This window comes from Bos indicus, chromosome 8 (genome assembly GCF_029378745.1).
Source record: "Bos indicus isolate NIAB-ARS_2022 breed Sahiwal x Tharparkar chromosome 8, NIAB-ARS_B.indTharparkar_mat_pri_1.0, whole genome shotgun sequence".
NCBI lineage: Eukaryota > Metazoa > Chordata > Mammalia > Artiodactyla > Bovidae > Bos > Bos indicus.
This window is the reverse complement of record NC_091767.1, coordinates 7,209,932-7,282,020: the sequence shown is the minus strand read 5'-3', so window position 1 is coordinate 7,282,020 and position 72,089 is coordinate 7,209,932. Positions and strand designations below refer to the sequence as shown.

Genomic DNA, 72,089 nt, shown 5'->3' with positions numbered 1-72,089 from the left:
GAGAAGAGAAAAGTGGCAGTACTGAATAAAGATAAATGAGGGTTTCTTCTCTAGAGCAGTCGGTGAGCTGAGGCTGAAAACGGGCAGCGTTTCTGATAAGAGCTGTCACTGCATATTTTTGGCTATGCTAAAATTAATGATCCATTTAAGTGTGGGGATTCATGATTCAGGAAAGGGTGTTTAATTTTACAAGTGAGGTCTCTGAAAGTGCGTGCAGATGAAATCTCATGTACAGGTGAAGGGGTTGGCCTTAGGTCAGAGTATGAGTTTTGAAGGCAGGGTGAGATAAAATTAGGTAAAGGTTCATGGTAGTGGGGAAATGGGGATTTTGTCACTTGTTGCTTTTCCTGTCTTGGTGAAAAAACAAATCATCAACTGAGAATGAGAATGGGATGGGGAAGTTGGGTCTTGGTTTCCATTTTCCAGTGTGTTGAGGCTCAGAGCTGTTACCTCCTTTACTGAGGAGGTTTTTGAGACCTGCACAGGGTCCCACACGCCATGACCTCTCACCTTGGTTTCCAGTTCTTGATCATAGGTGTTTCCATCTATCCCTTTACCCCAAGGAAGCCTAAGTTTTATAAGAATCACTCGCATGCATTTCCTTACTTAAAAATAGTGTTAGTACCTGAATTTCATCCCTAGATACTGTAGTTTAGTTTTTTCTCTTTATAATTTTTGATGTTCCTTCTAAACCTACAGATTTTTCCCAAGTCCATTTTTTATACTTTTCTTACAGTTCTTATGTCGAAGAACTTGGGGTGTTTAACCTGTAGTGTTTCCTACAGTTTATAATTTTCTGATTGCATACTCTTAGAGAAATCAGCATGTTCCTGTGTCCTCTGTATTTTCAGTAAATTGGCAACTGGATTCAGACACTTGACCAGACTCACGTTTGATTCCTTTAGCTGGCTGTACTGCAGCTGGTGGAGGTGATTGTGTGTGTGTGTGTGTGTGTGTGTGTGTGTTTTATCAGGAGGCCCTTAATGTCTGGTTGTCTATCTTTTGGAGATAATAGCAGCTACTGATTCCCAATGGCTTCATTCATTAATAATGAGGGTTGTATGTTGGTGACACTGTAGTTATATGTCTTTTTCAGTTGAAATGTACATGACTCAGTAAGTTTGGTGACTAGTTTACACTTGAGTGACTTCACTTTATCACTTTACACTTGTGAAATCATCACTACTATCAAGATCATAAGACACTTTAATCACATATGAAAATTTCCTCTCACTTCCTCTATTATTATTATTATTGTTGTTGTTATTAATTGTGGTAAGAATACTTAGCATAAGATCTAGACTGTGAAAAATCTAAGTATACAATCCTGTATTGTTAACTGTGGGTACTGTGTGAGGTAGAACTTCAGAACTTTTCTGTCTTGCATAAATGAAACTTTGTACCTTTTGGCCAATGTCTCCCCATTTCCTCCACCCATCAGGCCCTGTTAGTATGAATGTGCTATTTTTGGATTCCACATATAAGTGACATCACACAGTATTTGTCTTTTTGTGTCTGACATTTCATTTAGCATAGTACCCTCCAGGTCCACCCATGTGGTCACAAATGGCAGGATTTCCTTCTTTTTTAATGCTGAATTTATCTTATATATATATCACATTTTCTTCATATGTGTGTATATATTTTTCACTTTAATTGAGGAATGACTGACTGATAAAAATTGTATACATTTAGGGTATACAATGCAATATTACAATATAACATATATTGATACCACCACAAGATAATTAACATATCCAACACTTCATGTGGTCATCCTCTTTTATTGTATCGTAAGATCACTTGAGATCTACTCTCAGCAAATTTCAAGTGTATAATACATTATATTGACTATTTTTATTAACTATAGTCACCGTATTGTACATTAAGTCTCTGGAACTTGCTCATTTTATAACTGGACGTTTGTACCCTAACATCTCTCCATTTCCTTCCCTGCCCCTCCAGCCCTTGGCATCCACCATTTTACTTGCTACTTCTTTGACTTTTACTTTTTTACGTTCCACACATAAATGAGATCACACAGTATTGATCCTTCTGTGTCTCACTTACTTGACTTAGCATAATGTCCTTCAGGACATTTGTTCATGTCAATACAAATGGTATAGTTTCCTTCTTTGTAAGGCTGAATAATATTCTGTTGTATGACTACACACACACACACACGCAAACACACACATATAAGACATTTTCTTTACCCATTCATACATTGACAAGACACTTTGGTTGTTTCCTTATTTTGGCTAGTGTGAATAATACTGCACTGAACATAGGAGTACAGTTATCTCTTCAGCATCTTTATTCAATATCATTTTTTGGATATATACTTAGAAGTGGAATAGCTGGATCTTATAGTGGTTTCTAGTTCTAATTTTTAAAGAAGCATTCATATTTTTTCAAATTACTTTTTCAACTTATGTTTCCACAAAAGTGTACAAGGTTTCTCTTTATATATCTACCAATACTTATTATTATTATTATGATAATAGCTATTTTAACAGGTGTGAGGTGATAGCTCATTGTGGGTTTGATTTGCATTTCCCTAATGATAAGTGACTTTGAACACCTTTTTGTATTCTTTTTGGCTATTTGTATATCTTTTCTGGAAAAATATCTGTTCAGGTCCCTTGCCCATTTTTAATTGCTTTATTATTATTTGGGCTATTGAGTTGTGTGAGCTCCTCATGTGTTCTGCAAGGAATTTGCAAACCCTTATTGCAATGGCACCCCACTCCAGTACTAATGCCTGGAAAATCCCATGGATGGAGGAGCCTGGTAGGCTGCAGTCCATGGTTTTGCTACAAGTCAGACACGACTGAGTGACTTCACTTTCACTTTTCTTTTTTCCCCCCCACTTTCACTTTTCATTTTCACGCATTGGAGAAGGAAATGGCAACCCACTCCAGTGTTCTTGCCTGGAGAATCCCAGGGATGTGGGAGCCTGGTGGGCTGCTGTCTATGGGATCACACAGAGTCAGACACGACTGAAGTGACTTAGCAGCAGCATTGAGTATAGGGCCTGCAGATATTTTCTCCTATTCCTTAGGTTGTGTTTTAACTCTGTTGATTGTTTGTTTTGCTCTGCAGAAGCTTTTTAGTTTCATGTAGTCCTACTTATCTCATTTTGCCTCTGGTGCTTGTGCATATCCAATAAATCATTGCGAAGACCAGTGTCATGAAGCTCTTCCTTCATGTTTTCTTCTAGAGATTTTACAGTTTCGGGTCTCCTGTTTAAATCTTTAATCTATTTTGAATTGATTTTTTTCTATAAATGTAGTCTGCACGTGGCTATCCAGTTTCCCTAACATCATTGGTTGAAGAGACTCTCCTTTATCCATTGTGTAGTCTTAGTACTCTTGTTGAATATCAGTTCCCTCTGTGTTTTGGGGTGGGGGGATTATTTCTGAGGTCTCTATTCTCTTCCACTGTTCTACATATCTATTTTTAAAAAATTATTTGTTTGGCTATACCAGGTCTTAGTTTGGAGAAGGCAGTGGCACCCCAATCCAGTACTGTTGCCTAGAAAATCCCATGGACAGAGGAGCCTGGTAGGCTGTAGTCCATGGGGTCGCTAGAGTCGGACACGACTGAGCGACTTCACTTTCACTTTTCACTTTCATGCATTGGAGAAGGAAATGGCAACCCACTCCAGTGTTCTTGCCTGGAGAATCCCAGGGATGGGAAGCCTGGTGAGCTGCCATCTATGGGGTCACACAGAGTCGGACACGACTGAAGCGACTGAGCAGTGGCAGCAGCAGCAGGTCTTAGCTGCAGCATGCAGGATCTTTGATTTTCACTGCAGCATGCCAGATCTTTAGTTGCAGCATGTGGGATCTAGTTCCCTGACCAGGGATGGAATTCAGGCCCCCTGTATTGGGAGTGCAGTCTTAGCCACTGGACCACCAGCAAGTCCTTACATACCTGTATTTATGCCAGTATCATACTTTAAAAATTTTTATAGCTTTGTAATATATTTTGAAGCCATGAATTACTATGCCATCAGCTTTGTTCTTCTTGCTCAAAGTTGCTTCAGTATTTAGGGAATTTTGTGGCTGCATAAGAATTTTAGGACTCATTCTTTCTTCCTTCTCTTTTATTTTTCTTAAGAAATTTTTTTCAGCTGTTTAAAAGTTTTAAAAAGCTGTTCTAAATTTTTTTTCTATGAAAAATAACATTGGGATTTTCACAGGGATTTTACTGAATTTATTATTTGCTTTAGGTTTTATGAACATTTTAGCAGTATTAATTCTTTCAGCTGCTAAATAGTTATCAGTTGAAAAAGATTAAGTATTGATGCATGCTGCAATATGGATACATTTTGAAAAACTTGTTGCTATTTAGCAGCTGAAAGAATTAATACTGCTAAAATGTTCATAAAATGTTGCTTTTATTTGTGTCTTCTTTAATTTCTTTCATCAATATTTTGTAATTTTCAGTGTACAAGTCTTTTACCTCTTTGGTTAAGTTGTATTGCTCAGTACTTTGTTCTTTTGATGCTGTTATAAATGAGATTGGTTTCATAATTTCTCTTGAACAGTTTGTTGTTAATATGTAGAAATGTAACTGGTTTTTGCTTATTGATTTTGTTTTCTGTAACTTATTGAATTTTTGTACTAGTTCTAAGTTTTTGATGGTATCTTGGGGTTTCTACATATAAGATCATGTCATCTGCCTACAGAGGTAACTGAATCTGAGTTGTTTCTAATTCGAGCCTGGAAGCATATTCAGTGATACAGCAATGTCAGTCAAATATATATATATTTAAAAAGAAACAGCTTAAAGAATGGGAGAGAATATTTGCAAACCTGTATCTGCTAAAGGTTTAATGTCAAAAGTATATGAAGAACAGACTAGTGAAAAACAACTAAATTAAGAAATAAGTAAAGAATTTGAGTAGAGAAATATACACATGGCCAATAAAACACTTAAAAGATGCTCAACATCATTCATGTTGCAAATTAAATGCAAATTAAAATACAAATTAAAACTACAATGAGATTTCACTTTATACTAACTAGGAGGACTATCATAAAAGAAACAGACAATAACAACTGCTGGTGACTATGTGAAGAAATTGGAACCCTCAGGCACTGGTGGTGGGATTTTAAAATAGTGAAGCTATGAAAAATAGTTTGACAGTTCCTCAGAAATTTAAACATAGTGTAACCATAAAACACAGGTATATTTCCAAGAGAATTGAAAATATATCCACATAAAAGCTTGGATGTAAATGTTCAGAGCAACATCATTGATAAAAGATTTAGACTAGAAACAACCCAAATGTCCATCAACTGATGACTGGATGAATACAAGATAGTATATCCATTTACTGTAATACTATTTTATCAGTTGAAAAAGATTAAGTATTGATGCATGCTGCAATATGGATACATTTTGAAAAACCTGTTGCTAAGTGAAAGAAAACAGACACAAAGATTTACATGTTATTTGACTATGTTAAATATCCAGGATAGGTAAATGGATAGAAACAGAAAATAGATTAATAGTTGCCAGGGTCTGAGGGGAGGAGGAAGATGGGGAATGACTGCTAATGAATATGGAGTTTCTTTTTTGGAGTCATGGAATGTTCTGGAATTGGATAGTGATGATGGTTGAATAACTTTAGGAATATACAGAAAACCACATAAATGGTACACTTGAAAAGAATGAATTTTATCTCATAAAAGAAACGAGAACCATGAAGGAAATCTTGAATTTCTTTAGGAATTAAAAGGTGATCTTAAAGTAGTAAGTGCATGATAAAAGATGTCAATTGATAGTAATGTAAAACCCACTGATAAGCCCAAAGATGAATATATATTTAACACATAGTATTGATGGATTTTAAAGTTAATTTGGGAGGGTTAGATTGATTGTTCAATAAGTAGGCCCGTGTAATTGGTTACTTGGTTAAGTGTTAAGATGGAATCTTAAGTCCCACCATACATAAAGTAATTTCCACATAAGCCCTTACCTAGATCAGTGATTAGAGTGTTGTGTAAACCACAGATGGAGCAGCCTCCTGTACACCTTGGCCATTCTAATCTCTGCTCATTTTCCATTTTTTTTCAGTTCCCCAAATTTTCTGTGTTCTGTAACCTCCTTTCACCTTCTTTAGATCAAACACAATCTTCAAGTAAAAGTTCATAGGTTAAATCACTGGAGGGTACCACCTTACAGCTGTTGCCCTAACAACCAGCTCTTCACTACTCTCCCATTCTTTGTTATATGGTACAATCTGCTCTTTTCTAATTTATTTTCAAACTCTTGAAAGACCTTGTATTCTCTTTCACTTATATTTTCATAACTTTGGAATGAAAGGTTTTCTTCTTACCTTGAGGAACTATGGACAGTAAAGTAAGAACTCCGAGGAGGGAAAGCAAGACCTTCATAGTTGAATAAGTCAGAGAGAATCTGTAGCTGGGATGAAGAAAACTTCTTTCTACATTCAGTACTCAAGAAGTGAGTTACTGTATGATTATTGAACCTTTCAGTGGCAAGAACATTTCTGCATTCCAATGAGTCTTCATATCAGGAGATACCATGCAATGGACGTGACCATCAGTCATTCACAGGACACTCGTCGAGTGTTGGCAGGGTGTGGGCAGTGACAGAAGAATGTGCAGCACTTACAGAGAAATAGCAGCCATGATAAAGGGAGGAGGGGATACTCTGTGGAAAAATCATTGTCTTATGGTTCCTGGAGGTTAAGGCAACCTTTATAGAGTAAAAACATTCAATCTGTTTCCCCAGTAATACAATAAGAGAAGCACTAGATATAATAACATACCTATTTATTAATATTTTGGGGAATGTATGTTAGCAGACTTCAGCAATGGAATTATTTTTGAAACCATACACAGGCTTGTGAGATATACAGAAGCTTATGTTTGATTGTCTCTTTGTCCAGCCAACTAATGAGATCAGCTTATTTTTATATCTAGAATCTTAGTAAACACACATTGTTATACATCACTGTCATATGCGATGTGAGGGAGACCAAAAAGGAAGAAAGGGACTTAGGTGCATTTGGGAAAGCAAATAGTACAGGAATGACAGTGGCCATGCAATCTGAGTATGTCTCTGACAAAACGGCACAATTACCTTGTGTGTGTGCATTTTCAGTCGTGTCCGACTCTTTGTGACCCCATGGACTGTAGCCTGCCAGGCTCCTCTGCCCATGGAACTTTCCAGGCAAGAATACTGGTGTGGGTTCCCATTTCCTCCTCCAGCAATTACCTTGCAGACACTAAGGAATGAGCACAGAGGAACACTGGAGTAATGTGGATGACCTAGGGAATGATTAAAGAAAACATGAATAAGAATGCCAGCTTTAGAAGCTGCAGACTGCGTTCACATTCATGATCTAATTTGGTCTTCATAATTTCTTAGATGCTCTTACTCTACATTGAGTAACTTCCTTCTGGTGGTCAGTGTCCAAAAGGAAGCTCCGTTCTTCCATGGCTTTGTCTGGATACCCCTTCCACTCCTAATGAAGTATGTAGTCACACTATTTGAGCAGGCCCTCCATGGCTGTGGAAGCCTTGAAAAATGACATCAGGAACTAAATTAGGGATGGAGGATTGGTGGAGAGATAAGGATTGAGGTCCTGGAAGAGGCCAGTTTCACAGGCCTTAGCCTGAGCAGGGCCAATGAGGGGGCCAAAAGCTCTGGAGATGGCTTTTCCTAAGCCTGGGCTCAGGATTTTTTCTCCCCTGAAGTTGCTGTGACAGTGGCACCTGGGGAAAAGCCGCTATCAGCATCCTAAAAACTCATGGAGGCGTTGTTCAGGTCAGGGGAGTATGCTGGTTACTGATGACTACTGCATTTACTTAAATCTGACTGGCTGGGAATCTTTAGCCCCTCCAATCATGAAAGGCTATGAAAGTCTAGTTTACATTGCAAAGGAATCACATTTATGAACACAAATCATTGAGTTCCCTAATGGAACACTAAGGGCTGAATCTTCAATGATATTTTGTCATTTTCTATACAATTTGTTTCTCATCCAAAAAGATTTGGAGCCAGGGGATGGGCTTGGAAGGCTGCCCAGGAAGCCCAAGAACATTGAGTGATCCATGGGTTGGTAGTCAGGGACATCATCAAAAGGAAGGTCAGAAGACAGTTCATCACATTCTGGGGGTGGATTGGTGGGCACCCGTGAGTGTTGAAAGGAGGCTTATCCCCAGATTGCTAAGGGCCTTGGCACAGAAAGAGAAAGCACTTTGACAAAGGCCTTTCCTTAGAAGAACACAGAGAAGAAAATCAGCTATCAAGCTATCAAAGTACAGATTGTCACAGCAGGAGAAAGGAGTTAATTTACCATGAGATAATAAATTAGACTGAGGAATTATTGAGTTTTATTATTGAATTTAGCTCTCCAGAAGGGCAGTAGATACTCAGATACTTTATAATCAAGTATTCATTGTTTATCTTCCTTTTCTGTACTCAGTAGTATTGAAAGCTTATTATTTAAAGCAAGTTCCTGGGCTTTATTTATTTATTTTAAAATATAAATTTATTTTAATTGGAGGTTAATTGCTTTACAATATTGTATTGGTTTTGCCATACATCAACATGAATCTGCCACAGGTACACATGTGTTCCCCATCCTGAACCCCCCTCCCTCCTCCCTCCCTGTACGATCCCTCTGGGTCATCCCAGTGCACCAGCCCCAAGAAACCAGTATCATGCATCGAATCTGGACTGGCAATTTGTTTCATATATGATATTATGCATGTTTCAATGCCATTCTCCCAAATCATCCCACCCTCTCCCTCTCCCACAGAGTCCGTTCCTGGGCTTTAAAAGCAACAGATACAGTAACCTTCCTTTTTTTAGTTTCTTTTTTATGTGAAACTCTTACTTTTCCCCTTTTGTCTCAGGAAAATAATAATATGTTCTCTATTTCCAGTTCTTTTCATTTATTTCTTACCCTGAAGATTTCTGACATCTCTTTGTACTGAATATACTTTTGGTAAATCACTAACAAATTTTCCTTTGTATAAAGTCAAATATATATATATAATACATATACATATAAATATGTACATAGATACCCATATACTATATGTGTTTATAGTTTTTATTCTGATTCCTAAATATTACATTTTTATTTTAAAATTGGAAAACTCATAAAATTATTAAGATGATAATAAACATATTGCATTATTCTACCACCTAAAAGACCATTCATTACTCTTTTGGTTAGTTCTAGTCAGTTAAAATAACATGTAGAGAAGAGTTTAAATATTATTATAGAATACAATGAACTCCCTATACCAAATATCTGAATGAAATGGACACTTGTGGGGAATTATATGTCAGTAATGTTGGCCAATAAAATAAAATTGCAAGTAGTTGAGGCTCTGTCCTTTCATATTCAAAGGGCACTAGACTTTATACACAATCTTCAAGGACTAGATAATTTCTGTTTTGTGAGAGGAATTCAGATGATAGAATAAGCTAGATAGCTACTCAACACCTTTTATTAAATAGAGTGGTCACAACATAGATAGATCACAAGGGAACATATCAGTTGTATGTCACTACATGACAAATATCCCAACATGTAGTGGCTTAAAACAACAAATGTTTGCTACCTCACCATTTCTGTGGGTCAGGAATCTGGGTGTGGCTTAGCTGGGTGCCTTTGGCTCAGGGTCTCTCCTGAGGTTGCAGAAAAGGCTGTCACTGGGCTTGCACATTCTTTTGAAGGCTGGGACAGGTCTCTTTCTAAACTTATTCACGTGGTTGTTGGCACACCTCAGTCCCTTGCCACATGAGCCTCCCCATAGAACTTCTTATGGCTTTGCAGCTGTCTAGCCTAACAGCTGGAGAAGGCAATGGCAACCCACTCCAGTACTCTTGCCTGGAAAATCCCATGGACGCCGGAGCCTGGTGGGCTGCAGTCCATGGGGTCGCGAAGAGTCGGACATGACTGAGCAACTTCACTTTCACTTTTCACTTTCATGCATTGGAGAAGGAAATGGCAACCCACTCCAGTGTTCTTGCCTGGAGAATCCCAGGGACGGTGGAGCCTGGTGGGCTGCTGTCTATGGGGTCGCACAGAATTGGACACGACTGAAGAAACAGCAGCAGCAGCAGCAGCCTAACAGCAGGTGATCTCAGAAAGAATGAGAGATCAAACCCAAAATGAAACACATAGCCTTTTATAATCTAATTTCTCATATGATATACTCTATTCATCATATCTAAGTTGTTAAGTCCGGGTCACATTCATCTGGTGGAGGTTTTAGTATCTGCAAAACAACTCAGGAATGTGTGTCAGATAATCACAGATATCCGTGTCCTTCAGGGTGGAACTAATGATTCTGTGATTGCTGTGTGGCTGATCTATTGTTTAAATTGTTACCAGTTTTCTTGGCCAAATTGCACTTTTTTGTTCCTACATGTTCACATTCTCCTAATCATTAACTCTTGAGTCAACCTTTTGTGACAAAGGGGAGGCCTGGGAGACTAAAGTCCACAAACAAGACAGGTAGAGAACACAGTAGAGTCCGTCCGGGGAAGACCCCATGGAACACTGCTTGGTTACAATATGAACATGGGGATGCCTGTTCTCAAAACAGCTATTTTGAGTTTTTTTATCATCCAAATCACTCAGTCAGTAAAGAATCTACCTGAAATGCAGGAGACCTGGGTTTGACCCCTGGGTCAGGAAGATCCCCTGGAGAAGGGAATGGCAACCCACTCCAGTATTCTTACCTGGAGAATTCCATGGACAGAGGAGCCTGGTGGGCTACAGTCCATGGGGTCAGACATGACTGAGCAATAACACACCCCCCCCCCCCCCCCCCACACACACACACACACACCCACACAGACCATAATATTCCATGGATGTGAGCTTGGTTGTTGAACTATCATTTTCTTCTTGGTGATGACATATTTCCTTGATTATTTAAAAAATATACCGGTTGTCTTGAGATGGAAACTGTTCATTGGTGCAGCTGTGTCTGGGATTGTTTAGGATTTTTATGGGCAAACATGTCCACCCTTCCTGCTCCCTCTTGTGGCAGAATAGTAAAACCTTTATATTTTCTCTCTCTCTCTTTTTTTTTGTGTAATAAAGTTTTATTAAAGTATAAAGGAGATAGAGAAAGCTTCTGACATAGGCATCAGAAGCGGGTAGAAAGAATACCCCCTTGCTAGTGTTAACAATGAAGTTATATACTCTCCAGTGAATCCAAAGAATGTCTGGAGGTTGTAAAGACCTCATCAGACCTACTCCCATAATTTACATTTTAAGATAACAGAATTAGCCAGAAGGTTTAATCCAAAGACTGTCCTTAATCCAGAGACTGTCCTCAGGCAGGATACATTATTGTTATATAATCCTAAGGAATGTGGAGAAAGAAAAAAAGTTTGTCCTTTCTTCCTCCTTGAGAATTCCAGACCCCTCTCTCCTTGGGGACCCCTAGATTTCCTATCAACCTGCCTAGGAAATGACTCTCTCATTCCCCCCTTTTCTTTTAGGAGAATTATGTTGCCTAGGGAAAAGGGGCGTCGTTCTCGTTCCATAACTGCTTCCGAGCTGACAAGGGGCGTTGTCCCTAAATTGGTGAGGCAACATATTCTTCTAATCCTCATATTGAGGATATCTGATCCAGGGGCCCCAAATAGTAGCTGGAGGAAGCTACAGCAGTAGCAGGAGTTTGAGCAACCATTTGTAACTGAAAAGCTTTCATGCGGCTAGAAACAAACCCAGTTATACAGTTACAGATGCAGGGTGCAGACAGCAAGAACAAAACAATCAGAATCAAAATTAAAAGTCACATTATGTCCATAGTTAGAGTACAAAGTTGCACCAGTCCATTTTAGGGTTGGTAGATGTCATCAGATGAAGAAGAGGCATCGCATGTGATTGTTGTCGAAGGTATTCACAGACTTGGAGAAAGTCTTTTTCTTGAAGTGGGGATGTCCACCACAGGAAGCCTTCCACTGACGAAGAGGGGAGCTCTCCGCAGACCCAGCAGTTAGACCGATTGTGGAATGCAGCATAAGAGTGAGCCCAGGACAGGAGGACATTGTCTTGAGGATCCAACGGCAGACTCAAGATATTTGGAGTCAGCAGAAGTAGACTCACACTCACCAGTCTGGCTGCTGGAGACCTAATGCTTTCCAAAAAGTGGTGCTGAAGCTCCAGTTTCTGCTGGTCTGCATTTCTGTGAGCACTGTCATCGCTGGACCTGCTCTTGCCACTGAGCACGTGGGAGAAAGCTCATGGGTCTGGTTGCAGTGTGGTGGGAGATGTGTAGGTTTATCACTCAGGGTTTGGGGTGCCCATGATCCTGGTGGGAAAGACCCTTAGGTGGGGAACTCCCAGAGGCTTGTGTGCTGTAGATAGCCTGCTCAAGTCCTGAAGCAGCCAGAAGGGATGGTGTCCCTCTACTGCCCTTTCAGACGCTTTTCTGCTTCTTTCTGTCCTTCCTTCCTACATGCGTGAAGCAGCAAACACCTCCTTAGATCTTTGCTGGTTACCTTCAGATGGGGTGTTCTGTTTGTGTTGTTATTAACCTAGGTTTTTTCTCTTGGTCTTTGTATTGGCAAAGTTGTATTGTATTGCTTTCTCTTTTGGTCTTTGTATTGGCAAAATTGTATTGTATTGCTTTCTCTTTTGGTAGAATGCTCAAATTTTTATGTCTTCTCTGGTTCTTACAGAGGGGCTTCTCTTATAGCTTATCAGGCTGGCTGCTGGAAACCTCTCTTTGGTTTTGCAGAAGGTGGTGGTATAGCTCGCGTTTATGATTTCTGCCTGCCCACAAACTATGGTCTATTTTCTGAGCACACCCCCATCCATGGTTTTTGCATTTTCATATGTATGTGAAGGTAAAAGCATACACTAAGGAGAAAAAATGCATGTACTCTTTTAAACAAAAGAATTGGCAGATAAAGAGTTTTTAGAAGAAGGAAAAGGTAAAATTAAGGTTTGTAGTTTTCCCAATTACACAGTTCAAAATTATTTGCAATAAATGCCCAAGGAATGTTTCAAGCAGACAGAACAGTGACCTTGAAATGATATGATTCCCATCAGAGATTTAAAATGGCTCTGTGTTTAATTCTAGGAACTACATAACTGAAGCATTAACCACAGCCAATGTTTTCTCTTTTTTAAGAAACCAATCCCAATTGCTAAGCTAAACCAACTGTGAGGATTAAGGCTAGCTCATAGGAATTGTGAGCTAAATCCTAAAAGATGATGCTGTGAAAGTGCTGCACTCAATATGCCAGCAAATTTGGAAAACTCAGCAGTGGCCACAGGACTGGAAAAGGTCAGTTTTCATTCCAATCTCAAAGAAAGGCAATGTCAAAGAATGCTCAACCTACTGCACAATTGCACTCATCTCACATGCTAGTAAAGTAATTCTTAAAATACTCCAGGCTAGGCTTCAACAGTACATGAACTGAGAACTTCCAGATGTTCAAGCTGGATTTAAAAAAGGCAGAGGAACCAGAGATCAAACTGCCAACATCCGCTAGATCATCAAGAAAACAAGAGAGTTCCAGAAAAGCATCTATTTCTGCTTTATTGACTACACCAAAGCTTTGACTGTGTGGATCACAACAAACTGGAAAATTCTTAAAGAGATGGGAATACCAGACCACCTGACCTGCCTCCTGAGAAATCTGTATGCAGGTCAAGAAGCAACAGTTAGAACCAGACCTGGCACAATCGAATGGTTCCAGATAGGGAAAGGAATACGTCAAGACTGTACATCATCACCCTGCTTATTTAACTTATGTGCAGAGCACATCATATGAAATGCTGGGCTGGATGAAGCACAAGCTGGAATCAGGATTGCAGGGAGAAATATCAGTAACCTCAGATATACCGATGAGACCACCCTAATGGCAGAAAGCGAAGAGGAACTAAAGAACCTCTTGATGAAAGTGAAAGAGGAGAGTGAAAAATCTGGCTTAAAACTCAGCATTCAAAAAACTAAGATCATTGCTTCTGGTCCCATCACGTCGTGGCAAATAGATGGGGAAACATTGGAAACAGTAAGAGGCTTTATTTTCTTGGGCTCCAAAATCACTGCAGATATGAAATTAAAAGCTGTTTGCTCCTTGGAAGAAAAGTTATGACAAACCTAGATAGCATATTTAAAAGCAGAAATGTTACTTTGCTGACCATGGTCTGTCTAGCCAAAGCTATGGTTTTTCCAGTAGTCATGTATGGATGTGAGACTTGAACCATAAAGAAAGCTGAGCACTGAAGAATTGATACTTTTGAACTGTGGTGTTGGAGAAGACTCTTGAGAGTCTCTTGAATTGCAAGGAGATCCAACCAGTCCATCCTAAAGGAAATCAGTCCTGAATATTCATTGGAAGTACTGATGCTGAAGCTCAAGCTCCAGTACTTTGGGCACCTAATGTGAAGAACTGAATCCTTGGAAAAAACCCTGATGCTGGGAAAGATTGAAGGCAGGAAGAGAAGGGGCCGACAGAGGATGAGACGGTTGGATGGGATCACCGACTCGATGGACATGAGTTGCCTTTGACAGTGATAATGCCAGGGAGTAACATGGCTGTACCTGGCAGCTCATGTCATTTATGCTTTCAGCAACTTAAAGAAGCTTCCTTATATCTCTGTCTGATTAATGATTTTGTTAAAGGAAAATATGCTGAGTTCTATCAACTGCTATTTCAATATACTTTGAGATGATCAGAGTTTTCTCTCCTTTAAAATCTTGACATTCATTCCTCAATTGTTGTCTTAATACTGCAGTTGTCTTGTATTTCAAGGACAAACTCTTTCTTGGTCATAACACACTGGGCTTTCGATATAGTAACTGAGTGGCTCACTTTGCTAATGTTATCTAGGAGTTTTGCCCTTGTTTTAATACTCAAATGAATCATTTCTTTCTTCATTGTGTGCTTATCCTTTGGGATTTTTCCTTTCCCTAATTTTTGAAATTGTGTTAAAATACACATAACATAAAAATATACCATCTTAACCATTTTATGCATATAGTTCAGTGGTATTAAATCCATTTATATTGTTATAAAGACATCTCCATAATGCTTTTCATTGTGTAAATTTGAAATAAAGGTGAAACTATACCTCCTAAAGAATAACTCCTTTCTTCCCTACCTACCCCTAGTCCTGACGATTACATTATACATTCTGTCTTTATGATTTTGACTATTCTAAGTAACTCATATAATATAGGTATATAAAATATATTCATCTCCTTTTGTTGACAGTATGTAAAAAAGGTTTTGTTTTTCACTTGGCTCATTCTTTATGATGTTATATGATTCAGTGTAGCAAGATACTATTTCTAGTAGAATATTATGCCCCTCCTCTTAAAATTTCCTGTATACAAGAATCAACAAAGTCATTATTTAAATATTTATTTATTTGGCTGTGCCACATGTTGGTTGCAGTATGCTGGGTCTTCAGTTGTAGCATATGGGATCTATTTCCCTGAAACAGATCCTGTGCCCCCTGCATTTGGGAGCTCAGAGTCTTAGCCACTGGATCACCAAGAAAACCCCAACAAAGTCAATATTAAATCTGAAAAAATATGTTCTACAAATGTAATCACTATGCAGGAACTTCAATTTAGTTTCAGTTATGTTTTCTCTTCCCAAGTTTACTTAATCTAAATAAAAAACAAAGTTTCCACTTAGTTAATATAAATAAATAATATGTGATTTTCATTTTCTTAATTTTCTGCCAATATATCAAGAATTTGAAATTTAGGAATGTTGTAATTTTAACTACTTCTACATCCTACATTATTTAATTTGAGTTTTTACCTAACATTATACTTATATCATAAATGTTTTAAAACCATTCTTCCATATGGGTACTACTATTTAATCTTCTCTGCCTGTCTTGTAAGGGTTTGGGACTTGACAATGTATGTCTATAGCAGATACTCCTTGATAGCTATTTAAAAAATTGACATTGAATTTTTCTTGGGACTCATAATTAGATCATACATCCTACTCTTCCATGCAGTTCAGCAAGGCCATGCCACTGAGTTCCAGTCAGGAAATGAGAACAGAAGTGATGGGTATCCCTTCCAGGGCTGGACCATAAGAAACTTCTATGTATGCTCTTGCATGTTCTTTGTCTGTTTATATTTAGTGGGGTGAAGATGACCTCTGTTACATTGGAAGCCACATGTTGAAGATGATAAAGTCTCTGTCAGCCAGGTTATGGAATGATCACAAGCAGGTAAACTTTGACTACCAGAAACACCTTTCTTTCCTAGACTGTGAAGTAGGCTTTTGGGCACTGGTGAAATTTTGCAACATGTTTATCATTCTGTGTTACTATAACTGGTGTTACCAATCAATGCCTGGATTCATTGTTTGAGGTGATACAAAAGGAGACAGTGAGTACAACAGATAATTCAAAAATAAGGCACCCTTTACTTTTGTTGCCTCCATACTTATTATGAAAGGGGTAAAAACTTGGCTCTAAAGTGATTAGCAATGATGAGTCTAAGTAATTCTGGCTAGTAGCTAAACCATAATATAAGAAAATAATTGCAAGCAGTTTCACAGGATGAAGTATGATTCTACAGGAATTTCTCTTGCCATTCAACCTAAAGAAATAACTATGTGAAAGTGTTTCCCAAAACCTTTAGGACAATAGTCTTATAGTGTTTCAAAGACTGTTTTAATAATCTCCAATATATGGTGGTGCTTCCCAGGTGGTGCTAGTGGTAAAGAACCTGCCTGCCAATGCAGGAGACATAAGAGACTCAGGTTTGATCCCTGCTTTGGGAAGATCCCCTGGAGGAGGGCCTGGCAATGCACTCCAGTATTCTTGGCTGGAGAATGTCATGGACAGAGGAGCCTAGTGGGCTACAGCCTATAGGGTTGCAAATATTAAGACACGACTGAAGGGACTTAGCATGCATGCATGCATACACATATATGATGATACTGGAGCTCTTGGAGCATGGTAGTACTTTGTATATGTGGAAGAAATTTATAGAGCTTAGTGTTTGAGGATGATAGTAGAAATAGGTGTTTTCAAAAATTAGCATAGATAATTTTTTGATTGTCAGAGACATGTAGCAGTTAAAGTTGGAATGTTTCTCATCTTCAAAATGAATGTTAAGGAGGCCGACATGACATTCCACAGTGATGGAATCCTGAAACAGATAAAGCATAGGTATGACCATCAGTTTCATACCTCTAAGATCAAGGCAAAAGTTTTAAACATTTAAAATCAATGTAGGAGGCGGTCCTGAGATGGTGGAGGAATAGGATGGGGAGACCACTTTCTCCTCCACAAATTCATCAAAAGGACATTTGAACGCTGAATAAGTTCTGAATGTCAGCAGAGGACATCGGGCTTCTAGAAAAGCAGCCCATTGTCTTCTAAAGGCGGTAGGAAAAAATATAAAAGATAAAAAGAGAGACAAAAGAGATAGGGACAGAGATCCATCCCGGGAAGGGAGTCTTAAAAAAGAGAGGTTTCCAAACACCAGGAAACACTCTCACTGGCGAGTCTGTGGGGAGCCTTGGAACCACAGAGGGCAACATAACTGGGAGGAAAAATAAATAAATAATTAAAACCCACAGATTACATGCCCAACGGTAACTTCCAGTGAAGAAGCAGCGCAGATGCCTGCATCTGCCACTAGCAAGCGGGGGCTGGGCAGGGAGGCGTTGGCTGCATTGCTTAGAGTAAGGACCAGGCCTGAATGCCCCGAGGGCAATCTGAGGAAGCTAACTTGAGATAGCAAACCAGACTGTGGGATAGCTACCTCGTGAAAAGCCCTAACCTATGACACCGCCAGGCCCGCTCACAGAACAAAGGACTGAGCAGAGCTAGCCGGCTGCGGACCGGCCCAATCCACTCCGGAGACAGGCAGGCAAGGGCAGCCAGAGCCAGAAGGGGGCAATCACGGCTCCAGAGAGGAATCATCTACCTTACCGCAAGCAGGCTTCGTTGCTAACCAAGACTTCTTGGGATTCTGAACTGTCCACATCTGCCTGAGAAGGTGCGCCAGTTATAAACCCAGAAAACAGCGGCAGGGACAGGGGAGGCGATAAGTTTTGCAGCAACCATGCTCGCCAAGCACCTGGTCACCTGAGCTGCTCGGACCTGAAAGTGAAAGAAAGTGAAGCTGCTCAGTCGTGTCTGATTCTTTGCGATCCTGTGGACTGTAGCCCACCAGGCTCCTCCGTCCATGGGATTCTCCAGGCAAGAATACTGGAGTGGGTTGCCATTTCCTTCTCCAGGGGATCTTTCTGACCCAGGGATCGAACTTAGGTCTCCTGCATTGCAGGCAGACGCTTTAACCTCTGAGCCACCAGGGAAGGGCACAAAACGCAGGCCCAACCGAGTCTGCACCTTTGTGGAGTACCTGAGTACCTGAACCTGAGTGGCCTAGACCCAGGAAGTGTATACAACCCAGGGCCGGCCTCAGACAGTTCCCAACAGAGCAACCTAGAGCCTAAGCAGTGTAGACTGGGCAAGCACACACGCCATGAGCAGGGGCAAACCCAGTGTGGCCAAGACACTGCGAGCACACACCAGTGTTGTTTGTTTTCAGCATCCCTACCTCCCCACAGCACGACTGAACAAGTGAGCCTGAAAAAGTGTCCACCACCACCCACTTGTGTCAGGGCGAAAATTAGACACTGAAGAGACCAGCAAACAGAAGAAGCTAAAACAAACAGAGGGAACCGCCTTGGATGTGACAGGTGCAATAGATTAAAACCTTGTAGTTAGCACTGACTACATAGGAAGGGGCCTATAGATCTTGAGAAGTATAAGCCAGATCAAGGAACTATCTGAAAATGAAATGACCCCACACTGTGCACAACAACACCAAAGTTTTAGATATATTTTTACTATTATTACTCTTTAATTAAAAATTTTTAAATATTTTTAAATTCTCTATTACTCCTTTAATTTTCATTTTTATAACCTACTATTACTTTGCAAAAAAAAGACCCTATTTTTTAAAGCAAACTTCATATATATATATATTTTATAATTTTTGTGACTTTTTTGTTTTTCTTTAATATTGTATTTTTGAAAATCCAACCTCTACTCTAGATTTTTAATCTTTGCTTTTGGGTATTTGTTATCAGTTTTGTACCTTTAAGAAAACCAATCTTCAGTACCCATTTTTACTAGGTAGAGAGATTACTGGCTTGACTGCTCTCTCCCACTTTGGACTCTCCTTTTTCTCCACCAGGTTGCCTCTATCTCCTCCCTCCCCTTTCTCTTCTCTACCCAAATCTGTGAATCTCTTTGTGTGTTCTTGACAGTGGAGAACACTTAGGGAGCTGATTACTGGCAGGATCTCTCTCCTTTTGATTCCCCACTTTATCCTCCTGGTCACCTCTAACTCCCTCCTCCCTCTTCTCTTCTCTGTGTAACTCCGTGAACATCTCTGAGTGGTCCAGACTGTGGAGAGCACATAGGGAAGTGATTACTGGCTAGCTTGCTCTCTTTTCTTTTGTTTCCCCCTCGTCTCATCCTGGTCACCTCTATCTTCCTCCTCCCTCTTCTCCATGTAACTCCATGAACCTCTCTGGGTGTCCCTCACTGTGGAGAAACTTTTCATCTTTAACCTAGATGTTCTATCAATGGTGCTGTATAGATGGATAAGTCTTGTGGCTACTGTAAAAATAAGACTGAAAACCAGAGACAGGAGCCTTAAGACCAAATCGTGAGAACACCAGAGAACTCCTGACTCCAGGGAACATTAATTGATAGGAGCTCATCAAATGTCTAGATACCTACACTGAAACCAAGCACCACACAAGGGCCAACAAGTTCCAGAGCAAGACATACCATGAAAATTCTCCAGCAACACAGGAACATAGCCCTGAGCTTCAATATACAAGCTGCCCAAAGTCACACCAAACCCACTGACATCTCATAACTCATCACTGGACACTTCATTGCACTCCAGAGAGAAGAAATCCAGCTCCACCCACCAGAACACCGACACAAGCTTCCCTAACTAGGAAACCTTGACAAGCCACCAGTCCAACCCCACCCACAGCGAGGAAACTCCACAATAAAGAGAACTCCACAAACTTCCAGGATACGGAAAGGCCACCCCAAACACAGCAATATAAACAAGATGAAGAGGCAGAGGAATACCCAGCAGGTAAAGGAATAGGATAAATGCCCACCAAACCAAACAAAAGAGGAAGAGATAGGGAATCTACCAGATAAAGAATTCTGAATAATGATAGTGAAAATGATCCAAAATCTTGAAAACAAAATGGAGTTACAGATAAATAGCCTGGAGACAAGGATTGAGAAGATGCAAGGAAGGTTTAACAAGGACCTAGAAGAAATAAAAAAGAGTCAATATAATGAATAATGCAATAAATGAGATCAAAAACACTCTGGAGGGAAACAACAGTAGAATAACAGAGGCAGAAGATAGGATAAGTGAAGTAGAAGATAGAATGGTAGAAATAAATGAAACAGAGAGGAGAAAAGAAAAACAGATTAAAAGAAATGAGGATAATCTCAGAGACCTCTGGGACAATGTCAAACACCCCAATATTTGAATCATAGGAATCCCAGAAGAAGAAGACAAAAAGAAAGACCATGAGAAAATACTTGATGAGATAATAGTTGAAAACTTCCCTAAAATGGGGAAGGAAATAATCACCCAAGTCCAAGAAACCCAGAGAGTCCAAAACAGGATAAATGCAAGGCGAAATACCCCAAGACACATATTAATCAAATTAACAAAGATCAAACACAAAGAACAAATATTAAAAGCAGCAAGGGGAAAACAACAAATAACACACAAGGGGATTCCCATAAGGATAACAGCTGATCTTTCAATAGAAACTCTTCAAGCCAGGAGGGAATGGCAAGACATACTTAAAGTGATGAAAGAAAATAACCTACAGCCCAGATTACTGTACCCAGCAAGGATCTCATTCAAATATGAAGGAGAAATCAAAAGCTTTACAGACAAGCAAAAGCTGAGAGAATTCTGCACCACCAAACCAGCTCTCCAACAAATGCTAAAGGATCTTCTCTAGACAGGAAACACAGAAAGGGTGTATAAACTCGAACCTAAAACAATAAAGTAAATGGCAATAGGATCATACTTATCAATAATTACCTTAAACGTAAATTGGTTGAATGCCCCAACCAAAAGACAAAGACTGGCTGAATGGATACAAGAACAAGACCCCTATATATGTTTACAAGAGATCCACCTCGAAACAAGGGACACATACAGACTGAAAATGAAGAGCTGGAAAAAGATATTCCATGCAAATAGAGACCAAAAGAAAGCAGGAATAGAAATAGTCATATCAGATAAAATAGACTTTAAAACAAAGGCTGTAAAAAGAGACAAAGAAGAACACTACATAATGATCAAAGGATCAATCCAAGAAGAAGATATAACAATCATAAATATATATGCACCCAGCATAGGAGCACCACAATATGTAAGACAAATGCTAACAAGTATGAAAAGGGAAATAAACAATAACAGAATAATAGTGGGAGACTTTAATACCCCACTCACACCTATGGCTAGATCAACTAAACAGAAAATTAACAAGGAAACACAAACTTTAAATGATACAACAGACCAGTTAGCCCTAATTGATATCTATAGGACATTTCACCCCAAAACAATGAATTTCACCTTTTTCTCAAGCACACACGGAAGCTTCTCCAGAATAGATCACATCCTGGGCCATAAATCTAGCCTTGGTAAATTCAAAAAAATTGAAATCTTTCCAAGCGTCTTTTCTGACCACAATACAGTAAGATTAGATCTCAATTACAGGAGAAAAACGATTAAAAATTCCAACATATGGAGGCTGAACAACATGCTGCTGAATAACCAACAAATCACAGAAGAAATCAAAAAAGAAATAAAAATTTGCATAGAAATGAATGAAAATGAAAACACAACAACCCAAAACCTGTGGGACACTGTAAAAGGGGAAGGTTCATAGCAATACAGGCATACCTCAAGAAACAAGAAAAAAGTCAAATAAATAACCTAACTCTACACCTAAAGCAACTAGAAAAGGAAGAAATGAAGAACCCCAGGGTTAGTAGAAGGAAAGAAATCTTAAAAATTAGGGCAGAAATAAATGCAAAAGAAACAAAAGAGACCATAGCAAAAATCAACAAAGCCAAAAGCTGGTTCTTTGAAAGGATAAATAAAATTGACAAACCATTAGCCAGACTCATCAAGAAACAAAGGGAGAAAAATCAAATCCATAAAATTAGACATGAAACTGGAGAGATCACAACAGACAACACAGAAATACAAAGGATCATAAGGGACTACGATGAGAAATTATATGCCAATAAAATGGACAACGTGGAAGAAATGGACAAATTCTTAGAAAAGTACAACTTTCCAAAACTGGACCAGGAAGAAATAGAAAATCTTAACAGACCCATCATAAGCACGGAAATTGAAACTGTAATCAGAAATCTTCCAGCAAACAAAAGCCCAGGTCCAGACGGCTTCACAGCTGAATTCTACCAAAAATTTAGAGAAGAGCTAACACCTATCCTGCTCAAACTCTTCCAGAAAATTGCAGAGGAAGGTAGACTTCCAAACTCATTCTATGAGGCCACCATCACCCTAATACCAAAACCTGACAAAGATCTCACAAAAAAAGAAAACTACAGGCCAATATCACTGATGTACATAGATGCAAAAATCCTTAACAAAATTCTAGCAATCAGAATCCAACAACACATTAAAAAGATCATACACCATGACCAAGTGGGCTTTATCCCAGGGATACAAGGATTCTTCAATATCCGCAAATCAATCAGTGTAATACACCACATTAACAAATTGAAAAATAAAAGCTATATGATTACCTCAATAGATGCAGAGAAAGCCTTTGACAAAATGCAACATCCATTTATGATAAACCCCCCCAGAAAGGCAGGGATAGACAGAACATACCTCAACTTAATAAAAGCTATATATGACAAACCCACAGCAAACATTATCCTCAATGGTGAAAAACTGAAAGCATTTCCCCTAAAGTTAGTAGCAAGACAAGGGTGCCCACTCTCACCACTACTATTCAACATAATTTTGGAAGTTTTGGCCACAGCAATCAGAGCAGAAAAAGAAATAAAAGGAATCCAAATTGGAAAAGAAGTAAAACTCTCACTGTTTGCAGATGACATGATCCTCTACATAGAAAACCCTAAAGACTCCACCAGAAAATTACTACAGCTAATCAATGAATATAGTAAAGTTGCAGGATATAAAGTCAACATACAGAAATCCCTTGCATTCCTATACACTAATAACGAGAAAACAGAAATAGAAATTAAGGAAACAATTCCATTCACCATTGCAATGAAAAGAATAAAATACTTAGGAATATATCTACCTAAAGAAACAAAAGACCTATATATATAAAACTATAAAACACTGGTGAAAGAAACCAAAGAGGACACTAATAGATGGAGAAATATACCGTGTTCATGGATTGGAAGAATCAATATAGTGAAAATGAGTATACTACCCAAAGCAATCTATAGATTCAATGCAATCCCTATCAAGCTACCAACTGTATCCACAGAGCTAGAACAAATAATTTCACAATTTGTATGGAAATACAAAAAAACTTCGAATAGTCAAAGCAATCTTTAGAAAGAAGAATGGAACTGGAGGAATCAACCTGCCTGACTTCAGGCTCTACCACAAAGCCACAGTCATCAAGACAGTATGGTACTGGCACAAAGATAGAAATATAGATCAATGGAACAAAATAGAAAGCCAGAGATAAATCCACACACCTATGGACACCTTATCTTTGACAAAGAAGGCAAGAATATACAATGGAGAAAAGACAATCTCTTTAACAAGTGGTGCTGGGAAAAGTGGTCAACCACTTGTGAAAGAATGAAACTAGAACAGTTTCTAACACCATACACAAAAATAAACTCAAAAACACAAAAATAAACTCAAAATAGATTAAAGATCTAAACATAAGACCAGAAACTATAAAACTCCTAGAGGAGAACATAGGCAAAACACTCTCCAACATAAATCACAGCAGGATCCTCTATGACCCACCTCTCAGAATATTGGAAATAAAAGCAAAAATAAACAAATGGGACCTAATTAAACTTAAAAGCTTCCGCACAACAAAGGAAATTATAAGCAAGGTGAAAAGACAGCCTTCAGAATGGGAGAAAATAATAGCAAATGAAGCAACTGACAAAGAATTAATCTCAAAAATATACAAGCAACTCCTGCAGCTCAATTCCAGAAAAATAAATGACCCAATCAAAAAATGGGCCAAAGAACTAGACATTTCTCCAAAGAAGATATACAGATGGCTAAAGATGCTCAACATCACTCATTATCAGAGAAATGCAAATCAAAACCACTATGAGGTACCATTTCACGCCAGTCAGAATGGCTGCGATCCAAAAGTCTACAAGCAATAAATGCTGGAGAAGGTGTGGAGAAAAGGGAACCCTCTTACGCTGTTGGTGGGAATGCAAACTAGTACAGCCAGTATGGAGAACAGTGTGGAGATTGCTTAAAAAACTGGAAATAGAACTGCCATATGACCCAGCAACCCCATTGCTGTGCATACACACCGAGGAAACCAGAATTGAAAGAAACACATGTACCCCAATGTTCATTGCAGCACTGTTTACAATAGCCAGGACGTGGAAGCAACCTAGATGTCCACCAGCAGATGAATGAATAAGAAAGCAGTGGTACATATACACAATGGAGTATAAATCAGCCATTAAAAAGAATACATTTGAATTAGTTCTAATGAGGTGGATGAAACTGAAGCCTATTATATAAAGTGAAGTAAGCCAGGAAAAAAAAACAAACACACACCAATACAGTATACTAATGCATATATATAGAATCTAGAATGACGGTAACGATAAACCTGTATGCAAGACAGCAAAAGAGACACAGATGTATAGAACAGTCTTTTGGACTCTGTGGGAGAGGGCAAGGGTGGGATGATTTGGAAGAATAGCATTGAAACATGTACATGTTTCATGTTCATATGTGAAATGGATCACTATCCAGGTTCGATGCATGATACAGGATGCTCTGGGCTGGTGCACTGGGATGACCCAGAGGGACGGTATGGGGAAGGAGGTGGGAGGGGGGTTCCAGATGGGGAATACGAGTACACCTGTGGCAGATTCATGTCGATGTATGGTAAAACCAATACAATATTGTAAAGTAATTAGCCTCCAATTAAAATAAATAAATTTATATTAAAAAATAAAATCAATGTAAACCAATCCCTATTATTTTTATATCCTGAGAACAGAACATTTTTTACCTAGTCAATGATTACGCCTGGCAGGCTGTACCTGCCTTAACAGTCTGCTTCATCCACTTGTGGTTGATTTTGTTTCATAGAAAGCCACCATTACAATTTCTTTTTCTTCTCCAAAGATTAAAAAAAAAAAAGTCAAGCACTATATTGTTTTTATTTAGTCACTAAGACATGTCCAACTCTTTTGCAACCCCGTGGACTGTAGCCCGTACCGCCCCCCCCTCCCCACCCCCGCAGGCTTCTCTGTCCATGGGATTTTCCAGGCAAGAATACTGGAGTGGGTAGCCATTTCCTTTTCCAGGGAATCTTCCCAACCCGGGGATTGAACCCACAGCTCCTGCATTGGCAGGCAGATTCTTTACCACTGAGCTGCTAGGGAAGCCCCAAGCACTATATACAGATTCACAAAGGCCTACACCAAGTAACAAATGAAAAATATAACTCAAAATCATGTATGCACCCTGACAGTAAGTACAGAGGTGTATTCTACTCAGCAGGAAGCTAGAGGGGTTACAAACAGGTGATGTCAGTGGTTTCCAAGGAACACTCTCAATCAGACCTTTAGAAGGTCCTGGAAACCTCTATTTTTAACAAGAGCCCCAGGCGGTTGTAGGTTTTGGTCAAAAGTGGTTTGGAGAGCCATTTTTAATCTTCATTGTATGTTAGATTACATATATAATAAAATTAAATTACAAATCATGTAGATGAACAAAAAGTAATTTTCTTACATAAACTGTTTATACTTAAACACAATATGGTTTTTAAAATGAGATGATGTGTGATAGTTGTATTCTTAAAGTTGAAAGTGAAAGTCATGTCCAACTCTTTGTGACTCCAGGAAGTCCATGGAATTCTCCAGGCCACAATACTGGAGGGGATAGCCTTTCCCTTCTCCAGGGGATCTTCCCAACCCAGGGATCAAACCTAGGTCTCCCCCATTGCAAGTGGATTCTTTACCAGCTGAGCCATGAGGGAAGCCCAAGAATACTGGAGTGGGTATCCTATCCCTTCTCCAGCAGTTCTTCCCTACCCAGGAATTGAACCTGGGTCTCCTGCACTGCAGGCAGATTCTTTACCAACTGAGCTATCAGGGAAGCCCTTCTTAAAGTTGAGGATGCTAATAAAAAAGCTATACAAAAAGAAACTTTGACAGCAAATCCAAGTACAAATGATGTTCCTCTGAACTATCAAAGCCCACCAATCTTTTAGTACATCTCTTGTACATTATTCTGTATCCACATTTTCTGCATCTGATTTTGTCACTGCATTTTATTTTCTGTGACATACTTTCTACAAAGAGGGTTTTCTACCTGGCACTAGTGGTAAAAGAATTTTCCTGCCAATGCAGGAGACCCAGGTTCAATCCCTAGGTTGGGAAGATCCCCTGGAGAAGGGAATTCAGTATTCTGGCCTGGAGAATCCCATGGACAGAGGAGTCTGGTGGGCTACAGTCCATGGGGTTGCAAAGAGTCTGACATGACTGAGAGACTGAGCACAGATTCTCCTCCAAACAGAAATCCTTCCTTTTTAATGTCAATAGGTTAGTTGCTAAGGAAACTGGCTTAACATTATTTATTTTCCTTTAGTCTCATTGTTCCTGATGTTCTACACTAAATTATCACTATCAAGTCTTTGCCTTTTCTAACGACTGGCCAGCTTTCTATATACACAAAACAAAGTCTCTTTTAATGTATTTGTTTATAGTAGAGTATATTTAAGTTGAAATAGACATTTGCATTGTGACAATTTTGTTTTCTTCTTTTTCTCTTGATGTTGAATTATTTTGACTGCTTTTAAAGGGCATATAGCTCTAGCTGTCTTCATTTCTGCTATGTCAAAATCATTATTGTCAGGGTTAGACAGATCACCAGTGCACTTTATGTGTTGGAATGGTTTGTTGTCCAGATTTGGTGCACTGTGGAACACAGACTTGGAGTTCTAATTCTGATAAAAATTATGTGCTATGTCCAAACCCCAAAAGGACAAAATGTGATTTGGAGTCTGGTAACGTGCTGAAACAGGCCTTCCTAGGTGGAGTTAGTGGTAAAGAACCCACCTGCCAATGCAGGGAGCATAGTGAGACATGGGTCCCATCCCTGGGTGGGGAAGATCCTCTGGAGAAGGGCATGCCAACCCACTCCAGTATTCTTGCCTGGGAAATCCCATGGACAGAGGAGCCTGGCAGGGTGCAGTCCACAGCGTTGCAAAGAGTCAAACACCACTGAAGTGACTTAGCACACATGCAACATGCTGAAAAAGAGCATTCATACATTTATATTTGATATCAAACACCCAAAGATGTATTTTGATATAAAATTTAGCAAAATTGAAGTAAAAATATGACATTTAATATTAAATGACTAAAAACTTTATTCTTTAAAATCAGGTAGGTGGTAGTATCCAGTTAAGATGATAGTGTTAGTGTTTGAAATTGCCTTTTGACATATGTCACATTTATATAATCTAATTCCCTTTTACAGGAAAAAGAATGTTAAGCAACATTAAGAGTTTTAGCCATCAGAAAAAAATTGCATTATGTTACTTGTATCTCTGGGAATAAAAGAAGAAGATGTGGGAATAATAAGTCAAGAGTATTCCCATAACTGAATTATAAAAATGTAATAAAGTAAATGAATTTTTAAGGTAATCTTTATATTTAAAAAATATATTGATATATTATTATCTTAAGAAAATCATGTTGGTTTACTCCTAGGGAGTTTATTCTTTTTGATGTGATGGTAAATGTGATTGTTTCCTTAATTTCTCTTTCTGATCTTTCATAGTTAGTGTATAGAAATGTAACAGGTTTATGTATATTAATTTCATATCCTGCAACTTTAATGAATTCATCAATGAGCTCTAGTTTTCTGGTAGCATCTTCAGGATTTTCTATGTATAGCATCATACATACGAAAACAGTGACAAGTTTTCTTCTTTTATAGTTTGGTTCCTTTTATTTCTTTCTTCTCTGATTGCTGTAGCTAGGACTTCCAGAAATATGTTGAATAAAATTGGTAAGAATGGACATCCTTGTCTTGTTCCTGATCTTACAGGAAATGCTTTCAGCTTTTTATTGTTGAGTATGATGTTAGCTGTGAGTTTGTTGTATATGACCTTTATTATATTGAGGTATGTTCCCTCTATGCTCACTTTCTGGAGAGTTTTTATAAAAATGACAATACTACCCAAGGCAGTCTACAGCTTCAATGCAATCCCTATCAAATTACCAATGGCATTTTTCACAGAGCTAAAACAAAAAAATTAAAAAAAAAATGTATGGAAACACTAAAAGGACCACAAATAGCCAACTCATTTTTTAGAAAGAAAAACAGAGCTAGAGGAATCAGACTCCATGTCATTAAACTATATTACAAAGCTACAGTAATCAAAACAGAAACACAGATCAATGAAACAGGACTAAAAATCCAGAAATAACCCCACACACTATGGTCAATTAATTTATGACAAAAGAGACAAGAATATACAATGGGGAAATGACAGCCTCTTCAATAAGTGGTGCTGGGAAAACTGGACAGCTACATGTAAAATAATTAAATTAGGACATTCTCTAACACCACACTCAAAATAAACTCAATAAAGACCTAAATGTAAGGCTAGATACTATAAAACTCTTGGAGGAAAACATAGGCAGAACACTCTTTGACATAAATTGTGCAATATCTTTTTGGATCTGTCTCCTAGAGTGATGGAAATAAAAACAAAGATCAACGGGACCTATTTAATCTTAAAAAGTTTTGCATAGTAAAGGAAACCATAAAGAAAATGAAAAGACAACCTACGAAATGGGAGAAAATATTTGCAAAATATGTGACTGACAAGGGATTAATCTCCAAAACATACAAACAGCTCATACCGCTGAGTATCCAAGAAGCAACACACACACACACACAAAAGGCAGAAGATGTAAACAGACATTTCTCCAAAGAAAGCAGACAAATGACAAAAGGTACATGAAAAGGTGTTCAACATCTGTGAATTATTATAGAAATACAAATCAACATTAAAATGAGGCATGATCTCACTCTGGTTAGAATTGCCATCATTGAAAAGTCTAGAAGTAATAAATGCTGGAGAAGGTGTAGAGAAAAAGGAACCCTCCTGTACACTCTTGGTGGGAATGTAAATTGGTATAGCCACTATGGAGAACAGTATGGAAATTCTTTAGAAAACTAAAAATACAGTTGCCTTATGATCCTGCAATCCCACTCCTGGGCATATATCCAGAAAAGATACATGCACCTCAGTGTCCATAGCAGCACTATTTACAGTAGCCAAAACATGGAAGCAACCCAGATGTCCATTGACAGTTAAATGGATAAATGAATCTGTGGTATGTTTACACAATGGAATATTACCCAGCCATAAAAAGAATGAAATAATGCCATTTGCAGCAATGTGAGTAGACCTACAGATTATCATACTGACAAACCAAAGATGCATATCATGTGATATCACTTATGCTCATGCTCACTCGGTGTGTCTGACTCTTTGTGATCCCATGGACTATAGCTGGCCAGGCTCCTCTGTCTATGGGGTTTTCCAGGCAAGAATGCGATATCACTTATATGTGGAATCTGAAAAAAAAATACAAGTGAACTTATATGTGAGACAGAAATAGACCCACAGAGATAGGAAACAAATTTACAGTTACCAAAGAGGAAAAGGGTGGGGAAGGAGAAATTAAGAATTTGGGATTAATATATACACACTACTATATACGAAATAGGTAACCAACAAAGACCTACTTTGTAGCATGGAGAGCTATTTCAGTATTTTGTAATAATGTTTTTTTTGTCTTCTAATATTTGCAATAACCTTTAAGGGAAAAAAATCTGAAAAAAGTTATATAGTGTGTATAACAGAATCACTTTGCTATATAGAAGAGACTAATACAACATTGTAAATCAACTATAATTCAATAAAAGAATAAATTTAAAAAATTTGAAAAAAATGTAATGATGTCCATTGAACCCATCAGGAGTAAAATTTGCCTTTCCCACGTTTACATTAGAACTGACTGGCCTAATAACTTTATGCTAGTTAAAGTAAAAGATAGCCTTTCATTTCCTTGGTAGACATAAAAATTCCTATATGTAAGTAAGTCAATTGTATGATTTTATAATTTTTAAAAATAAAATAATTCTAAATATACTTATTCTATAAAAATTAAATTCACTTAATTTATAAAGGGTAAAGTATCATTTAATGATAAAGGAAAGTCCTATTTAAGCATATTTGAAAAAAATGCTCACTGTTGGGTTTGAAGTTTTTGATCAAAGCTTATATGTTGATGTGTTTTCTTAGGGAATAGGAATGGAAGGCTTTGCTAATTGTTGACATCAGCATACTGTTTCAGAAATTCTTGGAATCACAGTAGGCACTATTTTAGGATTAGATTTTTCTTTTTTTATAGTATTCAAGGAAAACTGGTTCCAAATAGGAAAAGGAGTACGTCAAGGCTGTATATTGTCACCCTGCTTATTTAACTCATACGCAGAGTATATCACAAGAAACGCTGGGCTGGAATCCACAAGCTGGAATCAAAATTGCTGGGAGAAATATCAATAACCTCAGATATGCAGATGACACCACCCTTATGGCAGAAAGTGAAGAACTAAAGAGCCTCTTGATGAAAGTGAAAGTGGAGAGTGAAAAAGTTGGCTTAAAACTCAACATTCAGAAAACGAAGATCATGGCGTCTGGTCCCATCACTTCATGGCAAATAGATGGGGAAACAGTGAAAACAGTGTCAGACTTTATTTTTCTGGGCTGCAAAATCACTGCAGATGGTGATTGCAGCCATGAAATTAAAAGACGCTTACTCCTTGGAAGGAAAGTTATGATTACCTAGACAGCATATTAAAAAGCAGAGATGTTACTTTGTCAACAAAGGTCCATCTCATCAAGGCTATGGTTTTTCCAGTGGTCATGTATGGATGTGAGAGTTGGACTATAAAGAAAGCTGAGCACTGAAGAATTGATGCTTTTGAACTGTGGTGTTGGAGAAGACTCTTGAGAGTCCCATGGACTGCAAGGAGATCCAATCAGTCCATCCTAAAGGAAATCAGTCCTGGGTGTTCATCAGAAGAACTGATGTTGAAGTTGAAACTCCAATACTTTGGCCATCTGATGCGAAGAGCTGACTCATTTGGGAAGTTCCTGATGCTGGGAAAGATTGAAGGCAGGAGGAGAAGGGGATGACGGAGGATTAGATGGTTGGATAGCATCACCGACTCAATGGACATGGGTTTGGGTGGACTCTGGGAGTTGGTGATGGACAGGGAGGCCTGGCGTGCTGCGATTCATAAGGTTGCGGAGTCGGACACGACTGAGCGACTGAACTGAACTGAACTGAACTGAAGGAAGAAATGACTTGAAAATATGAATTTCATTTCATATCTACCTTTAAAGAGTATGTCATATTTTCTTTATAAATATTTTTGTCTTATTAAATACCACCAAATTTTAAAAATATTTGGAAGCTGATAATGTTTATATGCATGTTTATAATAGTTATATCAAATGCTACTTTATATATAATGGCACAGAACTGCAATTTAAAAGGGGCTAAGGATAAGTCACTACACCACTGACTGGTTGAGGTTACCACAATTAATAACAGACTGACTGAGGTTACCACAATTACTGCAAAGGTGATATTATTATCAGAGTATATGTGAAACTAAGGAAGTCAGACTTCTTGACAAAACAAGAATAGATACAAATTGGTCCTAGTGAGTAAGAAAGGAACCTCAATGCAACCTAATTATAAAAATTAGGATGTAATGGTTGTCTAGTCAATAAGATTTAATTTGTACTTACTGTATAACTTAGTGTTCCCCAGAGAAACAGAATCAATAGGATGTGAGTATGTATAGAAAGAATTCATTATAAGAAATTGGCTTGCACAATTATGAAAGGGGACAAGTCCCAACATCCACAACATGAGTTGGCAGGCTGGAGGCCCAAGAGAGCAAAGTCCAGTCCAGGTCCAAAGGCCTGAGAAGCAAGAGAGCCAATGGTGTGCTTCTTGTCTGAGACCCAGGGAGAGCTGATGTTTCAGCCTGAGTTTGAAGGCAGGAAAAAAGCTGGCATCTGCATTTGAAAGCAGTCAGCAAGAAGAGCTCTCTCTTACTTGGGAGACAGTCATCCTGTGTGTTCTAGTCGGGCCTTCAACTGATTGGATGAGGCCCACCCACATCAGGGAGGGCCATCTGCTTTACTCAATCTACTGATTAAAAGGTTACACTCATCTAAAAATGCTCTCATAGAAACACCCAGAATAATGTTTAACCAAATATCTGGCTTCCTTGTGGCCCAGTCAGGTTGCCCCATAAAATTAAACATCACATAGTAATAATAAACTTTCATTACTTAGATAATAAAAAGGGAAAATGTGTAGAAGACAAGAATGTTTCTCCAATGGGCTTTCAATATCTCACCTCTAGAAAAACCAGTTGCATAATAGTAGTGTCTGATACTTGCTGTACATTTAGTTATAAGAAGTTTTCATGGGTCATTGCAGTGATACTAAATGTCAAGTCTTATTCTATGTGCTTTAGATAAAATTAAGCCTAATTCTCAAAGTAAGTCTATGATACAGGTGCTATCTTCCACTGTGTAGATCAAAACCTAACAAAGGTCACACATTTATTAAAGACACAGGTCTAAGACTAAAGCATAGGTCTTTCTGACTCCAGGTAAAGAATTTCCAGTGCACTTGCTTCCCAGTTGTGCCTGGATAAGTTAAGGCCAACCTCATCAATGTAGGGAGAGAGAGTAGAACTAAGGTAATTCTGTGATCGAGGTGTGATTATGAAGTAGATAAACTTTATATTTTTAGTTACCACTTAATTTGCTTTCATTACCCCCCCCCCCCTTTTTTTTTGGTCAAGATGAATTAACAACTTAAATATAAAAAATAAAATCTCTAAAATTATAAGAAAATAATTGACTGCAGTCAGTATTTCTCTGACAACTAGATGAGAAAGGAAATTAGAAGTTAAAAAAAATAAGTCACAAAGAAAAATCCATATATGTTTCGAAAACTGAAAGCTAACTGTAAACAAATGATTGGGGAAAATATGTCACTAGAATGGCTGCATACCCATGTTTATGCATTAGTGTGTAATCAGTAAGATGTGTAATACACACACATACTCACCAATGCCAGGATCTATTTGACATTCTACTTGTTAGTATTTTCCTATTTTTTGAATTTCTATTTTTATTATTTTATTCTTTCCTTATTAATTTCCTTATTTATTCTTTCCTTTATTATTTTATACTTTCCTTATTAAATCTTTCACATAATATTACTGATATACTTTCATTTTTTAAAAAAATTATTTTTTAATTGAAGGGTAATTGCTTTACAGAATTTTGTTATTTTCTGTCAAACATCAGCATGAATCAGCCATAGGTGTCCATATGCCCCCTCCCTCTTAAACCTCTCTCCCATCTCCCTCCCCATCTCACCCCTCCAGGTTGATACAGAGCCCTTGTTTGAGTTCCCTGACCCACTGGCTATCTATTTTACATATGATAATGTAAACTTCCACGCTACTCTCTCCATACATCTCACCCTCTCCTCCTCTCTCCCATGTCCATAAGTCTGGATGTATTTTTGTTTTATTTTGAGTAGATTTTTTAACGCTTGCCATAAATAAGTGTATTTTCCACCAACTTTATACTTTTATCAATATTTTTCTGAAAACTTTAGTGCTAGCTGTCACTTGTCTGAAGATGATAAAATAAATCAACAAGTAACAAATGCAAATTAGTAGAGAACCTAGGAAGAAAGATAATTATTTTGTTATTATGGGAGACATGCTTATTATTAGTTTGCATAGTGAAAACATGTGTATGTCATTTTAAGATATTAAAAATTTCGAATATAATACAGAATTAAGTGTTGCAATACTTCCTCACATGTCTTAGACTATCATGATTTTGAGGTGTTTTGAACTATACTGTGTTATACCATGTTGAAAAATCAATAGACAGCTTAAAACATGTAGGTAATTCTTGGCTTTGATTTTCAAAGATAATGTATCAATAATGTAATATGATGAGTTATGTGTTCTTGACAGCCACTACTGAATCACAGTTACAGGCAAGTAAAAGACAAAAAAAAACTTGAATACTTATGAAGCTTTTAAAATTGCATATTGAATTATTATATTTTTTTCTGCTGACAATGTTATATTGAGTAATTCTGTGGTAAAAATCTCATGAACTGCCTAAAGATATTTAACATTTTAAATTCCATACTGAAGGATTAAATTCTAGCAACAGTATTTTGCCATGCTTATCTCCTTAATGTACTAAATTATTTTAGGTGGTAATGAGAATTTAATATGTTAAATGAGAGGGACATGGGTTATAACACAATTAACCTGGAGTAACATAGTGATTGAATTGAAAGATAGTTTGGAAATAACCTAGTTCCACCTTGGGGAAAAGATTTAGCAGATAATTGGCACACAGTTCTTCTAACCTAGGGGACATCTGAGGAGAAATGACCTGATCAAATCACCTTGCAAACATGTCTCCTAATCTTGTGTACTGCTGGAAAGATAAAGGGCAGTTTTTATCTACCGATAAGAACTTCTTTTTTAGTGGGGGTATACATGGCCTGTCTGGGATTTCTTTTTTTTTTTTTTTTGCTTGGGGTAAACAACTAGAGTCTATGGATTTATGACTCATGATCCACTGGAAAATGTCAGTGTGAGCTGTGTCATTATAGGATTATAAAATAGAAATGTTTTCTATTGAAAACATTCTAATGAAAAGAGCTTTCATTATACAAGTAATGTGTTGTTTTGCTCACCTGGAGACCAGATTTAATAAAATATGGGCCAGAGTATGTTTCTAATGCATCAAGGAAAGATCTGGGCAGCTACTTTTGCAATTCCAGAGGTTTTCATATTTGCCTGTGTCTCACAACCACTACCATCCATTGAATCATTAATTTAAAAAAATGACCCTGAGTAAGAGACTGATAACCCCAAAGAACTCTATCCACAGGCCCTAATAACAGCATGTGCCCCAGGTCCTGCTGCTCTTTGCCTCTCCTAACTCGGCCTCACAAAATGTTCCCTCAAATTATGCCATGCTCCTCCTCCAGGACGTGTGAATAATAAACCTCCCTATTTCAATCTCTTTTGTGGCCTTTTGTTGAACAGCAGCTCACCATCTGACACAGGACACTTGGTAAATGTTAATTCCACAAAGCCACTACACAGAGGGAAGACATTAGGTGACGATGGAGGCCAAGGACCCCTGGGCCCGCCACAGGGGCTCCCTGCCAGGGACTGTGAGTTCTTTCTCACAGGTTCCAGAACTGTGAGAGAATACGCTTTTGTTGTTATAAGCCATCCAGTTTTGTGATCTCTTGTTGCGTCAGCCCAGCCTATAGATAGGCCACTCTTTTGGTTTTGACAAGCTTGGGAACCACTGCTTGTTCTTATGCTTTAATTTTGGCCACCCTATAGGATGCTGACAAAGTGACATTGCTGAGAAAGTAAGATTTATAGAATTTGTAGAGTATAAGGACTTAGAAGTAACTTTGAACCTCAATATCAAACCATTCATAGACTTAAGGGAGAAAAACCTTTTCATAAAATTGGTGTTTCTGCCTTGATCCATTTTACTGGTCAGAAAGATGGAGTGGCTTGTTAAAATTTCAGTCTGTTTCAATCTGTTTAATTACACTTATAAAGGGTTTAAATATATGATACATTTAACACCTTATAAAGGGTGTTTCTGTTCATGTTTTACTATAGGAGAGTTGATTAAAACAAATGTTTCCTTGTTGTATAAAGCTAGAAGAGATATTTTCAGTTTCTAGATGTTGGACAGTAAAATCATTCATGTGAAATACGTTATATATCTGTGAACAATCTCTGCAGATGAGAAAAACATCTCTGTAAGACATCACCTTGCTTCCTAAGAAATGATCAGTGATTCTACTTGTGCTCATTCTAAGCTGAGTTCAGTTCAGTTCAGTTCAGTTCAGTCACTCAGTCGTGTCTAACTCTTTGCTACCCCATGAATCGCAGCACGCCAGGCCTCCCTGTCCATCAGCAATTCTCAGAGTTTACTCAAACTCATGTCCATTGAGTTACTGATGCCATTCAGCCATCTCATCCTCTGTCGTCCCCTTCTCCTCCTGCCCCCAATCCCTCCCAGAATCAGGGTCTTTTCCAATGAGTCAACTCTTCGCATGAGGTGGTCAAAGTATTGGAGTTTAAGCTTTAGCATCAGTCCTTCCAATGAACACCCAGGACTGATCTCCTTTAGAATGGACTGCAAGGTTGGATCTCCTTGCGGTCCAAGGGACTCTCAAGAGTCTTCTCCAACACAAGAATTCAAAAGCATCAATTCTTCGGTGCTCAGCTTTCTTCACAGTTCAACTCTCACATCCATACATGACCATGGAAAAACCATAGCCTTGACTAGATGGATCTTTGTTGGCAAAGTAATGTCTCTGCTTTTGAATATGCCATCTAGGTTGGTCATAACTTTTCTTCCAAGGAGTAAGTGTCTTTTAACTTAATGGCTGCAATCACCATCCACAGTGATTTTGGAGCCCCCAAAATAAAGTCTCCCACTGTTTCCACTGTTTCCTCATCTATTTCCCATGAAGTGATGGGACCATATGTCATGATCTTAGTTTTCTGAATGTTGAGCTTTAAGCCAACTTTTTCACTCTCCTCTTTCACTTTCATCAAGAGGCTTTTGAGTTCCTCTTCACTTTCCGCCATAAGGGTGGTGTCATCTGCATATCTGAGGTTATTGATATTTCTCCCGGCAATCTTGATTCCAGCTTGTGCTTTTTCCAGCTCAGCGTTTCTCATGATGTACTCTGCATCATGTACTTATTTTCTTTTTTAAAATTAATTTATTTATTTTGATTGGAGGCTAATTACTTTACAATATTGTGGTGGTTTTGCCATACATTGACATGAATCAGCCACGGGTGTACATGTGTTCCCTATCCTGAACGTCCCTCCCAACTCCCTCCCCATCCGATCCCTCAGGGTCATCCCAGTGCACCAGCCCTGAGCACCCTGTCTCATGCATCGAACCTGGACTGGGGATCTGTTTCATATATGATAATATACATGTTGCAATGCTATTCTCTAAATCACCCCACCCTCGCCTTCTCCCACAGAGTCCAAAAGACTGTTCTTTATATCTAGGTCTCTTTTGCTGTCTTGCATATAGGATCATCGTTACCATCTTTCTAAATTCCATATATTTGCATTGGTATACTGTACTGGTGAAAAGCAAAGGAGAAAAGGAAAGATATAAGCATCTGAATGCAGAATTCCAACGAATAGCAAGGAGAGATAAGAAAGTCTTCCTCAGCGATCAATGCAAAGAAATAGAGGAAAACAACAGAATGGGAAAGACTAGAGATCTCTTCAAGAAAATTAGAAACACCAAGGGAACATTTCATGCAAAGATGGGCACAATAAAGGACAGAAATGGTATGGACCTAACAGAAGCAGAAGATATTAAGAAGAGGTGGCAAGAATACACAGAACTGTACAAAAAAGATCTTCACGACCCAGATAATCACGATGGTGTGATCACTCACATAGAGCAAGATGTCCTGGAATGTGAAGGCAAGTGGGCCTTAGAAAGCATCACTAAGAACAAAGCTACTGGAGGTGATGGAATTCCAGTTGAGCTATTTCAAATCCTGAAAGACGATGCTGTGAAAGTGCTGCACTCAATATGCCAGCAAATTTGGAAAACTCAGCAGTGGCCACAGGACTGGAAAAGGTCAGTTTTCATTCCAATCCCAAAGAAAGGCAATGCCAAAGAATGCTCAAACTACAACAAATTTGCACTCATCTCACACGCTAGTAAAGTAATGCTCAAAATTCTCCAAGCCAGGCTTCAGCAATATGTGAATTGTGAACTTCCAGATGTTCAAGCTGGATTTAGAAAAGGCAGAGGAACCAGAGATCAAATTGCCAACATCTGCTGGATCATCAAAAAAGCAAGAGAGTTCCATAAAAACATCTATTTCTGCTTTGTTGACTATGCCAAAGCCTTTGACTGCGTGGATCACCACAAACTGTGGAAAATTCTTCAAGAGATGGGAATACCAGACCACCTGACCTGCCTCTTGAGAAAACTATATGCAGGTCAGGAAGCAACAGTTAGAACTGAACATGGAACAACAATCTTTTTCCAAGTAGGAAAAGGAGTACATCAAGGCTGTATATTGTCACCCTGCTTATTTAACTTCTATGCAGAGTACATCATGAGAAACGCTGGGCTGGAAGAAGCACAAGCTGGAATCAAGACTGCTGGGAGAAATATCAATAACCTCAGATATGCAGATGACACCACCCTTATGGCAGAAAATGAAGAGGCACTAAAAAGCCTCTTGATGAAAGTGAAAGAGGAGAGTGAAAAAGTTGGCTTAAAGCTCAACATTCAGAAAACTAAGATCATGGCATCTGGTCCCATCACTTCATGGAAAATAGATGGGGAAACAGTGAAAACAGTGTCAGACTATTTTTCTGGGCTCCAAAATCACTGTGGATGGTGACTGTAGCCATGAAATTAAAAGATGCTTACTCCTTGGAAGGAAAGTTATGACCAACCTAGATAGCATATTAAAAAGCAGAGACAATATTGTATTGGGAAGTAATTAACCTCCAATTAAAATAAATAAATTTATATTAAAAAAAAAAAAAGCAGAGACATTACTTTGCCAACCAAGGTCCGTCTAGTCAAGGCTATGGTTTTTCCCGTGATCATGTATGGTTGTGAGAGTTGGACTGTGAAAAAAGCTGAGTGCCGAAGAATTCATGCTTTTGAACTGTGGTGTTGGAGAAGACTCTTGAGAGTCCCTTGGACTGCAACCAGTCCATTCTAAAGGAGGTCAGTCCTGGATGATCTTTGTGAGGACTGATGTTAAAGCTGAGACTCCAGTACTTTGGCCACCTCATGCGAAGAGTTGACTCATTGGAAAAGACCCTGATGCTGGGAGGGATTGGGGGCAGGAGGAGAAGGGGACGACAGAGGATAAGATGGCTTGATGGCATCACCGACTCGATGGACATGAGTCTGAGTAAATTCGGTGAGTTGGTGATGGACAAGGAGGCCTGGCGTGCTGTGATCCATGGGGTCGCAAAGAGTCGGAGACGACTGAGAGACTGAACCAAACTGATAGTGTATTGGTGTTTTTTCTTTCTGACTTTCTTCACTGTATATAATAGGCTCCAGTTTCATCCACCTCATTAGAACTGATTCAAATGTATTCTTTTTAATGGCTGAGTAAAAATCTATTGTGTATATATACCACAGCTTTCTTATCCATTTGTCTGCTGATGGACATCTATTTAAAAGATATTTAGCATTCTAGAACTATTGTTCAAATTATAGATATCAGTTGAAGAGCCATAAATATCTATTCAGGTTAATGATTTCTTTAAACCCTTTTTAAGTCTAATTAAATAGATTAACCAAATCAGACTGAAATTAAAAACACTCCATCTTTCACTGACCAGCTAAAATTGGTCAAGACAGCAAAAGGGAAGGCGCAGTCATGATAAACAGAGCATATAACACCCCCAAGACACAACCTTCCTCCTCCTCTGAAGACTAAATATCACAAATTTTTGTACAGATTAGCTCAGGAGCTCAAAGATATTCCTTTAAGTCAAAATACAGGTCACACAGCAATGCCTACAGCCCTGCCCTGGCCTTCCTCTGCTGTCCTTCTTTGGTTTTCTGTCTTCTGTTAAGCTTGTCCTGAGCAGGTTCACCATGTCCCTTTCTGGCAGAAGCTGTGGACTTGAGGTAAATGTGATGGAAAAGAACTTCTGACATAGGGAAGGACTTGCTTATTTAGTTTTCCTTTTATTACCATTCCATAGTTTGTAATATTCTTCCCAACTTCCAAGCATTGAGATTTCAGTAAGATTTCCTGGTGAGCGTCTGAAAGCATGATGCTGCGACATAAAGCACTTGTAAAATCAATTGAGTAAGCAAGGTATTCAGGCTTCATTTTCTTTCAAATATAGAAGCCACTGGGAAGACCCATCTGTAGGAGATACAAATTTTCACTTCCTCTGGGTCAAAAACCCTAAAATGAATTGCTTATTAAATATGATATAAAAAATAATGGACTTTGCAGCACTGTAATTCTCTGACATAAAAAAGCAATCAAATTGATATAGTTACCACTGAAGGCTGAACAATGCAGGCTATTATGTGAAATTGGAAGGAAATGTATGATGAATTATGCACTATGCACTTGTGCTTGCTAGAAGCAGAAACCCTTTCACTCTCTTCCTTTAGAAAATAAGCTTTTGCATGGTTGCAGCTTTATGTACTTTCCTTTCTGTATGTATTTAATTTCAAATACTCTGTGTGTGTATGTATGTATGTATGTGTGTGTGTGGCTGGCTGGATAGGTAGATAGATGATAGATAATAGATACAGATCAATAGTAGGAAACCACCTAATGCAGGAATAAGAGCTTAGAAATCATGCCACCTCTACTACATCATACACCAAATTAAAAAAAAAAATTCTTAGTGGAGAATTCTTTAAAAATGTTTGTGAATGCTTTTGTACCTTAATTTTCTTTCTGTCAAATTATATTTGGTGACAGTTGTAGCAATTTATATTGTCACCAACTGTGGCCAAGAGTGCCTTATTCATGGAACTATTATTAAAAATTTTAAAAACTTTGATAATTTGAAAACATGTAAGTAGTACTTTATTATTTTAGTTAGTGTTTCTTTGATAGTTTCATTATTTTAGTACCTATTCAATAGTCATTTTTGTGCCTTTTAGGGGGTAACTTTGTTAGAATTACTTTTTATGCTTTAAAATTGTGTTTAAATATTTTTTTCTTTAACTGATTTGGTAGAATGCTATAGTAGATATTTTTGTATCTATTTTAAACATATATTGTGTTTTCAAGTTACTTTTTCATGATTTTTTTTTGTGATTTCTGCCATGTTGACTCACAACTTTTTATATTTAAAGCATCAGATTATCCATTTCTCCCCCCCTTCTCTTTTTTTTTTTTTGATTGTGTGACTTGTGGAATCTTAGTTCCCTGACCAGGAATCCTGGCAGTAAACCCCAGGTCCCTGGCAGTAAAGCCCCAGAATCCTAATCACTCTACCACCAGGGAATTCCCATTTCTCATTTTTTATGTATAGAAAATACCCAACTCAAGATTAGATAAATGTCCATGTATATATTTTTCAGGTTTTTAATTAAAAAGTCACTATTAAATCTTTTTGTAATTCATTGTAGACATAAGAACATTTTCTAATAAACATTTGTCCGTTTACTATATAATCCTCTTATCACTGACTGAAATCTTATCATTGAATATATTCCATTCTGATAAAGTTAGTTTTGTCACTTTGTCTTATGCTACAATGATCTACATATTCTTAACTATAGAACAAGATTACTGCTTAATGTGTTTCATAATAACTGGTGGTAAAATCAATCTCTATTTTCTTTCCAAATCAAAGCATTCCTAATATTCTTTTTTTTTTAATTTAATTTAATTTTTTAACTTTACAATATTGTGTTGGTTTTGCCATATGTCAAAATGAATCTGCCACAGGTATACATGTGTTCCCCATCCTGAACCCTCCTCCCACCTCCCTCCCCATACCATCCCTCTGGGTCGTCCCAGTGCACCAGCCCCAAGCATCCAGTATCGTGCATCAAACATGGACTGGCGACTCATTAAAATATAATTTACAATTAGTTTTTAAAGTTAAAAACATGTGTTGGATATTTGTTTGAAATTGCTTTCTGTTTATTGGTTCATTTCACTAATAGTTAGTTCATTTCACTAATTGGTTTCATAGCATAATATTAAGAGCCCAGAGCCAGGAGACAGACTGCTCTGGTTCAAATCCTGGTGTGCTATTTCCTGCCGTTGTGATCTCAATAGAGTTACTTAGCTTTTCTGTACCTTAGTTTTTTATCTATTAAAAAAAAGCCAGAATAAAATATTGGCTTTTATGACTAATAACATTTTAAATAAAAATAAAGGGAAAAAATTTTGAAAAAAGCCAGAATAATAAAAGTATCTAATTCTTTGGCCAGTAGTCAGAATTAAATAATTTAATATTTATAGATAGGTTACTGTGTAGTACATCAGTCCAGTTCAGTTCAGTTCAGTCTCTCAGTCGTGTCCGACTCTTTGCGACCCCATGGATTACAGCATGCCAGGCCTCCTTGTCCATCACCAACTCACGGAATTTACTCAGACTCATGTCCATCGAGTCGGTGATGCCATCCAGCCATCTCATCCTCTGTCGTCCCCTTCTCCTCCTGCCCCCAATCCCTCCCAGCATCAGAGTCTTTTCCAATGAGTCAACTTTTCGCATGAGGTGGTCAAAGTATTGGAGTTTCAGCTTTAGCATCGGTCCTTCCAATGAACTCCCAGGGCTGATCTCCTTCAGAATGGACTGGTTGGATCTCCTTGCAGTCCAAGGGACTCTCAAGAGTCCTTCAACACCACAGTTGAAAAGCATGAATTCTTCGGCACTCAGCTTTCTTCACAGTCCAACTGTCACATCCATACATGACCACTGGAAAAACCATAGCCTTGACCAGATGGACCTTTGTTGGCAAAGTAATGTCTCTGTTTTTAAATATTTTATCTAGGTTGGTCAAACTTAGTAAGTGTTATTTAAGAATTTCTTATTCAAACCTCCAATTAAAATAAATAAATTTATATTAAAAAAAAGAATTTCTTACTCAAGTCTAATTGTATCTTTTAGTAGGACATTTCTACTGGATTCATAGAAGTATTGTACTTTTCTTGTTATACTGAATTCTGTTTTCACCCCCTGTCTGCCAGTTCCTGACAGCTTTAGTTCTTTCCTTTTATTTCTTTGCTTTAGCTTTATATAGTTATTTTTCATTTTTTTAAATTGAAAATTGGTCAAGTTATTATTATTGGCCATTTTTACATGAACTGCTGTGAGTGTGAATTTCTGAGTGCAACTTTGGCTATATTTGTTTATTAATAGTAGGCACATTCTTATTTTTCTTTAGCCTATAATTTTGTTGACCAATCTGTAGTTTTTAAGTTCAAATTCACTCAAGCTTTAATATGTGCATCTGTAAATATGTAAATTTTTAATGCTAATTAAGTTTCTGCTATGACAAGTTAACTGACATATCACTTTCCCATTCTGCATTCAGTTTCTTTTATTTTCTTTTTTTTTCTTTTTTACTTATCACTTGCTTTCATTCACAGTGTTTGCTTACCATTTCACCTTTCACTTCTCATTTCGAAAAGACTGACATTTTTAGTTTATGGTAACAAACTCATTTTAAAATAAATTTTTTTATTTTTCAAATGTGTGCATTTTATCTAAAAGTTGAATCATGTATGCTCCTTTTTTTAAGGAGCTCTGTATTGTCACAGACCTATCAGTCTTTGAATTCATTTGAGCAATCAGAGATCTATCTGTTACTACTTTTGTATCGAAGGCAGAACAGAGTCATTTCCAGTTTCTTTTAGTTGCTACCTTCCACTGTTAACATCATCTTCCAAGGCGTTAATAAATAAACCCAAGGCCTGCCTGATATGCGCAGACTTCGGCCAGCTTCTAGATATTTTATTGCCATTTAGTAACTAGTGGTCTGAAAATACATTTCTTGGTCTTAATAAATGTTTTTCTATGAATCATAAAATTTATTCCTAGAGACTTTAAAGCAGTTTGTACCATTTCTTTCACCCGAAAGTGTAATTAAAATATAAAATTTCCATGGTGATTTTCCCAAATACTCTTTTTTTTCCTACTGCCTGTATTCCTTTTTTTTTTTTTTTCCCCATAACAGAGTATTAACTCCTGTCTTCAATACAAAAGTTACTGGAAATGTAGGCTTATAATGAATATACTAATGCGAGACTTACATAGTCATTCAAAGACATATGATAAAATGAATTAGCTAATACGTACAGACTGGTTAGTGCTCTAAATGGTAATCTTTGGGATTACCCTTTTGGTTGAACAGAATAATGCAAGATAACATGTGACTTCAGAATATCTGAGGTCTATTCAAATAATTTACTACAAAGATACACATAGGTGACTTCTATATAACTAAATAACCCTTGGGTTGTTCTCAAATGCCCCATGTCACTTGCAAACATAATTTAAAAATACATATTCTATAAAAGTTTTTGCAATATCTTGCTGTATCTAATGACATAATAGGCTTTCCAATATAAACATTCAAATGAAAACTGTTTGAAGGGACTAATATCTAGCAGAAATCCTTACAACTGCTGACTTGTTATGCAAGGTGTGTGAGAATACTGTATACATTAAATGAAGGAAAAGAGAATTCCTGCAACAACAATAGCTACCACTTATTAGTCTAATTATCCAAATTTGGCAACATGATAAATGTCTTGAGTATATTTTTACCATCCTCACTACAACCTTGAAGTTAGGAATTATTTATACACAGTTAACAGATGGCAAATTAGGATTCAGAGAGATTAAAAGTCCTTGCTCAAGAAAGTGAAAAAAGCAGATTTGAATTAAATTCCATCTGTCTCTAGTGTTCATTTTCTTGCTACTTTACCTTGATGTTTTTTTTAACTGTGGCTTTTTTTCTTTTGCTATAAAACCTTTGGAAGAATTGGGGCTGAAATTATTTTATACGTGAATGATATTTTTATCTCCTGGAAAATAGCACTTAAGCAGCCAAGGAGTAATGTCACAGTAATTGATAATAACATTGATATTTTTTGAACACAAGCTTCTTTCCAGTTCCTGTATTAGTTATATAACCTGTATCATTTTATTCAGTAGTCACAATGGTTCCATATGAAAGACAATTTCAAATCATTAATGCTGGCACCTGAGAGTAAACTCTGTTTGACTTAGGCAAAAATAAATGAAATGATGTTGGAGAGCTAATAGAATTCCCCAGATGCCTAGAAATCCAGTTTTGGAGGATATGTGTGAAAGAATAAAGCTTTATGTACCCTTAATTCTTATGGTCATAACAGGTAACTGGTCCAGTGAGAAAATGCCACACAGAAGCTGTGGCAAATTGCATGACTGAGGCTCTGAGCCCTAGCAGCGTTGCCACTGCTGTCCAAGGAATGAGGAATGGGACTTGGTCGTAACTGCCTTCACTCCCAGAGATGATCAGCCTAAGTCCTTAGTTCAGAACAGGTGTCTGTTGTGGGGAGGGCCGTTTCTGGCGTTTGAAGCTTCTGCACTGAGAGGAGGGCTCTGTCTTCCATCAGGATCACATGGTGGAGAATCTTTGTCAGGCTGGGAAGATTTAGATACTGAGTGGTCTAAAAGAAAAACTAGTGACCATTTTACAGGTAAGAAAATTGAAGCCCAGAATTACCATAAGATTTTCAGAATGACATACATGTTAATAACTGGCAGAACCTTGATTGAGCCCAAATTTTTCAGATCTCTGCTCCTTGCCCCCTTTTGTTCTGGTAGTTTCTGGCTGTCCGTGTTTGGCTTTGGTCAGCTGTTACCCTGGAGAAGGCAATGGCACCCCACTCCAGTACTCTTGCCTGGAAAATCCCATGGACGGAGGAGCCTGGTGGGCTGCAGTCCATGGGGTCGCTAGGAGTCGGACACGACTGAGCGACTTCACTTTGACTTTTCACTTTCATGCATTGGAGGAGGAAATGGCAACCCACTCCAGTGTTCTTGCCTGGAGAATCCCATGGACAGAGGAGCTTGGTGGGCTGCTGTCTATGGGGTTGCACAGAGTCGGACACGACTGAAGCGACTTAGCAGCAGCAGCAACAGCAGTAGCAGTAGCAGCATCTGAATCAGAGATACATTTATTTTGCATGTATTCAGTCTTGAGTTCTCATGCAGCTTTTCCTAATCTGCTCCACCATTTCTCAATTGGCTTATGGCAGCAGCCTTTTGACTGGTATCCTGGTCAACAGTTTTTTTTTTTTTTTAGAGTTAGCTGTCTTTCCTAAACAAAAGCCTCATCCTCTGGGGAAATATAGTCGCATAAAACAAATCAATAAACTTTCTTCCCTAGGATTCAATAAGTTGGAAAAAAAATAGGAGCAGTAGGACACGAAAGGAGGGGTACAAGTTCTTTCCATAAATTTTAAAAATTGTCATCCATAGAATTGTTCATAAATTACTGATTCCAATTCCTTCTGAAACAGGATAGTGGGAGAAAAATGAGTGGACACATTTCTAAAAGCTCCTAGGGATAACAGAAATCTAGAAGGAAGAATCTACAATAGGGCTATGGGATGGTAGTAAGCTGGCAGAACAGCAAGAGACGTGAAATGTAAGCCACAGACCACCAACCAGTTCAGGTGAATAGCTCTTAATGTGGGTCAGGGAATTTCAGGGCTTGTTAAATTCGTTCTCCTTTGAAAAGAAAAAAAGTGGGAGAGGCCTGGTAAATTTCAAAGTTCCTACCTCTCAGAACAGAGACTTCAGAGAATGGAGAAAGTAAAGACAAAGGGAATAAGAAAATTAAGAACTGGTGGAGGTATTGATGACCAGAGGAAAGAGGAACAGAAACTCAGCTTAGTGTCTTCTTTGGCTGCAGATAAACAGTGTTGTATCTGAAACTAATTCTAAGTTTTACTGAGCTTTGTCCTTGAAATATTAGTCAACAACTGACTTACAAACAACTTAGGAAAGAGAATAAAATGAATGAGATAAATAGTGAAAACCCACAGGAAAAATACAATCACCAGCAGGTTATACGGCAGGACACTTTGAATTCCAAGAGACCTCACAAAAAAATGGGGCAATAACCCCAGAAATGTAATTAACATAGTTACATCGACAATATATCAAGATCAAAACATTACTAGAACTAAGCTGCTAGGAAAATACGAATAAGTATATATTGTATTCACACTATGGATATGAGCAGTATTGTGCCTAGTGATGAATGTAGTAAGAAATGTGTAGAACTCATATTTACAAATATCATTTGAAATAAGCAGAGGCACTTGAAGACTTGAACACGTTGAAGGAATTGCTTCTTTCTTGAAAACTCCATATTTTAAATTAACGAATTTTCCTTTAAAGGGTCTATAGATGAGATGTAAACTCAACAAAAGAGTTTTCTCAAACTGAGGAGTGAAACTTCATAAAATTATTCTAAAGTTCATTTGAAGGATAAAAATAAGTGACTAGCCATTGAGGGCGAGGAGAAATGGATTAACAGAATAGAAAACAGTGAACACAACCTGCTAATAAATATATCATGACACTAAAATAATGGGAAGGAAAAAGCAGCTCTGCTTAACTCCTTACCCCAGAATACTTTCAACATGTAATATAAAAATTCAAAGCTTGCAAGTCTGACAAGAATATGTACATTAGTATTTTTAACAAGAAAACATTTTTGACTATGCTATGAAACCAGGAAATCCAAAAATAAATTACCAGAATTTGACCTATGAAAATTTAATCTTCATTATGACAAAAAGTAAAAACAGTAAGCCTCCATAACATCAATACCAAAATAAGGAGAAAGAAAAATGAAGTTACTTTGGGGAAGAGTGCTTGTTGTCTACAAGAAACCAAAAAAAGTCTAATATCTAATGGGTTTATATATCATTGGGGGCCTTTGGAGAGTTGGGTTGAGCAACAAAACCTTCATAGTAGAGCAACATCTTAGCTCCTTTTGAAGATGTGAGGGAGGATGATCAAAGAGGAAGGGAGTGAAGTTGATGAAATCACAGGTATGTAAATTTTGAGGCAGAGAATAGCTTGAGATGAGGCTGAAAGTATAAGTAGGGATCAGAGGATAGATGGGATGATAAAGGGTTCACATTTTGTGCTGTAGATCATGAAAAGCCAAACAGACATTTTAATCTTGAGAATAACATTGTTTCTGCATTTGAAAAGATCAGTTGAGTTTTGCATGAATTTGAAGGGAACAAAACCAGATGCTGGTGAATTCACACGTTATTTCAATAGCTCAGGCAATGGCTTGTGAATGTTGACACTTAAAAAACAAATAGCCTTGGGAGATATTTAGGTAGTATCTTGTGAGAAATTGGATGTGAAAAGTGAGGGAAGGAAAGAAATGAATTATAGCCCCTATTATTTTGCCTCTGTACTCTTGAAGTACAACAAAAGAGGGAAAAAGAGTGAGGGAGAAGCGAAGAACTTTGGAGGGCACTGAATATTGAAAGTAAAACAGAAATTGGTTCATTCTGAACTTGGAACCATCAAATGCTAAGGGGGTCAGAAATTCCATGTTTTCTCTCTTTTCTCATTATCTGCTTCTTTAAAAAATTGAATTCTAGCTATCTGCAGTAAGATCAAAATAAGAAGAATCATTATTTTTGAGACCAAGATGTTGATACTGAGAGAATGCTCTTACATGTTAAAAAGTATTTACTTAAAAATATAAACTTTTAATTATTGTATTCCCCCTCACTGGCCTATTCTGGTACACTTTAAAAAAAGTTGTATATGGGCTGATGAAATCTAAAGAAGCTAAAAATTATTCCGTACAAAAAATAATCCACTTATCCAGTGAATTCACAGCTGTAACACATTTCACTGAGATTGGCCCACATCAGTAAAACAGATTTCTGCTTGCTTCTGATTTGAGAACATGCATCATCCGGCCTTCTTATAAATTCCATGCTGTTTTTATATCAGTTGCTTCCTTAAGAATAGTACATAGATCAATGGAATCAACTAAGAAGATCAGAGTTACATCAGATTGTTAGATTGGATCAGTGGTGAAGTGATAACAGTTCACTAACTGTTGCTTGAATGCTGGGTTATCGTGAGGAAAAAATTATCCTTATTATCACCATTATTAAAAATTAAATCCAATAATGACCCTAGTCTCATATATACAAATAAATTCCAGGGGTATTAATTGAAAAATAAATGTGGATATATTTTTAGAAAAAAATTAGGAGATTATGACATCAAGGCAGAGAAGGGAAACAGCACAAACTACAAGGCTAAATATTCATACATTCTAATGCATTAATTCTAATCCTTTTAAAGAGGAGACAATATAAAGACAGTGAAGAGATAAGCTACATTTTGATAGAAGGTATCTGCAGAATACCCAGTAAAATGGGCAAAATGAGATTATTTTTACAAATAAGGAACTGAGAATTTTTCATAACAAAACATTTAAAAGTGGAAGAAAAAAATTTCCGGTGAGATCTGGAACAATAGGAACTCTCTTTCTCAACTGGTACAAGCATACATTTGTGTTTTGGAGAACATAGGGCTTTACCTAATAACACAATGACTGCAGATGGTGACTGCAGCCATGAAATTAAAAGACTCTTACTCCTTGGAAGGAAAGTTATGACCAACCTAGACAGCATATTAAAAAGCAGAGACAGTACTTTGCCAACAAAGGTTTGTCTCATCAAGGCTGTGGTTTTTCCAGTGGTCATGTATGGATGTGAGAGTTGGACGATAAAGAAAGCTGAATGCCAAAGAATTGATGCTTTTGAACTGTGGTGTTGGAGAAGACTCTTGAGAGTCCCTTGGACTGCAAGAAGATCCAACCAGTCCATCCTAAAGGAGATCAGTCCTGAGTGTTCATTGGAAGAACTGGTGTTGAAGCTGAAACTCCAACCCTTTGGCCACTTGATGTGAAGAGCTGACTCATTTGAAAAGACCCTGATGCTGGGAAAGATTGAGGGCAGGAGGAGAAGGGAATGAAAGAAGATGAGATGGTTGAATGGCATCACCGAGTCGATGGACATGAGTTTGGGTAAACTCTGGGAGTTGGTAATGGACAGGGAGGCCTGGAGTACTGTGGTCCATGGGGTCACAAATAGTCGGACATGATTAAGTGACTGAACTGAACTGAACTGAAATGAAGCTTCCCTGGTGGCTCAGCTGCTAAGAGTTTGCGTGCAATGCGGGAGACCTGGGTTTGATCCCTGGGTTGGGAAGATCCCCCAGAGAAGGGAATGGGTACCCACTCCAGTATTCTTGCCTGGAGAATTCCATGGACTGTATAGCCTATGGGGTTGCAAAGAGTCAGACATGACTGAAACTTTCACTTCACTTCTCTACATTAATGAACATACAATACCTCACAGCATTCCTGGTGCTAGTCATCCCTACATGGAAGTCTCTCTCAGGTGACTTTCATGTAATGCTTTGCTTAATTTCACCCAGACAACTACTCAGAACATTGTTTATACCATGGATTCTAGTTGGGTTGACTTAAGGGAAAGGATTAGTGCTGTCATCTTTAATTTTTTAAAGCTTACTTACTCTACTTTGGAGTATTTAAATGCCTCAAACTATTTCTGAGTCCACAGTTTTGGAGATATAAAGACAGGAAAATCACTATTTTTTGGGTACTTTATGAAAAGCAAATCTCTTAAATTCGAAACTATAATAAATGTGTACACATTTTTAGTGTTTTAAAATAATACTGAATATTCTTTCTCGCTATTTGACAGGGTGATGACTTAGAAAGAGATGGGAATACCAGACCACCTGACCTGCCTCTTGAGAAATCTGTATGAAGGTCAGGAAGCGACAGTTAAAACTGGACATGAAACAACAGACTGGTTCCAAATAGGAAAAGCAGTACGTGAAGGCTGTATATTGTCACCCTGGTTATTTAACTTCTATGCAGAGTACATCATGAGAAATGCTGGGCTGGAAGAAGCACAAGCTGGAATCAAGATTGCTGGGAGAAATATCAATAACCTCAGATATGCAGATGACACCACCCTTATGGCAGAAAGTGAAGAAGAACTAAAGAGCCTCTTGATGAAAGTGAAAGAGGAGAGTGAAAAAGTTGGCTTAAAGCTCTACATTCAGAAAACTAAGATTATGGCATCCAGTCATGATCACTATCACTTCATGGCAAATAGATGGGGAAACAGTGGCTGACAATTTTGGAGGGGCTCCTAAATCACTGCAGATGGTGACTGCAGCCATGAAATTAAAAGACACTTACTCCTTGGAAGGAAAGTTATGACCAACCTAGATAGCATATTAAAAAGCAGAGACATTACTTTGCCAACAAATGTCCGTCTCGTCAAGGCTATGGTTTTTCCAGTAGTCATGTATGGATGTGAGAGTTGGACTATAAAGAAAGTTGAGCACTGAAGATTTAATGCTTTTAAACTGTGGTGTTGGAGAAGACTCTTGAGAGTCCCTTGAACTGCAAGGAGATCCAACCAGTCCATTCTAAAGGAGATCAGTCTTGTGTGTTCATTGGAAGAACTGATGTTGAAGCTGAAACTCCAATCCTTTGGCCACCTGATGCGAAGAGCTGACTCATTTGAAAAGACCCTGATGCTGGGAAAGGTTGAAGACAGGAGGAGAAGAGGACGACAGAGGATGAGATGGATGAATGGCATCACCGACTCGATGGACGTGAGTCTGAGTGAACTCCGGGAGTTGGTGATGGACAGGGAAGCCTGGCGTGCTGTGGTTCATGCAGTCGCAAAGAGTCGGACACGACTGAGCAACAGAACTGAATTGAACTGAAGGGACTTAGTTTATTTTCATTTGATTTACATACATTTCAAGTAAACATAAACTTCTCATGCTCTCTATATTCTTCATGACCTTTGAGAGATCTCAAAATGTTTTGGTCTGAGAATCCATCAGGTTTAAGTAAGAAGTCTCTCATAGAAAACAGTTTAAAACAAAACTGTTATGTCCTTTAGTGCTGGAATACACTAGCTAGGATCTCAAAACATTTAATTATTGAATTAAAGGTATATACCTTTGAGAGTGTAATTTTGAAAAGAAAACCCAACAAACTGCCTTTCAGTAAGAAAGTTGAATAGAATTATGGTTCATTGTGCCAAGCCATAATGGAAGACCACAGTTTGTATCAACTTACTGTACATATTCACCAGATGAAGCTGCTACTGCCCTTTAAATGTGCCGTATTTGTGCACAAATTGCTCATCTTAAAATTGTTGCTATATTTTATTGAGCTATATGATTGTGTAATCAGATTACTTTTATTCTAAGAAGGCTGCATTATTGATGAATATGTGTGCATTTTATCATTTGGACATTTGTTCCCTAAGGCCGTTTCATCTATCACTGTCAGAGGTGGGATCACATGTTTCAGATCTGCTAATATATAATCCAATACCTTGATATGAATAAAACATAAATATTGACACACAAAAATACATGCTGTTTTGTTACTGTTTTATATTTGTCCCCTGCATACATAGGAATTCTGATAAATTTTATTTCATGTGATTCTCATAAACATATGGAATATTTATAATCATATTTATTGCATTATTAAATATATTTCTATCTGTATTCAATTCCTGCTCTAAGTATTGCTTTTTGAATTGAAATATAATTTATGTACAATATCATGGTAATTTCTGGTATATTACATAGTAATTTGACATTTGCCTTCTTTATGAATTAATCAGCACAAGTCTAGTAAACCACTGTCCCTATAAAATTTCAGTGTTATTGACCATATTCCTTATGCTGTATGTTATACATCCCTGTGGCTTACTTATTTCATTGGACATTTCTACCTCTCTTATGTATTTATGTATTTCACCTTCCGCACCCTCTTCCTCTCTGTTCACCATGCCGTTTGTTCTCCGTATCTATGAGTCTGTGTTTGTTTTGTTTGTGGTTTAGATTGCATGAAACATGAAATTGTATAGTATTTGTCTTTTTTTGTCTGACTTGTTTTACTTAGCATAATCATTATCTTTGAATGCACTGAGGAGTGATCAAGGGTAAATACTAACCTTATCCAGTGAAGATCCTTCCAGTACCAACTTTCCTCACATTTTGCTGCTTTTGTTCTTTATCTGTTGCTTTCAAGCTATTTTCTTTTAATATATCAGCATCCTGGAATTTTTAATTGTTTTTTCTGGGAGAGTTTGTTGATGCAAGTTCTGCCTTTTTTTGTTTGTTTGTTTTTGTTTTTGTAGATCAGACCGTCTGTTGCTCCATATTGCATGTGATAGAGGAAACATGAAAAAATTGCAAAAAAATTAGAAAATGTTTGAGGTACTACCTAGACTTTCTCCTTAGCTTGCTTTTGGTGGCTCTTCTCTTGTTGCTTCTTCACGTTGTTGTCCTTTTTTGGAAATGCACACCCCTGGTGTTTCTCTTTTGTGTTCAAATTTTCTGTTCTCATGAAGACATCAGTCAGATTACCTTGATTCAGATGGTAAAGAATCTGCCTCCAGTTTAGGAGATTGGGCTCAGTCCCTGGGTTGGGAAGATCCTCTGGAGATGGGAATGGCTGCCCACTCCACTATTCTTGCCTGGAGAATTCCATGAACAGAAGGGCTTGGGGGGCTATATTCCATGAGGTTGCAAAGAGTCTGACATAACTGAGTGACTAACACACATACAGCACACAGATCACATTAGGGTCCACCATAATGGCCTCATTTTAACTTATTAACATCTTTAAAGGCCCTACCTCCAAATACACTCACATTCTGAGGTACCTGGGTTAGGGTTGCAACAAATAAATTTTAGGGGGACAAAATTCAGCTCGTAACACCCTACTAGATTCAAAATCAGGAAACTGTAGATTGTATCTGTTATTGCTCATCAATATATTCCCAGCAATTAATATGCAAAATAGAAAGTTTATAAATATTTATTAAAGAAAGTGAATAAGTGGAATATTGAAGTAGTCTTGGAGAACTTATGTTTTGGGGTCTTTTTATGTTGTATAAATAGTATTATGTTATATAATTCATTTCTGATTTGACTTTTTTAAACTCTGTGCTTGTAAGATAGATCTATGGACATCTATTCAGTCATTCTAACTGCTACACAGTTTTCCATAGTACATATCTACTGATCTGATCTGATCTGATTATATTTTATTATCCATTCTGTTTAAGATAAACTGTAAAGTTTCCACCCTCACAGCACTGCTGTGATTGATTAATGTCTTGCGTTGTCAACTCATGATTGTGTGAAAGTATCTTGAGGGTTGTTGTTGTTGTTCAGTTGCTTAGTTGTGTCCAACTCTTTGCAACCCCATGGACTGAAGCACTCCAGGCTCCCCTGTCCTTCACCATCTCTCAGAGCTTGCTCAAACTCATGTCTATTGGGTCAGTGATGTCCTCCAACCATCGCATCCTCTGTCATCCCCTTTTCCTCCTGCCTTCAATCTTTCCCAGCATCAGGGTCTTTTCCAATGAGTCAGCTCTTCACATCAGGTGGCCAAAGTATTGGAGCTTCGGCTTCAGCATCAGTCATACCAATGAATATTCAGGGTTGATTTCCTTTAAGATTGACTGATTTGATCTCCTTGCACTCCAAGGGATTCTCAAGAGTCTTCTCCAACATCACAGTTCAAAAAGCATCCATTCTTTGGTGCTCAGCCTTCTTTATGGTCCAGCTCTCACATCCATACATGACTACTGGAAAATCATATTTTGACTACATGGACCTTTGTTGGCAAAATAATGTCTCTGCTTTTTAATACACTGTCTAGGTTAGTCATAACTGCTAGTCATAAGCTGCTTCCCTCATAGCTCAGTTGGTAAAGAATGCACCTGCAATGCAGGAGACCCTGGTTCAATTCCTGGGTTGGGAAGACACCCTGGAGAAAGGATAGGCTACCCACTCCATATTCTTGGGCTTCCCTCGTGGCTCAGCTGGTAAAGAATCCGCCTGAAATGTGGGAGACTTGGGTTTGATCCCTGGGTTGGGAAGATCTCCCAGAGAAGGGAAAGGTTACCCACTCCAGTATTCTGGCCTGGAGAATTCCATGGACTGTATAGGCCACGGTTCACAAAGAGTTGGACATGACTGAGTGACTTTCACTTTCTTTTCTAGGTTAGTCATAGCTTTTCTTCTAAAGAGTAAGTGTCTTTTAATTTCATGGCTGTAGTTTTTTTTTTTTTATTTTACCACCCGGCAGCCGGGACCCAGTGCCATCCGCGGACTTCCGGGCTCCCGGCCGCCCCCGCGCCGCCTCGGGGCCCCCATCTATTTGTCATGAAGTGATGGGACCTGATGCCATGATCTTAGTTTTTTGAGTGCTGAGTTTTAAGCCAGATTTTTCGCTCTCCTCTTTCACTTTTCATCAAGAGGCTCTTTAGTTCCTCTTGGCTTTCTGCCATTAGGGGGGTGTCATTTGCATATCTGAGTTTGATATTTTTCCTGGAAGTCTTGATTCCAGCTTGTGCTTTATCCAACTCGGCATTTTGCATGATGTACTCTGCATATAAGCTAATGACAGGGTGACAATATACAGCCTTGATGTACTCCTTTCCCAATTTGGAACAAGTCTGTTGTTCCATGTCCAGTTCTAACTGTTGCTTCTTGACCTACATACAGATTTTGCAGGTAAAGTAGTCTGGTATTCCCATCTCTTTAAGAATTTTCCACAGTTTGTTGTGATCCACACAATCAGAGGCTTTAGCATAGTCAATGAAGGAGAAGTAGATGTTTTTCTGTAATTCTCCTGCTTTTTCTGTGAGGCAACAGATGATGGCAATTTGATATCTGGTTCCTCGGCCTTTTCTACATCCAGTATGTACATCTGAATGTTCTTGGTTTATGTACTGTTTAAGCCTAGCTTGGAGGATTTGAGCACTACTTTGCTAGCATGTGAAATGAATGCAATTGAGAGTACAGAGTGGAATTGCCAAATTATAGGGTTTCAGTTCAGTTCAGTTCAGTCCACTCACTCAGTCATGTCTGACTCTTTGCGATCCCATGGACTGCAGCACACCAGGCCTCCCTGTCCATAATCAAGTCCCAGAGTTTACTCAAACTCATGTCCATTGAGTTGGTGATGCCATTCGACCATCTCATCCTCTGTTGTCCCCTTCTCCTCCTGCCTTCAATCTTTTCCAGCATCAGGGTCTTTACAAATGAGTCAGTTCTTCGAATCAGGTGGCCAAGTATTGGAGTTTCAGCTTCAGCATCAGTCCTTGCAACGAATGGATCTCCTTGCAGTTCAAGGGACTCTCAAGAGTCTTCTGCAACACCACAGTTCAAAAGTATCAATTCTTCAGCACTCAGCTTTCTTTATAGTCCAAGTCTCACATACATACATGACTACTGGAAAAGCCATAGCTTTGACTAGATGGACCATTGTTGGCAAAGTAATGTCTCTGTTTTTTAAAATGTTGTTTAGGTTGGTCATAACTTTTCTTCCAAGGAGCAAGTGTCTTTTAATTTCATGGCTGTAGTCACCATCTGCAGTGATTTTGGAGCCTCCCAAAATACGAGTTCATTCTGTCGTTTTTGAGATTGTATCCATGTACTGCATTTCGGACTCTTTTGTTGACTATGAGGGCTACTCCATTTCTTCTAAGGGACTCTTGCCCACAGTAGTAGATTTAATGGTCATCTGAGTTAAATTCACCCATTCCAGTCCATTTTAGTTTGCTGATTCCTAACATGTCTACGTTCATTCTTGCCATCTCCTGTTTTACCACTTCCAATTTGCCTTGATTCATGAACCTAATTTTCCAGGTTCCTATGCAATATTGCTCTTTACAGCATTGGACTTTACCTCTATCACCAGTCACATCCACAACTGGGTGTTGTTTTTGTTTTGGCTCCATCTCTTCATTCTTTCTGCAGTTATTTCTCCACTCTTCTGCAATAGCATACTGGGCACCTACTGACCTGGAGGATTCATTTTTCAGTGTCCTATCTTTTTACTTTTTCATACTGTTCATGTGAGGAGATACCCCATGTCCAAGGGCAGAGAAGCCCCAGAAAGATGGTAGGAGGGGCGAATTTGTGTTTAGAATCAAACTCCATACCTTCCAGAGATGCCCAGAGGGCTCAAACAAACCTTGTGCACACCAGGACCCAGAGACTCCACAAAGACTGAGACAGAACTGTGTTTGAGAGTCTCTTGTGGAGGTACAGGTCAGCAGTGGACTGCTGCATGGGCAGGGACTCTGGGTGCAGCAGACCTGAGTATGGCATAAGCCCTTCTATAGGAGGTCGCTATTAACCCCACCACAGAGCTGCCAGAACTTACACAGGACCAGGGAAATAAACTCTTGGAGGCACAAACAGAAACTTGTGCACACCAGGACCCAGGAGAAGGGAGCAGTGACCCACAAGAGACTTGGATTACTGTGATATTGAATGGTTTGCCTTGGAAACAAACAGAGATCATTCTGTTGTTTTTGAGATTGCATACAAGTCTATGCCCTGACCAGTAATGCTGAAGAAGCTGAAGTTGAACGGCTCTATGAAGACCTACAAGCCGTTCTAAAATTAACACCCCAAAAGGATATCCTTTTCATTATAGGGGACTAGAATGCAAAAATAAGAAGTCAAGAAACACCTGGAGTAACAGGCAAATTAGGCCTTGGAGTTTGGAATGAAGCAGGGCAAAGGTGAATAGAGTTTTGCCAAGAGAATGCACTGGTCATAGCAAACACCCCCTTCCAACAACACAAGAGAAGACTCTACACATGGACTTCACCAGAAGGGGAATATAAAAATCAGATTGATTATATTCTTTGCAGCCAAAGATGGAGAAGCTCTATACAATCAGCAGAAAAAAGACTGGGAGCTGACTGTGGATCAGATCATGAACTCCTTATTGCCAATTTCAGACTTAAAGAAAGTAGGGAAAACCACTAGACCATTCAGGTATGACCTATATCAAATCCCTTATGATTATGCAGTGGACTTGAGAAATAGATTCAAGGGATTAGATCTGATAGAGTACCTGAAGAACTATGTTCAGAGGTTAGTGACACTGTACAGGAGACAGGGAGCAAGGCCATCTCCAAGAGAAAGAAATGCAAAAAGGCAAAATGGTTGTCTGAGGAGGGTTTACAAATAGCTGAGAAAAGAGGAGAAGCTAAAGGCAAAGGAGAAAAGGAAAGATATACCCATCTGAATGCAGAGTTCCAAAGAATACCAAGGAGAGATAAGAAAGCCTTCCACAGTGATCAATGCAAAGAAATAGAGGAAAACAATAGAATGGGAAAGACTAGAGATCTTTTCAAAAAAATTAGAGATACCAAGGGAACTTTTCATGCAAAGATGGGCACAATAAAGGACAGAAATGGTATGGACCTAACAGAAGCAGAAGATATTAAGAAGAGGTGGCAAGAATACACAGGAGAACTATACAAAAGAGATCTTCAAGACTCAGATAATCATGATGGTGTGATCACTCACCTAGGGCCAGATATTCTGAAATGTGAAGTCAAGTGGGCCTTAGGAAGCATCATTATGAACAAAACTAGAGGAGGTGATGGAATTCCAGTTAATCTATTTCAAATCTTAAAAGATGATGTTGTGAAAGTGCTGCACTCAATATGCCAGCAAATTTGGGAAACTCAGCAGTGGCCACAGGACTGGAAAAAGTCAGTTTTCATTTCAATCCCAAAGAAAGGCAATGCCAAAGAATGCTCAACCTACTGCACAGTTGCACTCATCTCACACGCTAACAAAGTAATGCTTAAAATTCTCCCAGCTAGGCTTCAACAGTCCATGAACTGTGAGCTTCCAGATGTTAAAGCTGGATTTAGAAAAGGGATAGGAAGCTGATAACAAATTGCCAACATGTGTTGGATCATGGAAAAAGGAAGAGAGTTCCCAAAAAACATCTATTTCTGCTTTATTGACTATGCCAAAGCCTTTGTGTGGATCACAACAAACTGTGGAAAATTCTTCAAGAGATGGGAATACCAGACCACCTAACCTGCCTTCTAAGAAATCTGTATGCAGGCCAAGAAACAAGAATTAGAACTGGATGTGGAACAACAGACTGGTTCCAAATAGGGAAAGGTGTCTGTCAAGGCTGTATATTATCACCCTGCTTATTTAACTTATATGCCAAGTACATCATGAGAAGTGCTGGACTGGATGAAGCACAAGCTGGAATCAAGATTGCCGGGAGATATATCAATATCCTCAGATATGCAGATGACACCACCCATATGGCAGAAAGCAAAGAACTAAAGAGCCTTTTAATGAAAGTGAAAAAGGAGAGTGAAAAAGTTGACTTGAAGCTCAACATTCAGAAAATTAAGATCATGGCATCTGGTCCAATCACTTCATGGCAAATAGATGGGGAAACAGTGTAAACAGTGTCAGACTTTATTTTTCTGGGCTCCAAAACCACTGCAGATGGTGACTGCAACCATGAAATTAAAAGGCATTTGCTCCTTGGAAGAAAAGTTATGATCAACCTAGACAGCATATTAAAAAGCAGAGACATTACTTTGCCGACAAAGGTCTTTCTAGTCAAAACTATGGTTTTTCCAGTAGTCATGTGTGGATGTGAGAATTGGACTATAAAAAAGCTGAGTGCTGAAGAATTGATGCTTTCGAACTGTGGTGCTAGAGAAGACTCTTGAGAGTCCATTTGACAGCAAGGAGATCCAACATGTCTGTCCTAATGGAAATCAGTCCTGAATATTCTTTGAAAGGACTGATGCTGAAGGTGAAACTCCCATCCTTTGGCCACCTGATGCGAAGAACTGACTCATTTGAAAAGACCCTGATGCTGGGAAAGATTGAAGGCGGGAGGAGAAGGGGACGACAGAGGATGAGATGGTTGGATGGCATCACCAACTCAATGGACATGAGTTTGAGTCAACCTGGGAGTTGGTGATGGACAGGGAGGCCTGGTGTGCTGCAGTCTATGTGGTCACAACGAGTTGTATATGACTGAGTGACTGAACTGAACTGATTGAACTCAGTAAAGAAAAGAATAAGTATCAGTTCAGTTTAGTTCAGTTCAGTTGCTCAGTCGTGTCTGACTCTTTGTGACCCCATGAATCACAGCATGCCAGGCCTCCCTGTCCATCACCAACTCCCAGAGTTCACTCAGACTCACGTCCATCGAGTCAGTGATGCCATCCAGCCATCTCATCCTCTGCCATCCCCTTCTCCTCCTGCCCCCAATCCCTCTCAGCGTCAGAGTCTTTGCCAATGAGTCAACTCTTCGCATGAGGTGCCCAAAGTACTGGAGTTTCAGCTTTAGCATCATTCCTTCCAAAGAACGCCCAGGGCTGATCTCCTTCTGAGTGGACTGGTTGGATCTCCTTGCAGTCCAAGGGACTCTCAAGAGTCTTCTCCAACACCACAGTTCAAAAGCATCACTTCTTCAGCGCTCAGCTTTCTTCACAGTCCAACCCTCCATCCATACATGACCACTGGAAAAACCATAGCCTTGACTAGACGGACCTTTGTTGGCAAAGTAATGTCTCTGCTTTTCAATATGTTATCTAGGTTAGTCATAACTTTTCTTCTAAGGAGTAAGTGTCTTTTAATTTCATGGCTGCAGTCACCATCTGCAGTGATTTTGGAGCCCAAGAATAAGTATGCTGCTAAGTCACTTCATTCGTGTCCGACTCTGTGTGGGCCCGTAGATGGCAGCCCACCAGGCTCCCCCGTCCCTGGGATTCTCCAGGCAAGAACACTGGAGTGGGTTGCTATTTCCTTCTCCAAAGCATGAAAGTGAAAAGTGAAACTGAAGTCGCTCAGTCCTGTCCGACTCTTGGCGACCCCATGGACTGCAGCCTACCAGGCCCCTCCATCCATGGGATTTTACAGGCAAAAGTACTGGAGTGGGGTGCCATTGCCTTCTCCAAGAATAAGTATAGAATAATAATATTTTCACCATTATTTTGCCACAATTGGTTCTTAAAGAGTTTTAACTTTTTATGATATATGGTAAAAAAAAATCTACATTTCATTTTTTAGCTCCGTTTTCTGTGAGATGGTATTTGTCTATTATTAACATAATCATGTATAATTTTCCTGACTTATTTCTATAGTTAAATAGAAATATTTATATTCATATATATACCTTTATGTATTCATAATTATAATTAAGATATTACAGATTTTCCACCAAATTTATATGATGGAGAACTTTAAATTCTAAAGTCTTGCTTTTTGTAATCTCAAAAAAATTTGTTGCAAATAGTTGATATTAAGCTTTGAGACTTTCAAAATATTCTTCATAGGTTGTGATTTACATCTCTAGAATGTTTATATCAGAAAGATCTCTTTCAGCTCAGAGCTGAAAGAGATCTTTTCTAAACAGAGCCATTCAGTCCATCATCTTCTGAAATGACTATTCTTGTCAATTACTCTTTCGTAAGTAATATTTAATTCATTTTTTAAAGTTAACTATTTCATTCATTGTTGAGACTCTGCTTTGCTGCTTAACACTGTTCTTTCTCGGCATCTTCAAAAAGAGAAAAATTTTAGCCTATTGAGCTGTTTGTAGATAGGGTGAAGAGAGGTGAGTGCAGCCCAGGGGACTAGCTTCTAGCCAGGCTTTTCTGGATCACTGAACATTACCTTATAAACAGACATCTGACTGTAAAAACTCAAAGTCTGTTTTCACATTCATTTTATGAATTTCATTCATGTCATTTCTTTTCACTTATTCTTTTTGCAAGGTGAGGATGCATTCTGAATTTGATATTTTTGTTCCAGAGAGTAGCTCTAAAAGTACTATTAAAATAATGCATGCTTGCTTTTTATGCCTTTCATTTTCAGTTTTGTAAGATTTTGAACAGAGTGATTGTTAATACACTACGGCAACATTAGTTATGTTTGCATAAGTAAACATTGGAATACGAAAATATTGAAAATTCTTGGAAAGAAAAATCTATCTCAATTGTTTTGCCAATGCTGCCTCAATTCAATATGCAGTTATTTACTCTGGTTCAGTGAATATCTAGAACAAAAATCCAACTGAACTTATCCTAGTAAGTAAGGATTTTTAAAGAAAGGTTAATGCACATTGCTTATGGCTTTTGTTCATGAGATGAATTTTTATTTTTCATACTAAAGTCACAAGTAAATCCAGGGTTCATGAATTGAATTATGTAGACATAAAGAATTAAATTAGATTTAACATATGCATGTTCCTAATCTCATGCTCTGTGTCAGCCGTGTCTTCAGTTACAGCAATTCCCAACAACTACATGCTACTTATCAGTGTTCATTCTAGGTGGGAAATACTGAGGGCATTTGCAAGGTCTGTGTTTTCAGTATGGTATCCCCAGTGCCCAGTGTTTAACAGTGGATGCTCTGTGAGTTCAATCAAAGGAAGGAAAATATAGTTATATAGTTAAGTTCATTAAAATCAATTTAAACAGAAGTCAAAGAGTTAAGCACACAGGAATTACCCATATAAAACTGTTTAGAAAAATAGAGTACCTTTGGCTAGAGACAAGCAAGTATCAGTGTAGGGTGATATTATAATAGATGGAGTTTTTATTTATACTATTATATATATTTTTTTTCTAATTTTATTTTATTTTTAAACTTTACATAATTGTATTAGTTTTGCCAAATATTTATATAAAGTTTATTATTTGTACAAAGTTTGTATTATTCTAAACACAGGAGGAAGTACAAAACTAAAAAAACTACATGCTGAATTTTCTTGGGTGCTTTTAGATTGGTTTGAGCTGCCAGCACACCTTCTAGACCTAACTGAGTTTTGGTCTCCTAGTTTTCTCCTGCTTATCATGTCATTTTTAGCCTAAGATGTAACTTCTGCTAGAAGGGTCAGACTTGGGTTGGAAGAATTGGTAATTGCAAGACTCTTTGCTGCTGAATTAGAAGGAATGATTATTAGAGTCATTTTGTTTTATCTTTATAAGCAGTTTCTAACCTCAAATTTGCCATTTTCACAAGAGTTCAGCAGGAATTTTCCACCCTTTGCAGTTTTGATTTGCTGGTCTGTGTCAACCTAAGGTTTATAATCGACAGGTCTCTTAGAGGACAGCAGATTGTGATGGGTGGATGAGCTTCATATCTGAGTATGTTCTGAAAAAGTGTTTAGTTACTATGAGAAGTTCAAATTTTCAAATACAGAGGCCCCAACACATGTCCTAATTTGAAAGAGTTTAAAGGAGCTTTGAAGGGGCTTCCTGATGGCTCAGTTGAAAAAGAACCTACCTGCAATGTGGGAGACCTGGGTTTGATCTCTGGGTTCGATCCCTGGGTTGGGAAGATGCCCTGGAGGAGGGCATGGCAACCCACTCCAGTATTCTTGCCTGGGAGATCCCATGGACAGAGGAGCCTGGTGGGCTACAGTCCATAGGGTTGCAAAGAGTTGGACATGACTAAGCAACTAAGCACAAAGGAGCTTTGAGGGACTTTACCTTCATCCACAATGGGATTCACGCTCGAACAGATGAGGATGTAAAGAAAGTCATACTGTGGGGATAGGAAATTAAGCTTGTGAGGAAAATACTCCAGGGGATCATTATGAGTAGGGACAAAGGAAGGAGCCATGGAGACTAGGTTAGACGGATCAGCATGATCTCTCCCACCAGATGCTGCCTCTCTTTCCAAATGTTGATGGTAATGGCAAGGTGAGCTCTGTGGAATGGAAAAGGGCTTCCAAAACCTCTGCTATGAGAAGCCCCCTTGAAAGTAGAAGTTGCTCACCACTAGAGCAAGAAGAATCAATAGGAGAAAGTGAAGTCCTGGGGAGGGCCTGGGGGAGCTCGGCTACAGTGCTGGCAGTGACTAAAATTAGCTCGATATTTCAACTTGTGTTGGTGATTGCAAAAGAACAAGAATGCAAATGAAAATAAATGAGAATTGTTTCCTTATACCGACTACTTGTTTTTAGTGTAGGCAAATCTAAATGTCAAAAATGAAAATGATCTGATCTTTTTTTAAAAAAACTTTTTATTAGAGTATAGTTGCTTTACAATGTTGTTTAGTTTCTGCTAAACAGCAAAGTGAATCAGCTATAATGTGTACGTATATCCACTCTTTTTTGAACTTCCTTCCCATGTAGGTCACCACAGAGCATTGAGTAGAGTTCCCTGTGCTACACAGTAGGTTCTCATTAGTTATCCACTCTGTACCTAGTAGTAGTGAGAGAGAGCCAGAAACCCTTACAAGATCAATCGTAAGAAATAAGTTAACACTGTAGTCATGGAAATGCATATTGTATTTTTGAAGCTGTTGGGTTGTATCTACAAGAACCCGTTTTAAAAAAGGTGATACAGTTTTCTTCTTCAGCATCAGCTGGGGATGATCTTGGAGCATGAAGGTTATCAGGGAGGAAGAACCTTCTCTAGCAATTATCCTCTGGAGTCAGCTCTGCAAGTTGCTTCCACATTAATAGCCTTTCCCTTTCATCCTGTTCTGACTCAACCTGTTCCTTAATAGCTTCAGTCTTTATTCCCTGCAGCTCTCATGAGAGCAGCATTTGTGGATTGATGGTAAGGCAGGGTGGTATATGTGGGAAGCCTTTGTCTTTATACAGGTTTTACTTTTCATTGAGTCTATTTATTAAGAGACCTTGGGGCAGTCTGTTGTTTCACAGCCATCTGAGTGGTATCTTGTTGGTAGAGTTTATTCAAATAGTTTTCCTGCCCTTTATGACACAGACTGATTTGGTTTTCTGTTTATTTGCTTACTATTATTTTCCATTACAGCCTCTGAAGAATAGTGTCTTTACTAACACTCTGGAATTGTACTACTCCTAAACAAATGAACAAGTAAAACTATTTGCATCAAAATTCCTTTATCCTTAAAGGTCAGCTCAAATTGTGCTTCCCTTTGGTGGTTTTTCTAGATTTCTCCTGAGTCAGAAGTGTCTTCTTTATTTTGTATGATCCTTGAGCACATTGCCTCACTTAAAAAAAAAAAAACTTAAAAACAAACAAACAAACAAACAAAAAAACCAGCATCTTTTTCTGTTAATGGCATTTGATGGCTGGGAAAAGTACATCCCAAGTCTTTACAGAACAATCTAATACTGGTTTCCTTAAAAAAAAAAAAAAAATGAAACTCAGCTCTTAGATCAATGCCTTATATATAATTGATGTTTGCAAGAAGAATGTTTGGTGGATTGGTCATAAAAGAATGTGTTTTGAGGGGAGGGTAGAGGGCGATAATTAAGAAATAGTGCTCTGAAATCAGATAATACCATGGTTTAGGTCTCATAATTTATATTCTGCTATTTATTAGATTTATCTCCTTAGACAAATTGTTTACTGTATGAAAATTTCAGAAAAGTTCATCCATAAAATAGAATAGAAGCTGATATATACTTTTTAAAATTCTCATTAGAATTAAATTAGGTAATATATTCATTTTAACCTTATCACTAATAGGCATTCAACAGAGAACTAGTTGTTATTATTAACTTTAATTATGATCATTAATCCACTAGTTCTATTTTCCATAAAGATATACAAGAAAGGGTATGCTTAGGAAGTATTAAACAGGCCAAGAACTGACAACAGTGGCAAGTAGCAAGTATTCTTTAGTGAGGCCAATCCTTTTGTGAGGTGCCCCAGATAGAAGAGTGTGATGCAACTCTAGTAACTTAAAAGAAACACAATATTATCTGGTTTTGAAAAGTATAAAGACATTAACATTGGACATGGAAACCTTTGGAATAAAATATTGTCTTAGCTGATCATTAAGAAAAATCTTTTCATGATTTCAATAGGTCTTAACATGCAAAATAATTCTATTCCAAATATTTGGTGACCAGGAGAGAATTATTGTTCTCTCTGTTTTGTCATTTAGGGTTCCACTAGGAATGCTACAGTTATTAATGACAAATGGTTCCTGTGGAGAGACTTTTAAAGGCTCCCCTCTTGCTTGAATCCTGGCCTTTCACAGTGATGCCACAGCAGTCTCCTTTTACTGGGATTTGGGGATTCTTGCCCTCAATACTATCAATAAAAAATTACATTCATCTAACTCCGTCATTCCCAAATGTAACCAGTTTTTGTGCTGAAACTCATCAAAAAATGAGTTCACAAAAGAACAAGATGAAAAAACCAAACAAAATCCTCTTAGATTCACTAATAAATCTTTCTGGATGCTTCTTGAAACAATAAACAGTTACGTAATACAACTGCTTCTGTGATCGAATATACCTGTATAATAAAAGACTAGAAAATGTCTTGCTTATTTTCTGCTAAAGATCTTACTTGAAGACATGACTTAAAAGGCATAACTGATCTTCTAAGTTACAATTTCAGTCTAGCAATGTGTTGAAGGTGTTAAGTGTGGTGATGAATCTTATATATATATATATATTTTGTGTCCACAGTTCCATAAGCTTAAATTGTATCAGGAAAGCTCACTGTGAGATGCATTTCTGTCATTCAAGTGAATTTCTATAAAACTGGGATCAGGATGCAGAGAAAATGGCACTATCTTTAAGGATTCAAATTTCTCTTGAAATACTTAAAAAATTGTTGAGTGTCTTGTAGTGAAGCACATCTAAGGGTTTTGAAAGACTCAGGTTTTGATGGCCAATTTTTTTTAATCCATTGATTTCACCCACCTCTGTCATCCATCCATCCTACAAAAGGCCCTTGAGACATCAGTATAATAGTCTGCTGGGGAGATGGTTGACATTATAGAGCAATTACCGGTATGACCAGAGTTCATTTGGGAACACAACTGAAGGAAAGTCTAGTACAGAATAAGGAATCAGAAATGGCTTTGGAAGGGTAATGCACCTGTGTTAAAACTTGAAGAATGAGGAAGATTCCCCGCCCCCCCTGGTGATCTAGCAGGGGAATATAGAATGTTGTACTAGTAGCATTTTAAGAAATATTAGAAGTCAACCATTCCTCAGCTTCTCCTTGTATGTCCCTTGTCTTAGAGAGAATATTAAATACTAATTTTTTCTCGTCTTAAAGATCATTTATACAATGATTACTATATGCCAAGCACTGTTCTAAATTTTTCATATGAGTCCATTTAATCTCAAACTTATGAGGTAGGTACTATCATGATTCCCTTTTTCAAGAGGAGAAAACAGTGATAGAAGTTAGATAGTTTGCCAGCTAACATAGCTGGTCCATGGTGGCAGTGGCATTCCATTGGGTTTGCAGAGCTTAACTCTCACCTCCTGAACTCGACTTGTGATAAGCAGGATGATGGCACCCTAAAGAAGTCCAGGTCCTAACTCCCTCCAATCTATGAGTATATTTACCTCAAGTAGCAACAGACTTCACAGACATAATTATGGATTTTGAAATGAAGCAATAACCCTGGATTATATGGGTGGGCCTGTTGACAAGTGTCCTTAAATGTGAGGAGGGAAGCAGAAAAGTTAGAGGTGTGAGGAGGGAAATAGGGGTCAGAACAATGCTATGTCTGAAAGGACATAGATAAGAAACTCAAGTGGCTTCTAGAAGCTGGAAATTTATTCCTTGTTTAAATCCTCTCCTTGGAGCCTCCGGAAAGAACCAGTGCTGTCAACACCTTGATCTTAGACCAGTGAACCCCATTTTGGACTTCTCCCCCCAGAACTGTAAGATAATAAATTTGTGTTGTTTTACCACTAAGTTTGTGGTAATTTGTTACAGCAGCAGTGAGAAACTAATGTAACTTTCTTAAAATAGCTTCTTTTACTTTCATACCAAATAATTACTTTTATTTTTTAATTATCTCACATTCAGGGTCCTTAAGGGAAGGTATCTGAGTGATACCTGAGTATTGGTTATTTTTCTTAGGAGGCAAGATTATTTCCCAGGCAATCTTAAAAACCTTTGTCTACCCTATGGATTCCTGCTTATGGCCTGGGCTGTAATCTCTGGTCCATTCATCCAGGGACACAATCCTTGTGTTCACAAGGATTTCTTGTGGTGCTCAGTGACAAGGAGGGCATGGGAGTCAGTTGGAGCATCACAGATTTCTCTTCAGTGTGGCATGGTTTTTATTGATTTGCTAAAAAGTGGATTGTCCACTGAATGCAAGCCACATCTCTTTGCATTTTGCATGCACTGATCTAGATGTGCACTATTATAAATTACAGTACATGTCCTGTGTCATCTGACAACTCTGCTTTATTAGCTTTTGTGTAAATGAGGTTACATAATAACAGGTGATTTTTAATTGTTGTGACAGTTTTTAACTTCATTCTACTGAAGTCTAATTAGGTTTGAAAAGCATACTCTTGACTCTTGGTCTAGTGGTTGTGATCACAGACTCGGGTGTTGTATTTTCTGGGTTTGAAAATTGGCTCCCATGTCAATTTACTAATGTAATGTAGATTTACTAATCTCTTCTCTCCATTTTCCCAACTACAAATAATAGATGGTAAAAGTACCTATCTCATAAGGTTATGATAAAGACTAAATATCTTAATATATATAAAGTAATTCAGCCAGTGCACAAAATACAGGCATACTTCATTTTATTGTTGTTTTATTGAGCTTCACAGAGACTATGTTTTTTACAAATTGAAGGTTTGTGGCAATCAAGCAAGTCTATTGGTATCATTTTTCTAACAGCATTTGCTCACTTTGTGTCTCTGTGTCACATTTTGGTAGTTCTCACACTGTTTCAAACTTTCTCATTATTATTATATTTGTTTTGGTGATCTGTGATAAGTGACCTTTGATGTTACTATTGTAAAGAAAATGACAACCCACTGAATGCTCAGATGATAGCATTTTTTTTCTTTTTTCTTTTTCTTTTTTAAGTAACAAAGCATTTTAAAATTAAGGTTTGTGCATATTTACACAAGATGATATTGCACACTTAATAGAGTACAGTATAGTGTAAACATGAATTTTATATGCACTGGGAAACCAAAACAATTTGTGTGACTTCCTCTATTGCAATATTCACTTTATTGTGGTGATCTGGAACTGAACCTGCAATATCTCTAAGGTCTGCCTATACATGCTGAGCAAATAGTAACTATTATTATTACTAAACATTCAAAAATCACTTGGGAAAGAAATTGGTCTTGTTGAACTTATTTTCATATACGGTAGAGCCTATGATTTGTACAAATGAACTCTTTGTTTCCTGCTATAGATTTTTGTGTATGTTGGAGCTGCTCCTTGTTATAAATGTTAAAGTTCAGTAAAAAGGCACATGGGTAGATGTACATTATGGCTGGAACACATATGATGTCCAATTAGTCCCCAGATGGCTGACTCAGTGCCACTGTTTAGACTGCACAGTTCTACAATCTAAGCAGAAGTGCTTGACAGTATTTTTTAGTCTGTCTTTTGAAATTTAAATCTTTGAACTTGGATGGCTTTAATGAGAAATATTTCCCCAGAGAGGTAGGATCAAGATGGCAGAGTAGAAAGATTCTGAGTTCACTTTCTCCCCGACACATACCCAGACCATAATTACACGCAGAACAACTCTCTCTGACTTGAAGACTAACTTAACGGCTCTTCTACAATTAAGGATATAAAGACAAAACCACACTGAGATGTGTAGGAAGGGCAGAGAGAGGAGTTAGTCAGTGCACACACTCCTGGCACAGTGGCTCACAAGCAGTGGCTGATACTACAGACTTGGAGGTCTTCTCCAAGGGGCAGAGAGTTCAAGCCCCACCCTGAGTACCCCCAGTCCTGGGAACCAGCATTAGAAAAGTTGAGCCCCTGTAACTGACTTTGCAAACAAGCGAGGCTTATGGAGAGAGTCAGAGGGTTAGAGGAAATTGAGACTCTACTCTTATGGGCTTATGTACTCACTTGTTCTGAGTCCCAGGTCAGAGGCAGCAGATGGAAAAGAAACTGGCATTCTAGCCAGCCTGCTATGACCACCCTAGCACTGGGCCACACCTGGCTCTTGCTCTAGCTCTTCTGTCAAGGTGGCAGCCCTTCATGTGCTCCAGGAAAAGTCCTGACCCATGTCGGGCTCCAGCTCCAGTCCTCTAGTCAAAACCACTGGGCGTGTGCAGTCCACACAAGGATGCATCTGCACAAGGCCATGCCTTCAAGGCTGGGAGAGGCAACTGTATTGCCTAATTCATAGAGACAAACAGAAAGCCAATCAAAATTAGAAGACAAAAGAATTTGTGCCAAAGAAAGAACAATAAGGGAAAAACCTCAATAAAATGGAAATAAGTACTTATCTGATAAAGAGTTAAAAGCAGTGGTCATGTCTGATGCTCAGTGAACTTGAGAGAACAATGGAGGAACCAGTGAGAACATCAACAAAGAGAAAATATTAAAAAGACACAATCAGAGCAGACATATGCAATAAATGAAATGGAAAATACACAAGAGGGAGTCAGGAGCAGATCTGTGGGCCTTCAGTTCACTCGTGTAAATGGACTGAGACTTCAAGCCGTAAAACAAACGACTGGGCAATGAATGAACTGGGAAACAAAGCAATAAACCAAACGTAAGTATGGACCACAGACGAATGGGTGCAGAAACAGGGCAGTGAAGTGGCTTTTGTTTGTAGAGGAAGCTGAAGCTTCCACGTGACATGGTTTTTGTTCTGGGTGGCCTTCCTCCCTATTCCTATACAGTAACATGTATGTTGTCTGAATAGATTAAAACTAATCTGATGAAATAGAATTCACAGTTGTAAAGTGTAAGCAGAGCTAAGACCATTTTCCTGGGTGAACCCTATACTGTAAGTGAGTTTTCAATGAGGGAAAAGTGTTTTTTGGCAAAAGAGCAGATAAAGAGAGCAAGAAAAATGCTTTGTGTAAAAATTTAGAAACACTGCTTCATCATGAAGCTAAAATGGTGACTATTTGCTTGTGGAAATGCATTTTTATTTAAAAGCACAATGACTGAAATACATATTTTCTTTTAAAGTTTGCATATCTGTTAATGTCTGTGTCACTGAGCTTGCTAAGCATTTGTCTTCTTTCAGGTTTATCTTGACCTACATGATTCTAAATTCCTTCAGCATTTGGTGACTGCTAGATTGTTTTCACCCTGCTGAAAACTTCCCTGGTGTTTTTGTTAGTGTTGATCAATGCTGAGTAAAATCAGAGGGAAAAAATAGAAGGCCCACTCATTCATTCATTTATTTATTCAGTAAATCTTTTTTGGATGCTGAACTCGGTGCTCTGGACTGAAGATATGGCAGTTACTACAACAGACCACAGGCTGAAATTTCAGATTGCACCTGAAATTTACTAAACATCTAGAAGGGTATACATCTAATTAAGAATTTGGACTTATACGCTCAGTTCAGAACAAATGAAGATTAGTAGGGAACACTATCTTCCTTACAACTTAAGTAAGGAAGATTCTAAACAGGGTACTTTACATATATTTGGTAGTAAGTTAGCTTCTGTTTTGATGTGTAAGAAGTAATGTGAATTCGAAAAGATTTTTATAATTCACAAAGCCTAGAAAAATAATGTTTTAAGTGATCATTTTATAGATAAGTAACTTGGCAAACAACATAAGTAAAAGCATATTTGCAATGAATCAAGTGTATACCTCCTTAATTCTGGAGTTGAAGACAATACTAATGTACTTGACATATGCTGTTAATAAAGCTTTACGAATTTATTAGTATGGAGGACACATCATTTAATCTTTGATGCATCCTGTTTTTTTGTAGTAAGATCTGGCATTCTCACCCCATTAGAACTTAGCATAAACAGGGACCATGAAAAAATGTTTTATTTCTGCTGGCAAACAAAACCAGAGATGGAACATATTGTGCTTCTGCAGATTCAGAGGAGACACAGATAATAAGCACATTTGCAATCACTTAATAGCAAGGCTGAAATTACCCTGTTCCTATTAGGCTAAAATATAATGAAGAGTGGTAGGTGACACATGGTCACACTCCCATAGTCACCATGAGAAAATAATATCGCCAGTTAAAATAATGAGGAGAGAGAAAAGAAAAGACTCTTCTTTATGAGATATGTCTTTTTTTTTAGAAAAATTTCTTTTGCTTTCACATAATGAGAAGAGACAGAGAATGACTTATTTTTCTTAAATTTGCCATTGCAACTTCCAGGCAATACAAATACAACTTCTCTCTCCTATACTCAAATCCTTTAGAGCC

At 38.1% G+C, this 72,089-nt stretch overlaps 1 protein-coding gene, 1 long non-coding RNA gene and 1 other non-coding gene across 3 annotated transcripts in view; all 3 read right to left on the bottom strand.

Moving 5' to 3' along the window:
* LOC109562741 (beta-defensin 43-like) overlaps window positions 1-6,459 on the bottom strand; it is a 6,888-nt gene extending 429 nt beyond the window's left edge. Inside the window, exon 1 of the mRNA XM_019965740.2 lies at window positions 6,353-6,459. Within this exon, the coding sequence (XP_019821299.2) occupies window positions 6,353-6,410 (58 nt within the window). The 5' untranslated portion in view covers window positions 6,411-6,459. The remainder of the gene's footprint in view (window positions 1-6,352) is intronic.
* Window positions 6,460-16,405: 9,946 nt separating this feature from the next.
* On the bottom strand, window positions 16,406-70,006 carry LOC139184500 (uncharacterized). Its single transcript, XR_011567990.1, has 3 exons — window positions 69,794-70,006; window positions 17,948-18,118; window positions 16,406-17,159 (listed from the first exon to the last, which is right to left on the bottom strand). It is a non-coding gene; the product is annotated as an uncharacterized lncRNA (long non-coding RNA).
* TRNAC-GCA (transfer RNA cysteine (anticodon GCA)) lies at window positions 26,352-26,423 on the bottom strand. Its single transcript has one exon. It is a non-coding gene; the product is annotated as a tRNA-Cys (tRNA).
* Window positions 70,007-72,089: the final 2,083 nt, after the last annotated feature.